Raw genomic sequence first — 72089 nt, 5'->3', positions numbered from 1 at the left:
TATACATCTATTTGCATACCAGTTTAAGGTACTAGTTAACTTAGTCTGTAAACGGATGGAAACATGTGACGTGCTGCAATCCATTTGGACAAAAAGCTAAAAAAGGTCACTTTAATATTATGTGTAAGTTCTGACACTTCATTTGTGTTTTCTAGGTACGTTCTCACTGCTTACTACAAGGGGGATGAGGTGCCTCTCCGTATGTGGACGACGTTATCAGCTTGAAGGGCCCAGTGTGAATACTTTACACACGGCATCCATCTTGACTCTACCATATAAAGATGGGTATGCGAATCAAATTAAACAGCAGCGACCACCCCAGCAACCTGCTACGTGAGCTGAATAAATCTCGGTTGTCGGGGACACTTTGTGATGTTACTATTGTTGTCGGAAACCGGTCTTTTGCGGCTCATAAAGCTGTGATTGGCTCTGCAGCAGTGTATTTCCAAAAATTGTTCTCCAGCACCGATTTAGATATTGCTCGAACTTATGTGGTGGACTTTATCACACCAGCCAATTTTGAGAAAGTGCTAAACTTTATCTACACGTCTGAGCTATTTACTGACCTTATTAATGTGGGCGTTATCTATGAAGTCGCTGAGAAGCTTGGCATGGAGGACTTAATAAATGCCTGTCATGCAACATTTCCTGATCTTGAGGGTTCCTCGGGTCAGAAATATCAGTGCTCTGTTTCCTCTAGCGAGGGACGCTCCAGCACATCAGCTGAACCCAATCCAGTAGAATCTAGAGGCAATGGACTGGATAACAACCACCCTCCTATAGACAAAAATTTTAGCACACCAGGAGATGGAAATTCGACGTTTAAAGGAGAAGACCAAGAGGCTAGTCTGAATCAAGCAGCACATTTTCCACTGCCTGCAAAAACTGAAGAACAAAGCACCTCTGCAAGGTTCCAGTCCTCTCACTGCTCGGTGAACACTGGATTTGGTCCAACAAGTACTTGCCCTTCTTACAAAACGCAACACAACGGCGATTTTAACAAATCTAGTTATTTTCCGGGAGATTCATCTGTTAGTGGAAATTCTAAGGAACCTGCTGGTGGATTTGACGCAATGGGAGACCTCCACCTTGATGAACTAGAAGAGGAAGAGTTACAGTTTGATGAAGCAGGTGATGAAGACTCCGGGCCATCTGGAGAAATAATTGAGCTGAGCGACGGTAGTGAAGATGAGCTGCTATTATTTGGCCAGGGGGAAAGTCGAAGTGGCAAAGCCATGCCATGTCAAGTGTGCAAGAAGGTGCTAGAGCCTAACCTGCAGCATATCCGCCAACATGCTCGGGAACATATAGAGCTACGCAATGGTAGTTGCAAGGTCTGTCAGGCCCGCTTTCATGACCGGGGTGCTATGATCACTCATGTTTTATCACACATCGGCATATTTCTTTTCTCTTGTGATATGTGTGAAGACAAATTTTTCAGCCAGTGGCAACTCACCCTTCACAGAGGACAAGAAGGGGTTACGTCAGAACATAATATAATAGTTCATCCAGGTCAACCTCTCCCAGGGGAGGTAAATACATTTGTGGGGGCGATGGGTACTGAACTGCCATGCGGTGCATGTCATAGGACCATGTTACGTGATTTCCATTCTGTACGTTCTCATGCTTTGGAGCACCTTAACACCAAGAACCTGTCCTGTGGACTGTGTGAGCAGCGACACCTAACACTCTGTGGTCTTATGTGGCATGTCTTATCTCACATGTCTGTATCTGTTTTCTCTTGTTCTGTATGTGCCAGTAGCTTCCTTGATCGACACTTACTGGAGAAGCATATGGCAGTCCACCAGAGTTTGGATGAAGCGTTATTTCGCTGTCATCTATGTTCTCAAGGTTTTAAGTCTGAAATAACTTACCGACAGCACTTGAATCAGCATCGTTGTGTTAGTATTCCAGCAGATCGCCCTGGGTTTTCAGAATTTTCTCAACTGCAAGCTCCAGTTTCAAAGAGAAAAGTTCCAGAGGATTTTTCAGCAGAAGACCATTCAGTTTCTGGACAACCAGCCCATAGCAAATATACATGTAAGGTTTGTGGCAAGTGCTTCTCTCATACCAGTGAATTTAATTACCACCGGCGCATTCACACCGGGGAAAAGCCGTATCAGTGCAAAGTGTGTCACAAGTTCTTCCGAGGCCGTTCTACCATCAAGTGCCACTTGAAGACACATGCAGGGGCTCTAATGTACCGTTGTACTGTGTGTGGACACTACAGCTCCACCTTGAACCTCATGGGTGAGCACATTGCAGTGCATCGTGGCAACCTGCCTTCAGACTTTACCATTGACCAAACATTTATGTATACTATTCACTCCAAAGAAACAGACAAGAGCGCCGAAAGCTGATGTGCTCTGATAAGGAGCATGGCATAGGGCTGTCAGCGCATTTTAACCCGGTTCCACCTCATTGCTACGCTGTCTTTGTTAAACTGTTTGCTACTAAAAACTAATGTTTTTCTGTGCATTTTTTACATTTTTTTATTTATCCTTTCCACCACAGAGCTCCAACAGTAAATTTTGTTCAGTTTTATTTTGGACTTAGAATTTCATACTTGGTCTCAATAGACAAATAGATGAAGTCAATGAAATTGTGCAGGCTGAATGGAACGAGATTTATACAGCCACACTAAAGGGTTTGTGTGGAGAGCAGTGTGTATATTGTCATTTATTCTGTGTTTAGCCCAGCGTAAACTATTTATTAATATGGGTAACGTACCCAAATTTGGGCAAATAAGTTTTCCTTTGGGAGATGACATATGGATACCATTCAGTTACGATGGGACATTTAAATTGGCTTAAAGGGGATGGCTAATTTGGGTATACTATTTCCCATGGTGTGTTAAACATTAAAATAGGTAACTTACAAATTTTTGCTGTGTAGCCACTGGTTCATGCCTCCCACCCCCCTCTCGACAGCACTTTCTATCTAACCACACCACCTAGTTCAGAACTCTCCCCTCTCCAAAGCGCACTGCTTGGTCCGTAATGTTGCCGCAGATGGAGACACTTGTCACCATTAGGCCGGGTTCACACGAACGTGTGTGACCCTTGCCTGTGAAGCGGCCCGCAAATAGCGGGCCGCAATGCTCGGTCGTAGGTCAGCCGCATCGGATCGCGGACCCATTCACTTTAATGGGTCCGCGATCCGGCCGTTCCGCTAAAAGATAGGACTTGTTCTATCTTTTAGCAGAACGGAAGTACGGGACGTAACCCCACGGAGGCACTCCGTAGTGCTTCCGAGGGGTCCCATCCCGTGCGGCCGTTCCGCGATTCTGGATTAGCGGACCCATTGAAGTGAATGGGTCCGCATCCGTGATGCGGAATTCACACGGAACTGTGGCCGTGTATTGCGGCCCGCGATTTGCGGGCCGCAATACGGCCACGGATCACACACGTTCGTGTGAACTTAGCCTTAAAGTCCATCTGCAACCTCAAATGAAATCTACTCTGCTTGCGCTAGTTTGCCTTGCAGACAGCCTGAACAGTTAGGAAACTAAGCACATGTGCAGTGGATTGTGGAGTGTCGTCTCACATCATATGTCGCCTCGTCTGCCGCCATAATATGGTGGGAGTGCCGCTCTGGTTGTGGGGTAATGAGATGGGGAAAAGAGAACAAAACTTCTGGAAATAATTTATTAGTAAGTTGCCCATTTTAATGTTTAACGGAGACCTGTCACCCTGAGTCTGGACTAATGAGTAGTACCACAGATACGAAGCTCAAATTGCCATTTTTTTGTTTTCCCACTGCTCCTTCTTCCCCCACTGTCAGCTCTCAAAGCTGCACTGAAAAGCACAGTCTGGACTGTGCTGCACTAACATAATGGGGAGGACTCCGGTGCATGTGTACAGCAGTCCCAACACATTCAGCACAGCTAGAAGCGCTGGCAGCGGAGGAATGTGGGGTAGTAGAAAACTAGAAGTTAGCATTATTTATCTACAGTGCTGCTCACGTAATACCTCGGATAATAGACCAAGATAGCGGTGTCAAAAGTGGCTAACCCCTTTGAAGACGGCTACGTGTACTACAACATTCAGAATTGCTGTTGATGTTTTTCTGTGCAGCTAGCGTTTTGCCTACGTTGAGTAAGCTGGACTTTCTGATGAGCTGTTTTGGGCAATGAAGGAAAAAGTTTGGAAAGTGCTCTTTTATTTTATGTTATGTTATACGTTTCTATGTTATTTAGGTTGCAGTCACACCACCGTATGTATTTTCCATTCCACTAAATGCAGATCCACAAAATACAGATGACGTCCATGTTGCACCTTCCCCCCCCCCCCCAGACCCTTTGACGTCAAGGAGTCAGTGAGCCGCATTTGCAGCCAACAATAGGTCATGTTCTGTCTTTTGCGGAACAGACATAGAAGACATCCATGTGATTTCCTTATCCGTATGTCCGTGAAGGATAGAACGTGTCCTATACTTGCCCGCAAACTGCAGTTCACGGACACATTGAAGTCAATGGATCCGTAAAAAATTGCAACTCAGACGTCTTCTGTATTTTGCATATCCGCGCTTTGCAGACTGCTAAATACATACGGTCGTGCCAATGCCCCCTTAAAGGAAAACTCCAGTCAGCAATGAGAAATTGGCTATCACACAGTGTTTTCTTCTGTTCTGGACCCTTACACAGTTGCGTGCTGTATATTTTCTATGTTACTGTGCGTGTCTGACTTATCTCTCTTGGCACGCGTCTACCGTAAAAAAAAAAACAATACAAACTTATTTCAAAAGAGATATGCAATCAGATATTGTCCAAATGTGTTGTAAAGGGACACTCTTGCCAAACGTCAAGTCCCGTCTAAGGCTTCGCACACCTTAAGCATATACATAGGAGCATTTCTTTGTATATACTGCAAAAGTACAGCATCAATATTAATAAGCCCACCCAACAGGGGGTCCTGTCGGCACACAGTCATGTGACATCCAAGTTCCTTCCCAGGTGGAAAAGAAATTGGAACGGATGCCTCGTGTGATCTGAGTAAAATAAAAAAAATTGGGATTTGTACATTTTAGCTATGTTTCCACGCCCCCATCATCACACGTGTGCTGTTGCTGTTCTGAAATAACTTGATGACTGGGCTTCTTCTTTCTGGGCAATAGGATTTGCCTATAGTACTGCACTAGTGTTTTTAATGTTCAAAATACATGGAAGCATTGTAAAGTCCTCAGATCTACTTGTAAGGTACATGTCTTCTAAAACAAATACCTCAGACCTTGTAGACCTCAAAAGCACAATACCCAAACTCCGAAATGTAATATTCACAAATATGTACAGCCGTGTGCGTCTTGAATTTGTGGAGAGATTTTCCATGGTGGATATGATTTTGTCGCCATCTCAGTTTGGATCCATCACCATTGCTTTCCAGTGTTAATGACATAGTTGTGAATGTTAGATGTTTCTTTTGGTTTAACATCTTTCTAGGCTGATATATATTTTTTACACTTTGGTAGGGTTGTGTGTAAAGGTTTGTAGTGAAATAAAATATACTGTAAAGTACAACGGTCTAAACCATGTTTTTGTTAGGAAGGACCTTCTGCTGCCAGTGCTATGCATTGAAGTTTAGGTAGTAGAAATCAGTGGAAATCGCCTAAAATGTGACTCTAGTCAGAAAGACGTACCAAGGATACCGAAATCCGTCCGTTTTCCGCCTCTGGATAGAATATAACCAGTCTGTATTCCAGATTGTCATCTGTATTCTTTCAGGATTTACATGCATATTCCTTCTTTCTTCCATTTTTAATCACTATGTTTGGAAGATACGCACAAAACTAGCACATGCTTTGGATTTCAAATACTGACAGAAATTATACGCCAGAATGGATAGCCCTATTCATTAAAGGGGTTATCGAGGAATGGATAATTATGACCTATCTTCAGCTGTTTTGGGGAGCTGCCGCCCTCCCCGGAGCTCTGGTGAGTGCCCCCGCCTCTCGGCAGTTCTCCAAGAACAGTGCCTTACATTGTACAACAGCTGTGCTTGGTATTGCAGCTCAGCCCCATTCACTTCAATTTGAACTTCTAGCAGCTGGGGCCACAAAAAACGGAAATAACTCTGGCTTTGTTACAATGGATCCGCAAAAAAACGGTGCAACATGGATGTCATCCGTTTTTTTGTGGACCGCAAAATACATGTGTCGTGTGCATGAGCCCTAAATACGTGATGTGTTTCAGCTCAGGGACGAGCCTTCTTCAATCATAAATTTGATGCATGTCTGAAGAAGGCTCATGCCTGAGCCGAAACGCGTCAAGTCTTTATGCTGATACGACAATACAGCGTTAAATTGCATGAAGCAAGTGCAGGTCTTTCAATATACAAGTGGAATTGGGATGCCTTCCCTAGACGCGAGCACAGCATAAAGTAGTAACGGAGTACCGACTGGATCGATCCTGAGAATAGGTCATTGATCTTAATTACGGGATAACCCCTTTAACATTAGCAGTGGATTTCAGTACACAAAAAACTCTCCATATATGGATCAGAAATCTGCTCATGTCAAAGAGGCCTCATAGTACATGTTCAGTTTTTTGAGCCTAAGCCGAACGTGGATCCTTTATATTTCCAAGTCCATTTGAATCCAGTTGTGGGTTTGATTAAAAAAAAGATCAAACTGCAGCCCAATACATGTGAGAGTCCATCTTTTCATTTACCTTCATAGTATAGACAAGGCCTGGATAGTGATCATTACCATAACCATCCCGTGTACATCAGCAGAGCAAACAGTATGAATGTAGGGGGAGATATATGGACCAGAAATGTCGCTGTGGCTCATGCAGGATGATATACTTGTCTAGCTTTAGATTCTCATACTTCGCCCCTTTCCCACTAGGTCACCTCGATGAGGTGCAAAAGCGCCTAAAACACAATGTGGTGCAAAGCATGCCACCTTTTTTTGTGCAAATAAAGCCAAGATTCTGGCGCCTTTAGCTTAGTAAATATCTCCCATTGTTAAAGGGGTTGTCCGGGTTCAGAGCTGAATCCGGACATATCACCATTTTCACCCAGGCAGCTCCCTGACAAGAACATCGGAGCAGTTCATGCTCCGATGCTCTCCTTTGCCCTGCGCTGAATCGCGCAGGGCAAAGGCATTTTCTGGAGTTCCGGTGACAAACTTGGCTCTCCTTAGGGCTGTCAGACGGAGGCTTCCACCGGCACTTATGGGAGGGCATTAGCGCTGCCCTAGCCTGTAAAACGGCTAGGGCAGCACTAAAGCCCGCCCATCAGAGCCGGTGACGTCATCGAACACACTCTGGGCAGAAGCCTCCGCCCGGCAGTGTGTTATTGTAACTAAAAGAGCCCTTGCCAGCATCTGAGCATGAGATGCTCCGATGCTAACATCAGGGGGGCTGCCTGGGTGAAATTATGGGTATGTCCAGGTTCAGCTCCGAACCCGGACAACCCCTTTTAACCTACATACAGCAGTCTTGTATGCAGTGGAGCTTGAAGGGTTTTTCCACTTTATTTTTCTATTATTTTTTTTTTGTATACTTAGGCTTAATGCACACATCCATGCCCTATCTGCAGCTAGTACACTGACCATTAATTTCTGCGGAGCTATACACACATCCGTGTTTTTTGCTGATTCATGTGGCCATCCAAGACAAGAATAGTAATGCCTATTGATGGGAGTGAAAGAAATGCAGAGTGCCCTCGAAAGGTAGCCATATTTTGTGGTTTGTGGACCAAAATGTAGACACTGTCGTGTTCATGAGGCCTTTTCTTCATGTTTATGAGAGCTTTTTCTGTTCCATGTTTTTTTTTTTATTATTATTTTAAATGCCCCCCCTTTTTGGTACAACTACAAACCACACTATTTCCATAGTTTTTATTTGGTGGGATCCAAAGTGTTAGGCTATGTTCACACGGCCAAAAAAAGTTGTGCATTCTATGCTGCATAATACATGTTCAAAATTTGAGCCACTTCCCATTGATTTCAATAGGAAATATCCCCCTACAGGCCATGAGCGTGTACTTTTATGCCGCTGTTTTAAGAACTCTTCAGAAGTGGTACGTTACTTCTTTCAAGCATTTTTGAGGCTGCATTTTCAGTGGGAAAGAGGTAAAAATACATTGGTGAATAGGAGATGTCTGCACTGTATTTACAGCATTTATGCCACCAAAAACTATATGTTTTCAGCTAATAATTATGCTACCGATTTGCCACTCATTCTTCATCTTTGTGTTTTGCCTGTTGAATATGGCTTTATGCCATTTTCACATGGTCCTTGTTTGGTCAGTATTTTTCATCAGCATTTGTAGGCCCAAACCTGGAGTGGAACCTACAGAGAACAAGTATAATGGAGAGATGTGTGCCTCTTCTGTATTGGGCCCACTTATGGTCTTGGCTTATAAATACTGCTGAAAGTGACCTTAAAGGTAAACTGTCCCGTTGAACATGGTATTTGAGCTGAAAGCATCATGTTATAGAGCAGGAGGAGCTGAACAGGTTGATATTTAGATTTACGGGAAAATGTTCAGTATAGGTTGTAATTTTATACATTTACTTCTGCTCATTCTGGGCTGTGACGTCCAGGAGGCGGTCCTATCAGTGATTGACAGCCTTCCCTCTATGACTGTGTATACAGAGATAGCTGTCAATCACTGATAGGACCGCTTTCTGGGTGTCATAGCCCAGAATGAGCAGGAGTTTAAATGGATAAATTACAAGTTCTACTGAACATTTTCCCATAAATCTAAATACCAGTCTGCTCAGCTCCTCCTGCTCTATAACATGCTGCCTGCAGATTACACTGCATTTTCACAGTGACAGGTTCCCTTTAATTAGAATGATAGGGCTACTTGGCAAGCACTTATTGTCGATTGCTACATATAACAGGCCACACCGCATCCTCCTCCACCTACTGCTATTACATTGTGTGTATATTATAGGTATAGGACAGTTTTAATTACTGATACACTGTGAGACATATTTTTGTGCTGAGGTCGTAAACTCTTATCCCAGCCATATGATTATTTATTTTTGGGGTGGGGGCCTTCATGGATGCCAGGATCATGTTGGATTTCATTGTGCTTCATCTTTTCTACCCATTAGCCAGCGCCATCGCTTTATTTTCCTCTCCTCTGTGAAATAACCATGCACGCTCAGCAGATTTGAACACACATGTTTCTGGTGCAGTAGAATACAAAGCCACCTCGTGTGTGTGTGTGCCCACCTGATTTTTGTTCTGATCAATTCTAATTGCCCAGCCCGTTATTAGACGGATACAGATGATCTGACTCGCATAATGTATAGTCTGTAAATTTCACATTTAGGAGTGTAACAAAAATATCTGATTACAAAGCTGATGGATAAGCCAGGCCTTTAAGAATGCTTAGGTGCCTTGGCGGCCTGGTTCCTCTCCCTTAAAAATGTACGAGTGGCAGGGCATGGTCTCAAAATTGTAAGTGTTATGCGTCAGGAAAGGCACGTGACCGCTTTTTTAGGTATTGGATAACGCTTTTATTGTACGGTGTCGAACAAGAACTGTGAATTGCCTATTGGCTATTAATTATTTAACGTTTGATGTTCTTATGTCTTATTTAATGTCTGATTTTTACAGGTTACCCTAAGGGGACGTTCACACAGAGGTTTATGCCGCCTTAATTTTGGACAAAGTTCCTGTAGCAGCTGCGTGGGGTCTGCCTCCCATGTTTTTAATGCGGTTTAAGGCCACAACCTTGCCAAGAAGGTACATAACCCCTTTTGTAGAGCGGTGCCTGGGTGGACACTGCTTGAAGTCGCGGCGTATGTGCACTCAGCGGCATTCAGAAGGAACAGCCCCGATAGAAACCATAGCAGCTTCTGCCACTGAGTACACAGAAGATTTTGACAGCATCAAAATCGGCTTTGTGAACGTACCCTTAAGCCACATTCACACGACTGTGTATCCGCAAGACACCGGCATCACTTGTGTGCACTCCACATTGCATTGTGGACCCACAGACTTCAATGGGTCCACGATTTGCAAGATGCGGCAAAAGATAGCACATATCCTATCTTTTGCGTCCCGGACCCAGAAACACGCGTAAGCCCTACAGTGTGCTTCGGGGTCCGCGCCTTCACATGTCCTATCTTTTGCTGCATCTTGCGGATCGTGAACTCATTGAAGCCAGTGGGACTGCACCGCCGTGTGGAGTGCACATGGCCCGTGCCCATGTTTTGCGGTCCTCAACATGTGCCCAGCCATCACACTAACATGCATTATGTATCCAGTTCATCACACTACAGCAGGGATCAGCATCTTCGGCACTCCAGCTGTTGTGAAACTACAACTCCCAGCATGCACACTTGTCTGTTCTTGTAACTGCCATAGATGTGAAAGAAGGATTCTGGGAGTTGTAGTTTTAGCTGGAGTGCCGGAGGTTGCTGATCCTTGCACATATAGGACATATGCAATGCAGCAGATGGATGGAGAAGATGATCACTCATGCAGTTGTATTACGCGTGCCTTATTTTGCTATGTCTATTCTTATGTATTTTTTCATATCCACATTAGTAATGTTTCCGCTAAGAGTTTTTAGCAGCCTTCTTACTAAGTGTACAGTGTTTGGTCTGAGGCACGATCCATGTTTTCTGTGTGTGTGTGTATATGTATGTATATATATATATATATATATATATATATATATATATATATATATATATATATATATTCTCTTATTTGACGCAGACCCTTTCTGTAGCCATGCATTGTCATGTTTTGTCTCGTCAGCTCTAGCTCAGATATTAGGTACTAGTTAAACCAGTCCAGGAGTCAATTAGAAATAACAATCATAGACCTTAAAAGAAACAAACAGAAATTAAACGGGTTGTCTCACTTCAGCACATGGCATTTATCATGTAGAGAAAGTTAATACAAGGCTCTTACTAATGTATTGTGATTGTCCATATTGCCTCCTTTGCTGGCTGGATTCATTTTTCCAGCACATTATACACTGCTCATTTACAGGGGTTATGACCACCATTGCAGCGCAGATAGGAGGGGCTAGAGATGCTGCGCATGTGTGCCTATGTGTACTCCTACGGTCCCGGCCACCAGAGAGGCTTGCACTTTTTCCTATAATCTTGAAGAACAACCCCCCGCTGATGGATTGCTGGATGGTCGTAACTAGGGATGAGCGAATAGCCTTCGGATGAAACATCCGTAGTTGATTTGCATAAAATTTGTTTGAATACTGTACGGACTGAGCGCTCCGTACAGTATTAGAATGTATTGGCTCCTATGAGCTGAAGTTATTACTTTGCGAAGTCTCGCAAGACTTTGGGTAATAACTTCATAAATTGATTTCTAAAAAAACATTTTCCTGAACTCCGGTTCGTTTCCAAGTGGTACCTTGGTTCTGAACCAGAGTTCGGTAAATGTTTTTTTTACAGTAGAAATCAATTTATGAAGTTATTACCCAAAGTCTCGTGAGACTTCGCGAAGTAATAACTTCAGCTCATAAGAGCCAATACATTCTAATACTGTACGGAACAGTATTCCAACAAAGTTTTACGCGAAGTCTATTCGCTCATCCCTAGTCGTAACCCCTGAATATGAGCAGTGTATAATGTGATGAAAAAATGCATCAAGCCAGCAAAGGAGGCAATATGGACAATCACAATACATTAGTGCCTTGTATTAACTTTCTCTACATGATTTGCTGAAGTGAGACGACCCCTTTTAAGTGGTAAGCAACACATGTTTTGGTGCATTGGGTACCTGGCTTGTGTTGTTTCTTCAGTTGTGTTTAAGTGGCCATTATTAGATAAAATCTCCATTCATGCACATGAAATTATGGAATGTCCTATCAGTTAACTAAAGTGGACCTGTCCTGCTTTTCTTACAGTTCTGCACTGTGCCATTCTTTTGTCTTTCCTCATGGAAATATATGAGTAAGTGGCCAGCTTGGTGTTAGTCCTGCCCAAGTCAATACGGAGTGTCCCTACACAGTCTGATACTTTGGGCACTGACGGGACACTTTCGATTGTGTAGACACACACCCCATTGGCACGACAGATGGTAACAACAATTTATACATTTCCAGGGGGAATAACGGGAATTCCACAATTTTAAAGCGAACCTTTCACCTGCATTTCACTTAATAAACTATCAAAAGTACCTTATAGATCATCCTCATTGTGTTATCGTACAGTCTTGTCCAGCTTTTCTGCCATGTATATGCATGAAAAAATCGCCTTATAAAGTACTCTTCTCCAGCTCCACAAGTCACTATAGAAGTCAAGGGGGTAGGACAAGGGATAATTTGACCAGTTAGGGTCTGGCTGCTGGGACCTTCACAAGAATGGGGCCCTTGTTCCCCAAACTGAATGGATTGGCCGGTCAAGCATTCACGTGCTGCTCCATTCATTCTGTTTGGGACAACAAAGGATAGCTAAGTACAGTGCTCGGGGTCCTTATTCTCACAGTCGAAACCCCCACAATATAATAATTGTCCCCTATCCTATAGATGGAGAATAAGTTGTTATAAGTGGAATACCCCCTTCAAAGCAGTCCTGTCTGAGGGCAAAGTGAATCGCTGATCACAAGTCATTCTTTGCAAATTTTGAAGCATATCCTATACTTGTGAATCTTCAATGACAGACTCTCTTCTCAGTGCCACTGAGTCCGGGGGGTGGTCTAGCGCATCCACAATCGTCACCACCTTTCCTCCTATCAGCATGTACACAGTGGCATCTTCCTCTCGCTGTTTGTTGGTGGGATAGACCACCCTGAAGGGAGTCCGATGTGCAGTTGATATTTACGTAATGGAGCAGATGTACTAATCCTGTACGTGGCTCATGCTGAATGATAAACTGTTTGGAGGATTTTGTCTGACCTTACACCACCTATTGGTTGACTTACTGTGCACGTTCCTGCTAGGCCATACCCTCTTGTTAAATTAAAACTTTATAGCACACCGTTTGCCATAATTTAACTGTTAATTTGAGCAGCTCCTTCCGGTGGAGACGCCCTCGCCCCCTCACCACTCTGCCTCAGATTTAAGGCTGGATTCACACTTTGTTTGCGCTGACTGTTCAGTTATTTGAATGCCTGATAACAGTATTCAGATTTATCCCTCTGCGGATCAATTAACTTTTAATGAGGCAAAATGAGCCCTCATTAAAGTTCCTCCTGCTTTGTTTGTCATGTGTTCACAGTTTTTGTTTGAAGGACACCATACTACCATGTTGTGTCCTGCAAAAAAACGAAGACCATGGCCATTTTAGATCTGTTCTGAAAGCCATGATGGGCTGCCATTACAGTCAGGGCCAGCCAGGGGGAGCACTTCTACACTAGACATATACAAGTACAAGATTTCTATTTTTGCATTATATATATATATATATATATATATATATATATATATATATATATATATATATATATATATAGTACAGACCAAAAGTTTGGACACACCTTCTCATTCAAAGAGTTTTCTTTATTTTCATGACTATGAAGGCATCAAAACTATGAATTAACACATGTGGAATTATATACATAACAAACAAGTGTGAAACAACTGAAAATATGTCATATTCTAGGTTCTTCAAAGTAGCCACCTTTTGCTTTGATTACTGCTTTGCACACTTTTGGCATTCTCTTGATGAGCTTCAAGAGGTAGTCCCCTGAAATGGTCTTCCAACAGTCTTGTAGGAGTTCCCAGAGATGCTTAGCACTTGTTGGCCCTTTTGCCTTCACTCTGCAGTCCAGCTCACCCCAAACCATCTCGATTGGGTTCAGATCCGGTGACTGTGGAGGCCAGGTCATCTGGCGCAGCACCCCATCACTCTCCTTCATGGTCAAATAGCCCTTACTTTCAAAGTTTTCCCAATTTTTCGGCTGACTGACTGACCTTCATTTCTTAAAGTAATGATGGCCACTCGTTTTTCTTTACTTAGCTGCTTTTTTCTTGCCATAATACAAATTCTAACAGTCTATTCAGTAGGACTATCAGCTGTGTATCAACCTGACTTCTCCTCAACGCAACTGATGGTCCCAACCCCGTTTATAAGGAAGAAATCCTACTTATTAAACCTGACAGAGCACACCTGTGAAGTGAAAACCATTTCAGGGGACTACCTCTTGAAGCTCATCAAGAGAATGCCAAGAGTGTGCAAAGCAGTAATCAAAGCAAAAGGTGGCTACTTTGAAGAACCTAGAATATGACATATTTTCAGTTGTTTCACACTTGTTTGTTATGTATACACTCACCTAAAGAATTATTAGGAACACCATACTAATACAGTGTTGGACCCCCTTTTGCCTTCAGAACTGCCTTAATTCTACGTGGCATTGATTCAACAAGGTGCTGATAGCATTCTTTAGAAATGTTGGCCCATATTGATAGGATAGCATCTTGCAGTTGATGGAGATTTGAGGGATGCACATCCAGGGCACGAAGCTCCCGTTCCACCACATCCCAAAGATGCTCTATTGGGTTGGGATCTGGTGACTGTGGGGGCCATTTTAGTACAGTGAACTCATTGTCATGTTCAAGAAACCAATTTGAAATGATTCGAGCTTTGTGACATGGTGCATTATCCTGCTGGAAGTAGCCATCAGAGGATGGGTACATGTTCTCATTCTGGTTACGCCAAATTCGGACTCTACCATTTGAATGTCTCAACAGAAATCGAGACTCATCAGACCAGGCAACATTTTTCCAGTCTTCAACAGTCCAATTTTGGTGAGCTCATGCAAATTGTAGCCTCTTTTTCCTATTTGTAGTGGAGATGAGTGGTACCCGGTGGGGTCTTCTGCTGTTGTAGCCCATCCGCCTCAAGTTTGTGCTTGTTGTGGCTTCACAAATGCTTTGCTGCATACCTCGGTTGTAACGAGTGGTTATTTCAGTCAACGTTGCTCTTCTATCAGCTTGAATCAGTCGGCCCATTCTCCTCTGACCTCTAGCATCCACAAGGCATTTTCGCCCACAGGACTGCCGCATACTGGATGTTTTTCCCTTTTCACACCATTCTTTGTAAACCCTAGAAATGGTTGTGCGTGAAAATCCCAGTAACTGAGCAGATTGTGAAATACTCTGACCGGCCCGTCTGGCACCAACAACCATGCCACGCTCAAAATTGCTTAAATCACCTTTCTTTCCCATTCTGACATTCAGTTTGGAGTTCAGGAGATTGTCTTGACCAGGACCACACTCCTAAATGCATTGAAGCAACTGCCATGTGATTGGTTGACTAGATAATTGCATTAATGAGAAATAGAACAGGTGTTCCTAATAATTCTTTAGGTGAGTGTATATGTATATAATTCCACATGTGTTAATTCATAGTTTTGATGCCTTCATAGTCATGAAAATAAAGAAAACTCTTAGAATGAGAAGGTGTGTCCAAACTTTTGGTCTGTACTGTATATATATATATATATATATATATATATATATATATACACACACACACACCTTTTTCTCAGATAATTTTTTGGGTTCATGCAAATTGCCTGCTGTGATTAATAGTATGTTCGATATAATATCTAAACACACTAAATTGCGAAATATAAAATTTTTATATTTTCAACTTTTTAGAGTTTTTTTTTTGTTTTGTTCATTTAGTCTTACAAAATGCTGAGCTCTGTCCACTTTGCCCAGCGTATTTGGTTATTCTGCCATCATTTTCCTTTCTAAAATTGAAAGCAAAATGAAATAGGAGACAACACCGTGGTGTCTACTTGCCTTTATGCTTCATTTATGTATTCGTATCCTATATTTATTTTTTTTGTCAATTGCAGAGCAGTTACACCATGCCCTCTTTCTAGTGTCACTTTTTGCTACAAGCAGGTGCCAAAAGCAGGGTTAGTGTGGCTGAAACCTAATGTCCGTGCCTCCCCCAATGAAAAACAATACTTACTTTATCTTTGTAGTGTACATGACTGTCCTATAAGTTTCTACATTCACAAATGTTCTGTTCTTTATTAAAGGGGTTGTCCATGACTCTGAGGATAGGTCATCAATATCTGATAGATGGTGGTCTCACTTGCGACACCCCCGCCGATCAGCTGTTTGAAAAGGTTGTGGCCTTCTCAATGCCATACATTGTATAGCTGCTGTGCTTTGGTATTGCAGTTCAGGCCCATTCACTTGAATGGAACTAGACTGTGCCTAGGTCATGGGACCAAAGAATGTAAGGTCTCTAGCCTAGGAAGAGGTCAAATTGCTCACCTGAGTGCACTAGCCTCTTGAAACAGCTGATCACTGGGGGTGGCAGGAGTCAGAACCGAACTAATCCAATATTGATGACCTATCCAAAATCTCAGACAACCCCTTTAAGTTTTATAGTATAGATTGTAACTCTAAATGCCCAATGCACTAAAATATTTGTTAAAATGAAAACAGTTTTAATGGGAAGTAAAACTAAATGCCCAATGTACATATAGACTATAATAGACAGGCCCTTAAAGGAGTTGTCCCGTAATTAATCCAAAAATGAAAGCCAGACATTGTATAGTACATGGTGCACTCGCTCAAATGTAGCTAGAACATGCCCTGTGCCTCACATGGATCCAGAGGAGCTCTCTTTGTTCAAAGCTCCAGTTTCGCTAGATTTATTTATGGGGGATGGGGTCCAGGAACTGTCACAGCTTCTAACAGTAGATGGCTGGTGGCAGTTGAAGGATGGAACTGAACATGTGCTCAGAGATGAGGAAACAAATAGCAGGTGATGCTATACATATACTTAAAAAAAAAAAAAACTTTTTTTTTTTTTTTTTTTTAAATGGCTGTACAAATTTTTAATGACATGCCATTACAAAAGTATTCAGATGCTGGTTTTAAAAAGTGTAGACTTCTTTTTAATAGGATAATCCCTTTAAAAGAACATTTCTCAAAAAACATGGTTATGCCTTGTACAAAGCCTGAGAGGGTATGATGTGTGTCTTTGTTTGAATTGGCTCTAGGCCTAAGGCCTCATGCACACGACCGTTGTTTTTGTCCTCATCCGAGCCGCCGTTTTTGCGGCTCGGATGCGTTCCGAGGCCCCGCAAAAAAAAAAATACAATGTCCTATTCTTGTCAGTTTTGCGGACAAGAATAGGCGGGTCTATAATGGGCCGCCCGTTCCGCAAATTGCGGAAGGCACACGGGCGGCTTCCGTTGTTTGCGGTCCGCAAAAAAACGGCACGGTCGTGTTCATGTAGCCTAACACAGTGCATCAGTTTCTCCAATAGTGCTTCTTTCAGTACCTCTTTGTCCATTACTCCGGATGATCCTCATCCTTGGCCAGGTCTGTTTTTAGTCCTAATAGTGACCGTTAACCTGTTTTGTTTTTCTCTTATTACAATGTATGTTTCTTTATAGTACCAAATGTATTAGATTATAATTGTGTGTATTTCTTTTTTTCCCCCTTTCTGTTCTATTTGGATAAATTTTTTATATGAAAAGAAGTAAATTTTCAGTGATTGTGGGGGGAAAAAAAGACTTGCCTGGGGTAGGGTCAGTTTGAATGTTGTAGAATGTACAGTATATTCTACCTTGTCACACCCACACTGAAGCAGATTTAGGCTACTTTTACAATTCCGCTATTGAGATCCGTCATAGGATCTCAATAGCAGAAGAAAACGCTTGTTTTGTCCCCATTCATTGTCAATGGGGACAAAACTGAACTGAAAATAAAACGGAATGCACTAAAATGCATTTCGTTCCGTTTGGTTGCGCTCCCATCGCGGACAGAATAACGATGCAAGCAGCGTTTTCTCTGACACAATAGAAACCGGATCCGTCCCCCATTGACTTTCAATGGTGTTCAAGACTGATCCGCCATGGCTATATAAGACATAATACAACCGGATCCGTTCATGAAGGATGCATGCGGTTGTATTATTGTAACGGAAGCGTTTTTGCAGATCCTTGACGGATCCGGAATAGGGTGAAAGTAGCCTTAGTTTGATTTATTTGCAGCTCCGGTACATTTGCAGTTCATATGTCATCACTTTTTTGAAGTCTATTTTTTTCTTTTTATTATTTGCACATTTATCTCAGCGTACACGTTCTTCTCGGTTTGTAATGTTCTTGCTTTTGTCTTCCCTGGTTAAAACCCTTTTTTAATGACCCCTATGAAATTGCCATTTAAGTAGGTGGAAGATCAAGCCCTTCATTCAGTTCAACCTATAAACGAATCAACTCCCTAAGATGTGTAGCTGATCTGTCACTTTGTCAATGCCTTCTTATGGTGCTCTTATTCTATTGTGCTGACGAGTGAGCAATGATGGTCATTGAATGCTCTTAAAGGGATTGTACGAAATAATTTAAAAAAAATCTTGGAAAAGCCCTGCAATAGCCTAAAATGAAAAATCAAGTTATAGCCCCCACCTTTTTCCAACACTTTTTTTCGCTTTAACAAACAGCAGCAATGACTGGCTGCAGCGGTCACCTGTCGTACACCTGCATGCAACAGACGCTGTGATCTGCAGTTGTACAGAACGTCACTGCTGCAGCCAATAGCAGTGATCGGCTGCAGCAGTCTTATGCAGCATCCAGGCACATCTTTGCTGCAGTTTCTAAACAGCGGCAGGTGGAGAGGACCAGCACCACAGATAACAGGGTTGGAGAAAGGGGGAAGTATTACTCTAGGCAATTGTCCGAGATTTTAATTATCCCAGACAACCCCTTTAAGACTTGGAAGTTCAGGTACAATAATGTAATTTATCGATGATTCACAATAGTGCTACTTCGTGGACGACTGTCATAAGAGTGTGTGCCTTATACCGGTCCAAATGCCCACTGGGAGCGTCTACTGACGTTCAGAAATAATAAGTGTGTAGAAGCCAATGAAACATGTTTGCAGTTACATATGACATTCTAAGCTCTACAGACTCATCAGGAATGGACTAGACAAATGTGAAGAAAATCCCAATGGCTAAGACATTTTGCTGGGGTATACTTTAGCAGTGCTAGGTCTGAATGTGATGCGACACAAATGTTATGTCTGTTATGGCCACTAGAGGTCGTAATTGTTCCATGACGTGCTCCTAAAACATGACTAGCAGTACACCTCATGTAGATACTAATTTGCACAATTCCTAATAAGTTGTGTTGTCCCTTTCCCCCTTTAACCAAGTATTCGCTAAGATCATACATTTATTAATTGTGTGTCCAGCTTATTGTATGCAGTGAAAATAATGACCTTTTAGGGAAATTAGATTACCTCTAACTTGTTTTTTTTTTTTATGGTTACTGTAGACATGAACTTGTTAATATTAAACATGTATTGATCACTGTAAAGTTTTGTATATTTTGTAAACATTTTTAGATTGTGAATTTTTTTTTCTTTTTGTATAACACCATGTGAATTTAATTTAGAATAATAAAAACGGAAACATACGGAATTTGTGATTTTTCTGTCCCCATGTGGACTCAAGACCTGAATATGAACACAGAATGGTAACACGAAGCATATGCCACAGAACTGCTTAACCGCTTCCTGCTACAACCAATTTTCATGTTTTGTTTTGTTTTTTCCTCCACCCTGCCACTCAAAATTATATGGGGAGATTCATCCAAGAGTAGCGTTTTAGGTCAGTCTTTAATATCCCCTTCATTGCTTGAGGATATAATGAATTGCAGGTCTCATCATAAATTAGGCGCATCCTCCGGCAGTCTGTGTGCTAGAATGAAATCTACTGCCGATAAATGTGTCAGACCCGCTGGCCACGCCCCCTTTTAATAAAGTGCCGAAGGTGGCGTAAAAACGCCAGTTGCAGTAGAATTTGTCGTAAGTGCCGTTTAAGAAGTTACAAACACAGTTTTGTTTTCGCCAGAAAACTGGAGCAGAGAGGATAGATTCATCCCCCCCCCCCTTTTTCCGTTCGCAGGGCCTTTTTTCTCTTACCACTTTGGGGTGTGTTTGGGGAGACAAATCAACCAAAAACAGCAATTCAGGCATTGTAGTTTTCTTTATTCTTTACAGTGACTGTATGGGCTAAATACCAGCCAGCACCATGGAATTGATGTGCATGAGGCCTTAGGCAGAGGTTACTACGATATTACTGTGGCAGGTGTGTGATCGTTTACAAGACTCCTGGCTGCCATAGTAACAAAGTGACTCCCACAATCTGATTGCGGGGGAGGTGGGAGCGTTCTGTCATCAGACAGATCCCTCTCTCTCTAAATGACCTCAGATGCAGTGGTCACAATGGACCAATGCATCTGAGAGGTTGTTAAATGCCATGATTGGAGCCATTTCCAATCACAGACACTGCCGGCAGATGTGTGTTGTATAAAACAGCTGGCACCTGCCAGCTATGACGCCAACTCAGCTTCTAAACAGGTGCCATCTTTAAAAAAAACTTACGTCCTGCATACATGTATGGCAGATGTCAGGAAGAGGTTAAAAGGAAGCTGTCACCAACTTTATGCTGCCCTTATAATTATCACAGCCCAGGCCTGGAGTCACGGCTACTTGAGAAGAGTCACATCTTTTGAGCTCCCTCTCTCCCCAAATATCCACCTATGATTGAAAGTTTTCTTCCTGGTTATCCTGGAAAAGATGATGACTTATCCTCAGGATAGGTCATCATTATCACATCAGTGGGGGGTCCAAGTCCCAGCATCCTTGCTTTTCAGCTGTTTCCTTAGTGAGGGCAGCATAGATGTGATGACAGGTTACCTTTAAGAATGTCAGCAATAATAATACCACCTCAAAGAGGACCTGTCCCCACAAAATGCAGTGCAATCTGCAGGCAGCATGTTTTTCCCACTATTTGGCCCTTGTATAGTAGATGCAACTCTCTGCTATCTTTAGAGGTTCAAGTTGCCCCATTGTGTTGGCTAATTACTGTATTCATTTATTTTCAAGATCTGCTTTCACTGATCTTGCTGCTTGTGACCTGCATGTTCAGAGCTCCTTGGCAATCCCTGTAAAAGCATGCTGTCTTCCTCCCACTCCCTTCTCTCTATACTGTAGATTCGGATAGGACATTAAAATCCGATTGGGGGGGGGGGGGGGGGGGTCAGCACAGTTAGAAACACTGTTTATCATATCAGTTGTGTCTGGTTACTTTAGCATGGCCGTAGCCAGACTAGGCCTTTACACAGTATACCGAGCCGTGCTTTTGCAGTACCTGGTTCAGGCACGCCACAGCTTGTGCAAATAGCAGAACTCTGACATCATCCAGGGGCAAAACATGTGGAAGAGAAGGAATCGGGCATGTTGCTTTTCAAAATGCTTGATGATATCTCCCATAAATAGAGAAATCACTGCCAAAAGCCTCTTTTTGGCATTCCCTTAGTACATTTGGCAGAACATTTGTGTTTATGGCTGGTTCAGGAGAGATAGTTGTCTAATGTGTATGGCTGGTTTTATAAAATTTGCAACTCTTCCTGACCCACACATCCTGTTTCAGGTCAGGTTCGTACTTCATATTTTGTACCAACAGACGTTTTGTCAAGCAAGGCTATGACCCTAAAAATACAGTGCATTATTTGAAGATGGAGAACTTGATGCATGGCCTGCTTTATGTGACCTGCGTTCTGTATCAGTCTCAATATTTGTAGAGTCAAAGTTCTTCATCCATGTTATACTTCTATCTGCCCTGGCCCCAACCTGCCTAAGCTATTCTGAGGATTTGACATACTCTACATAACTGCTCTGCCAGATTCTGGCACTGTGTCAGAGCTGGACACAAAATGTTATGTATGTCAGAGAGAGCCAAACAATACATGGGAAGCTTGTTCTCACAGCATGTCCCTGAAACACAACGGGGTCAGGGAGAGGCACAGGGACAGAGGTGAAATAACGTGGTGAAATAAATGGACTATGAGTGAGATTCTAGATGACGATTATAAACCAGTGAGAAGTACAATATGGTTATATATGGAATATGGTTTCATGTTTTACTATGTATAATACATTTACCTGCTCTGTAACATTGTTACCATGTATCATACTTAAACCCTAAAAAGATAACTTATTGGTTTTAACCTGTAATACCCAAGCTGATATATGAACAAATTTTGGACAGCCTTTGCTGTCTTTCAAAAAAAATATATATATATATATCTATACACACACTGCTCAAAAAAATAAAGGGAACACTTAAACAACACAATGTAACTCCAAGTCAATCACACTTCTGTGAAATCAAACTGTCCACTTAGGAAGCAACACTGAGTGACAATCAATTTCACTTGCAGTTGTGCAAATGGGATAGACAACAGGTGGAAATTATAGGCAATTAGCAAGACACCCCCAATAAAGGAGTGGTTCTGCAGGTGGTGACCTGACCACTTCTCAGTTCCTATGCTTCCTGGCTGATGTTTTGGTCACTTTTGAATGCTGGCGGTGCTTTCACTCTAGTGGTAGCATGAGACGGAGTCTACAACCCACACAAGTGGCTCAGGTAGTGCAGCTTATCCAGGATGGCACATCAATGCGAGCTGTGGCAAGAAGGTTTGCTGTGTCTGTCAGCGTAGTGTCCAGAGCATGGAGGCGCTACCAGGAGACAGGCCAGTACATCAGGAGACGTGGAGGAGGCCGTAGGAAGGCAACAACCCAGCAGCAGGACCGCTACCTCCGCCTTTGTGTAAGGAGGAACAGGAGGAGCATTGCCAGAGCCCTGCAAAATGACCTCCAGCAGGCCACAAATGTGCATGTGTCTGCTCAAACGGTCAGAAACAGACTCCATGAGGGTGATATGAGGGCCCGACGTCCACAGGTAGGGGTTGTGCTTACAGCCCAACACCGTGCAGGACGTTTGGCATTTGCCAGAGAACACCAAGATTGGCAAATTCGCCACTGGCGCCCTATGCTCTTCACAGATGAAAGCAGGTTCACAGTGAGCACGCGTGACAGAGTCTTGAGATGCCGTGGAGAACGTTCTGCTGCCTGCAACATCCTCCAACATGACCGGTTTGGCATTGGGTCAGTAATGGTGTGGGGTGGCATTTCTTTGAAGGGCTGCACAGCCCTCCATGTGCTCGCCAGAGGTAGCCTGACTGCCATTAGGTACCGAGATGAGATCCTCAGACCCCTTGTGAGACCATATGCTGGTGCGGTTGGCCCTGGGTTCCTCCTAATGCAAGACAATGCTAGACCTCATGTGGCTGGAGTGTGTCAGCAGTTCCTGCAAGACGAAGGCATTGATGCTATGGACTGGCCCGTCCGTTCCCCAGACCTGAATCCAATTGAGCACATCTGGGACATCATGTCTCGCTCTATCCACCAACGTCACGTTGCACCACAGACTGTCCAGGAGTTGGCAGATGCTTTAGTCCAGGTCTGGGAGGAGATCCCTCAGGAGACCGTCCGCCACATCATCAGGAGCATGCACAGGCGTTGTAGTGAGGTCATACAGGCACGTGGAGGCCACACACACTACTGAGCCTCATTTTGACTTGTTTTAAGGACATTACATCAAAGTTGGATCAGCCTGTAGTGTGTTTTTCCACTTAAACTTTTTAGTGTTACTCCAAATAAGTCACTCTGCTCAGTGAAAAAATAAATCATACTTAAATAGTTTGTCTGACCCCCCCCCCCCCAAAAAAAAAAAGATGGAAAACTACTTAGAAAAGTAAAAAGAAAAACTACTGAATACCACTCTGTTTCCATTCCTGCTCCTTCTGTTCCCTAGCACACCGGAAGTGATGGCGTCCTGTCTGTGGTCCTGTGGACTGCTGTAGCCATTCAAGTTAGGGTACTTTTACACTAGCGTTATTCTTTTCCGGTATGGAGTTCTGTCACAGGGGCTCAATACCGGAAAAAAAAGCTTCAGTTTTGTCCTAATGCATTCTGAATGGAAAGCATTCCGGTCAGTATGCATCAGGATGTCTTCAGTTCAGTCCCTTTACGGTATTTGGCCATTCTACAGTATTTTCTCCGGCCAAAATTCCGGAACACTTGCCGGAATGCCGGATGCGGCATTATTTCCCATTTAAATGTATTAATGCCGGATCCGGTACCAAGTGTTCCAGGAAAACAGATCCGGTTTCCCGGTCTGCGCATGCGCAGACCTTTGAAAGCTGGAAAAAAAAAAAGACCAGGGACGGTGAGTAGAGCCAAGTCAATGCTTCCCTCACCGCTCCCCGGGCCTCCCGCATGCTATCTTTAGCATTTGGACTGGAAGATACACTGCCACTTTTCCCACAGCAGCCCTTCAAACCGATGATCTGCAAGGGTTACAGGAGTCAAACTCCAACTGATCAGATTGCCTTTCTTGAGGATAGGTCATCAATATATTATGCCTGGAAAAAGAAAAACCTTTAACCCCTTTCCACCCAGTGCCGTACATGTATGGCGCAGGGCGGGTCTTTAAAGATGGCGTCTGCTTGTGAGCACAGAGAGTGCCATAGCCGCCTGGTGCCTGATATTTTAAACAAACACCAGGGACTAATGGACTAGCGGGGATCGGGGGACCAAGGTAATTTGTGCGGCAGCCTTGGTCCTCGTGAATGATTTGAGGCTGCCACACATAGGTTCCTATAGAGACCTTGCCTGTAGCAGGACAATGGAGACAGCATTGTTAATGCATTGAGGTCTATGAGGGAAGTAATCTGATGATTGTTTGTTTAAGTTCCCTAGAAGAACTATACACAAGTGTAAAAATAAATAAATATATATATATATATAAAAATGTTTTTAAAAATGTAAAAAAAAATATATAAACATTCAAATTATCCTCCTTTCCCCAAAATGAAAATAAACAATAAAATAAACCACCATGGACATTGCCACTTGCAAAAGCAGACGTACAGTACTAATCAAAAGTGACCAAAAAGTCATACACAGCCCAAAATGGTATCAAGGAAAAGTACAGATCATCCAGCAAAAAATGAGCTCCGTGCACATAACTACAAAAAAAGTTATATGGGTAAGAATATGGCGATGAAGAGGAAAAAAAAGTTTTTTTTCAGTATTCAAACACAACAAATTTGGTGTTGCCGTAGTCATGGAGAATGAAAGTAACAGGTCAGTTTTACAGCATAGAGAACACCGTGAAACCAAAACCCAAAAAACTGCATTTTTCCACATCCACCACATTTGGAATTTTTTTCCAGCTCCCCACTGGATTGTATATGGACTGTATATAATGGTGCCGTTAGAAAGTACAACTTGCCCTGCAAAAAAACACGCCCTCATACGACTATGTGAACGTAAAAATAAAAAGTTATGGACGCGGAAAGACAGGGAGTGAAAAACAAAAGCGAAAAACAAAAAAGAAAAACCCTCTGGGAGTGAAGGGGTTAAGCTTTATGTTCACAAGCTTTTGTATATGTTAAATTTATCAAACCGAGGAACCTGTGTATGAATGCACTGTGTATTGTTCCAGTACTAAAGACTATATAGAACTGATGAAAGCAGTAATTGGGGCAGGATGTAGTCTTCAAAGTGGTTGATTGAGGTTAGGGATGTTGCTTGACTTTTTGCACACAAAATAACAATTAACCCTTTACATTAAAGACATATCTGTTACTATTCTCCATTTCTGTAGAGACGCTTATTCAAGGCATAATAGCATCATCAGTGACTAGTTCCGGCTCAAGCCTGAGCCTTTTTCAGACTGCAATGCAGTCTGAAAAAGGCTCAGGCTTGAGCCAAAACGAGTCACTGATGATGCTATTATACCTTGAATAAGCGTCTCTTCATATCATCAAGAAAGTGAGTACCGGTCCTTCTTTGCTATATACTAGTGGGACGCCTTCCCTGGATGCGTGCACCACGTGCAAACCGCAGTACCGACTCATCCTTTTCAAATATTCTCCATTTCCGGTGAGCATACATTACATTATTGTACTTGCTGCAGAATGTGTACTTACCAGGGGCGTAGTTAAAAGCTCATGGGCCCTGGTGCAAGAGTTCAGCTTGGGCCGCCGTCCCTCAGTGCTTGTTGGCAAGGGGCAGGGGAGCACATAGCTTTCCTGCTTCCTGAGGCAAACATTGAAAGGGCACCCCCTCATGCCAAATTCTTAACCTAACCCCTTCCCTCCAGCCAGAGGTGTAAATTGACCAGTATGCACTTTCTATAATGCCAGTGTCTTATGTGGCACAAGGGTCTTTGGGCCCCCTCAGGCTCCTGGGCCCGGTAGCGACTGCTACCTCTGCACCCCCTATAGCTACACCCCTGGTACTTACTGTAAATGTTAAAGCCTATAAATGTATAAATAGTCTGGTATCCCATAGGAAGGTACCGTGCAGTTAAAAAGTATTTGCTCCCCCACCAATTTCTTGTACTTTTTCTAATTTTCATGTTTAAATGTTACAGATCATCCAACTAATTTCTACACCCGGATACAAATGTAGGATTGCTGCAAAATTCGGCATGCAGTTGTATCTCACGCAGATATGTAAAGGATTACAGGTGTGGTCTGATTAGACACTGCATCTTGCCACAAGAGGGAGTAAAAGTGCTTCCCCGCTGCCCCATAAAATGGCTCTCAGAGGCTACTTTTGGATAGTGTACCTCTTGGTGAGAGATTGTTGACTGCTAGACATGCCTCTACGATGCACACAAAGACATTTACGCAGTTGACAGACTTTGAGGGAGGGTGCATCATGATGATCATTTCAATGAATTGCCCGCCATCTAGGCCTTTCTGACCTAGCTGTTAGGCCTCTTTCACACCAGCGTTTGGGTGCGTTCAGTGATAATCGTGCGATTTTGCTTGCATGTGCCGTCCGTTTTGTATGCGATTGCGTTGCGTTATTGCGTTTTTTCCCACGCGGATGACATGCGGATTGCATGAGTTTTTAACGCGCGTGAAAAAAAACTGTTCCATCCTCTAGATTCACCTGTTACTGCAAACACACATAAATACCCCCAGCATGCATTGGCTTTTTGGACAGCTCCATTTGTTCGGGGAGATTTGGTCGTTTGGCTGGTTTGTGTGTTTGGTTTTTGGATTTTCCTTTGCAGGATGTCAACTTTCACCGTATCATCCACTGACCATGTGTTCTTGCACTGGCTGGTTTCCGTTGTTTTGGAGAGCGGCCAGAAATGATAGAGGAGGAACCAGATGTGGGTGCATCCTATCATTTCGCAGCGGGCCAGCAAAGGTCAAGTTGTTGGTTTGTACTCTGACCTCCGTGTGCACCCTGTGAAGTTCTTTACTTATTGCCGCATGTCGGTGGCTACCTTTGATCGGCTGCTGGGGGAGTTGCGGCCTTCCTTGACTTTCCAGGACACCAACATGCGGCGGAGTGTGTCACCTGAGGAATGTCTCATTATTTAAGGTAAGATGATATTATCAGACTCATACATGAATGACCCACAGTTTGCCAATACATAGCAGTTTGGTCTATAACCTGTGTATTCTGAACGTTACCTTTTCTATGTGTACGTACTTAATAGTAGTAAACATGTATTGTAAAGAAAAAGTATACACATGTATTGTATATTGTACATTTTCAATAAGAAACGGTGTGCTTTTGGCCCGGCCACTTTTTATACAGTGATTTGGTGTACTACCTAGTCATTTATTAGTCACACCAGATTCAACTTCCACTGGGGTTTTTCTTTATAATCCTGGCTGTAATGATGAGGATACGTCACCTGTGTTTATATGGTAATGGTCTGGAAGTTGATGTAGCTAAACATTTTTCTTTACCTTAAACTATATTTCAATATAAAGTATTGAGTCCCAATCTTGTCGTATGGTTTAATTTTATTTCAACTTGCCAAACACCTTGCCATGAAATATTTGAAAGTAATGTTGATGATTTTTAAACGTGATATTTTGGGTATTAATGGTGCTCATTTTTGTTTTTCTTCATTACAGATATCTAGCAATTCCTGTTCGTCATTACATTTTGAGTTTAGAATGGGGACCTCCACAATTGTTGGCGTGGTACGGGCTACATGTGCCACCATTTGGTTGAGACTGAAAGCTTCAGTGCTGCCACATCCAACCAGGCAGCAGTGGCTTGATATAGCCCAGGGCTTCCAGGAGAGGGCTCAATTACCAAATTGTATTGGTGCTCTTGACGGGAAGCACATACGGGTTAAGAAGCCACCGAACTCAGGGTCCCGATTCTATAATTGTAAACAGTTTTTTTTTTCTCTGTAGTTTTGTTGGCCTTGGCTGACACAAACTACAGGTTTATAATTGTAGATATTGGTTCCTATGGCTCTACTGCAGATGCTCAGGGCTTCCAGAATGGGTCGGTGGCTTCAGTCCAACCAACTGGACGTACCACAGCCAGCAATCCTTCCTGGCTCCTCTGGTCCACCAGCACCTTATGTGGTTGGAGGGTTTTGTCCTTTCTACCCACCTCATGCATCCCTTTCCTAGGCGAGGTTTGGATGCAAAGAGGCGCACTTTTAATTATCATTTAAGTAGGGCCAGAAGGTTTGTGGTGTGCGCCTTTTGGTATTTTTTCTAGCAAATTACAGGTTTTTATTTCGGCCTTACAGCTGGCCCCCGAAAATGTGAATGTGGTCATTAAAGTGTGTGTAGTGCTGCACAACTACATACGCACCTATGAGTCGACACCTGATGAAGAGGTGCAAGTATATACTCCGCCATCTGGAAGAGACACTTTACAACTTGGAAGATCAGGATCTGCTGGACTGCGAGTGAGGGAGTTATTTTCTGATTATTTGCCCTTTTTTTTTTTGTGTTTTTTTTCACAACCTGGATGGTTAATTTTTAGTTCGTTTTTGTATTTTTTAGTTAGGAACTCGCAAGATGATGAGAACCCTTGATGTGGGTTGCGAGCTTACATATTTTGCTTACATATATTGTTTCAAACACGGTATGTGAAATATGTACTAATACCTCATTCATAGAAAGTGGGGGGGGGGGGGGGGAATCCCCTCCGGATGCAGCAGGACGACCAGATGCTGCCGTGCTGGGTCCTGGGGCACTGTCGGTCTGAGCTGCCCCAGAGGGAGGGTGGTCCTCGCAGGCGCTTGACTGCTGTGGAGCCAACTCTTCCTCCTCTAGGTTGTCCTCCATTCTTCAAAAAAAAAATATTAAAAAAAGTACATAAATATATGAACACAATTTTGTATTATAAGTATTCATGTCACATATTACTATCATCAGAAAAAATACATTTAGCACATAGTACTACATGAACTAACCAACATATTACATATGGGGTAATTTACCAACATTGGGGAAATTAGAAGTGTCATAGCTTGCCATAGCAACAAATCCACTTGTAATGTTGTTCACCTACTTTTGCTAATGAAAGTAGGAATCGGAATAGTTGCTATCAGCAACTATGACATTTCTAATTTACCAATTGTTACCAATCACATTTCTTACATCGTCAACATAGTGTGTATCGATAAACATGTAGTAGTCAGTGTTTATAATTAACTTACGGACCCAGCTCCATGACCTCATGCGGGAACGTGAGTTGTTCCCGGAACATATATGGCCTTTTCTTGGGGGGCACCGGAACAACTATGCCCCTGGTGCTGGATTTCTTTGCTGAACTGGTCGCTGCAGCTCCGCCAACAATTCTTTACTTCATCAACTTTTAATAAAAAGACAAGAAAGGAAAATGTAGCCAAATATACAATCCGACAGAGGACAATGTATCATGTGCTATGCTAGGGAGGATTACCTATGACATGTGCTATGCTAGGGAGGATTACCTATGACGTGCTATGCTAGGGAGGATGACCTGGCCTATGCTAGGGAGGACAGCAAGGATCACACATGTATACATTGGCTACTTACCCAAACTCTGGCGACTTTGCCCTTTGGTTTTCTCCCAGATGGTGGCAAACAGCTCCTGCGTTATCTCCACCCAGGCTGCGTCTTTTTTGTACCGCTCGTGGTAGTCCCCCGACCTGGTATCCCAAATGCAGGGCCTCTCCTGCACGAGGACAATGAGCCTCTCAACATCCATTGCCCTTTGTGTCTTTGGCATGCTGGAAAAAGGTCTGTAAGGGGTGGAAACTTCAGTAGCAAACTTCTGTCTCATGTGCTGCCTGGAGCCAGATGCTGAGAAACTCAACTTCCTGTCTAAAATACACTGTCCGTCCAAAAAAAAAGTCGCCACCAAAAATATTTTTTTGGACCGCCTTTAGCTTTGATTACGGCACACATTCGCTGTGGCATTGTTTCGATAAGCTTCTGCAATGTCACAAGATTTATTTCCATCCAGTGTTGCATTAATTTTTCCCCAAGATCTTGCATTGATGATGGTAGAGTCTGACTGCTGCGCAAAGCCTTTTCCAGCACATCCCAAAAATTCTCAATGGGGTTAAGGTCCGGACACTGTGGTGGCCAATCCATGTGTGAAAATGATGTCTCATGCTCCCTGAACCACTCTTTCACAATTTGAGCCCGATGAATCCTGGCATTGTCATCTTGGAATATGCACGTGCTATCGGGGAAGAAAAAAATCCATTGATGGAATAACCTGGTCATTCAGTATGTTCAGGTAGTCAGTTGACCTCATTCTTGGAGCACATACTGTTGCTGAACCTAGACCTGACCAACTGCAGCAACCCCAGATCATAGCACTGCCCCCACAGGCTTGTACACTAGGCATGATGGGTGCATCACTTCATCTGCCTCTCTTCTTATCCTGATGCGCCCATCATTCTGGAACAGTGTAAATCTGGACTCATCAGACCACATGACTAGTGTTGAGCGAACCCGAACTGTAAAGTTCGGGTTCGTACCAAACTTTAGGATTTTTGGACCCCGAACATTTCGTAAAAGTTCGGGTTCGGTGTTCAGCGGTTTCTTGGTGCTTTTTGAAAGGCTGCACAGCAGCCAATCAACAAGCGTCATACTACTTGCCCCAAGAGGCCATCACAGCGATGCCTACTAATGGCATGGCTGTGATTGGCCAGAGCAGCATGTGACCCAGGCTCTATATAAGCTTGAGTCACATAGCGCTGCACGTCACTCTGCTGTTACAAGTGTAGGGAGAGGATGCTGCTGGACTTGTGATTTCAGGGAGAGAATCTAACTCAGTGATCTACAGACAAATAGTTGTGTGGGTGCAGGGCACTATCGTTTTACCCTGCCCTGAGCTCATTGACCAAAAAATACAAACTTTTAGAATTCTGTTAGTTAGGTGGGTGGCGGCGGCCATTTTATGCATGCTCAGAGCACCAGCACTGCATCTGAGCTTTTGGGACATTGCAAATCACCATTTTTTGGGGGCAAACTACAACATCTGGATTAGTCAGTGTGCAATTTAAGCTAGAAATACACCCATCATTTTCTGGGTTTTGAAAAACGTACTTTTTTTCCCCCAAAAACAGTATTTTCCAGATCTGCAAGTGTTAAATTCAAGTTTAATATATACAGCTTTCATATTCTGTTAGCAAAAAAAGACTTTTTTGGCAATCTACAACATCTGGATTAGTCAGTGTGCAATTTAAGGTAGAAATACACCCATCATTTTCTGGGGTTTGAAAAACACACTCTTTTGACAAAAAACACTATTTTCAGGCCTTGCAGCATCAGCACGTGTGAAATTACAGGCTTATATCCTGCTGTCAAATTCAGTTTTTAAACAAACACTCATTTGGGCACAAAAAATTTAGTTGGCCGCCTTTGATGCAGATGTCATTGTGAGATACACACTTAATACATTTGGGTTACATTCAGAGATTTTAAATACCGCCATTTGGCGCACCAATATTGAATTCAGGCCTACACTTGTTCAGACCCTGTGAGATACCGCCTCTACATACAGGGATTTGAATTAGTCATTTGAAATACAGCTATTTGAAATACAGCCATTTTGTGCAAATATATATTTACTTCAGGCCTACAGAGGTTCAGGCCCTCTGAGATACTACCTCTACATACCGGGGTTTGAATTAGGCATTTGAAATACAGCCATTTTGTGCAAAGATATATTTACTGCAGGCTTACACTGGTTCAGGCCCTGTGAGATACTACCTCTACATACAGGGGTTTGAATTAGGCATTTGAAATGCAGCCATTTTGTGCAAATATATATTTACTTCATGCCTACAGAGGTTCAGGCCCTGTAAGATACCACCTTTACATACAGGGGTTTGAATTAGGCATTTGAAATACAGCCATTTTGGGCAAAAAAATCTTTTATTGAGGCCTAGTCTGGTTCAGGCTGTGTGAGATACACCCTTTACATACTGTCGTTCTATTCTACTATTAATTAAACACCCATTTAGGGCAAGATCCTAAATTAAAAAAATATGAGGAGAGCGTCAAATAAGGGACATGGCCCAGGTCGTGGTGCTGCTGGTGGAGCTCCTGTTGCAGGGAGAGGAGGTGGTCGATGTGTGCCAGCTACACGCACAAGTGAAACCCCTTCCTCAGGTGCAAGTAGGCGACAAAACCTACAGCGGTATTTGGTCGGGCCTAATGCTGCTCTACGAATGGTGAGGCCTGAACAAGTACAGGCGATAATAGATTGGGTTGCAAAAGCGGAGCGGCCGTCCTCTAGACAGTACGCCTCCTACTGCCCACCGCAGCAAGGGACCGAGCACACCAAAGCCAGCTCCAAGGAGTTCCCTGGCGTGGCAGTTCTTCAGACAATGTGCTGACGACAAGACACGAGTGGTTTGCACGCTGTGCAATCAGAGCCTGAAGCGAGGCATAAATGTTCTCAACCTGAGCACAACCTGCATGACCAGGCATTTAAGTGCAAAGCACGAGCTGCAGTGGAGTAGACACCTCAAAAACCAAGAAAGGTCTCTGGCTCCTCCTTCTTCCTCTTCTGCTGCAGTCGCGGCCTCTTCATCCACCTCTGTAGTGACAGTGCCACCTGGCACCCCGCAAACCTGCCAGCAACACCAACACCTGGGTCACCAAGCATCTCCACAATGTCCCACGGAAGCGTTCAGCTCTCCATATCCCAAACACTGGAGAGGAAGAGGAACTACCCCCCTACCCACCTGCGATCCCTAGCCCTGAATGCCAGCATTTCTAAATTACTGGCATTTGAAATGCTGTCATTCCGTCTGGTGGAGACAGTTCATCGTGCCCAGCAGCCACTACTTTTCAAGGCGAGCCATCCCTTCCCTGCACAACCAAGTAGGGGGGAAAAAATCAGGTGTGCACTGCGCAACGCCATCTGTGGCAAGGTGCACCTGACTACGGATACGTGGACCAGTAAGCACGGTCAGGGCCGTTATATCTCCATAACAGCACACTGGGTAAATGCAGTGGCGGCTGGGCCTGAGGTGGATAGCAGTTTGGCGCATGTCCTTCCACCACCGAGGATTGCAGGGCGCTTCAGTTTGCCTCCTGTTGCTTCCTCCTCCTACTCTGCTTCCTCATCCTCTACCAGCTCCTCATCCGGTCAGCGTAACACCTTCACCACCAACTTCAGCACAGCCAGGGGTAAACGACAGTAGGCAGTTTTAAAACTTACCTGTTTGGGGGACAAACCCCACACCGCGCAGGAGCTGTGGACGGGCCTTGAACAACAGACCGATGAGTGGTTTGTGCCAGTCAGCCTCAAGCCCAGCCTGGTGGTGTGCGATAATGGGCGAAATCTCGTAGCAGCTCTAGGACCAGACGGTTTGACGCACATCCCTTGCCTGGCGCATGTGCTGAATTTGGTGGTGTGATTCCTTAAAAATTACCCCGACATGTCAGAACTGCTGCATAAAGTGCGGGCCGTCTGTGCGCGCTTTTGGCGTTCTCACCCTGCTGCTGCTCGCCTGTCAGCGCTGCAGCGTAACTTCGGCCTTCCCGCTCACCGCCTCATATGCAACATGCCCACAAGGTGGAACTCCACCTTGCACATGCTGGCCAGACTGTGCGAGCAGCAGCAGGCGATAGTGGAGTTTCAGCTGCAGCACGCACGGGTGAGTCGCTCGGCGGAACAGCACCACTTCACCACCAATGACTGGGCCTCCATGCGAGACCTGTGTTCCTTGTTGCGCTGTTTCGAGTACTCCACCAACATGGCCAGTGCCGATAACGCCGTTCTTAGCGTTACTATCCCACTTCTATGCCTCCTTGAAAAAACTCTCCTGGCGATGATGGAAGAGGATGTGGCACAGAAGGGGGAGGAGGAAGAGGGATCATTTTGTAGGGTTTCCGGCCAGTCATTCACAAGTGGCTCCAAGGGTGGGTTCCTGCACCCACAAACCCAAGGTACACAATTGTCCAGCCAGGGCACAGTTCTGGAGGATGAGGAGGTGGAGGATGAGGAGGAGGAGGAACCATGTTCACAGCAGGGTGGCACCCAGACCAGCTCATGGCCATCACTGGTGCGTGGATGGGGGGATACAGAGGACACAGACGATACACCTCCCACAGAGGACAGCTTTTCTTTGCCTCTGGGCAGCCTGGCACACATGAGCGATTACATGCTGCAGTGTCTCCGCAACGACTGCCGAGTTGCCCACATTCTAACTTACTGGGTGGCCACGCTGCTGTATCCCCGTTACAAGGACAACGTACCGTCCTTAATTCCCTCACTGGAGCGTGATCGTAAGATGCACGAGTACAAGTGCACGCTGGTAGACGCGCTGCTGGTGGCATTCCCACCTGACAGCGGGGGCACAGTGGAAGCACAAGGCGAAGGCAGAGGAATAGGTCGCCAACGCAGCTGGGGCACAGCCAGCACCTCAGAAGGCAGGGTTAGCATGGCCAACATGTGCAAACGCTTTGTCAGCACGCCACAACAACCAGCACCACCAGCTGATATGGAACGTCTTAGCAGGAGGCAGCATTTCACCAACATGGTGGAGCAGTACAGGGAGTGCAGAATTATTAGGCAAGTTGTATTTTTGAGGATTAATTTTATTATTGAACAACAACCATGTTCTCAATGAACCCAAAAAACTCATTAATATCAAAGCTGAATATTTTTGGAAGTAGTTTTTAGTTTGTTTTTAGTTTTAGCTATTTTAGGGGGATATCTGTGTGTGCAGGTGACTATTACTGTGCATAATTATTAGGCAACTTAACAAAAAACAAATATATACCCATTTCAATTATTTATTTTTACCAGTGAAACCAATATAACATCTCAACATTCACAAATATACATTTCTGACATTCAAAAACAAATCAGTGACCAATATAGCCACCTTTCTTTGCAAGGACACTCAAAAGCCTGCCATCCATGGATTCTGTCAGTGTTTTGATCTGTTCACCATCAACATTGCGTGCAGCAGCAACCACAGCCTCCCAGACACTGTTCAGAGAGGTGTACTGTTTTCCCTCCTTGTAAATCTCACATTTGATGATGGACCACAGGTTCTCAATGGGGTTCAGATCAGGTGAACAAGGAGGCCATGTCATTAGATTTTCTTCTTTTATACCCTTTCTTGCCAGCCACGCTGTGGAGTACTTGGACGCGTGTGATGGAGCATTGTCCTGCATGAAAATCATGTTTTTCTTGAAGGATGCAGACTTCTTCCTGTACCACTGCTTGAAGAAGGTGTCTTCCAGAAACTGGCAGTAGGACTGGGAGTTTAGCTTGACTACATCCTCAACCCGAAAAGGCCCCACAAGCTCATCTTTGATGATACCAGCCCAAACCAGTACTCCACGTTGCTGGCGTCTGAGTCGGACTGGAGCTCTCTGCCCTTTACCAATCCAGACACGGGCCCATCCATCTGGCCCATCAAGACTCACTCTCATTTCATCAGTCCATAAAACCTTAGAAAAATCAGTCTTGAGATATTTCTTGGCCCAGTCTTGACGTTTCAGCTTGTGTGTCTTGTTCAGTGGTGGTCGTCTTTCAGCCTTTCTTACCTTGGCCATGTCTCTGAGTATTGCACACCTTGTGATTTTGGGCACTCCAGTGATGTTGCAGCTCTGAAATATGGCCAAACTGGTGGCAAGTGGCATCTTGGCAGCTGCACGCTTGACTTTTCTCAGTTCATGGGCAGTTATTTTGCGCCTTGGTTTTTCCACACGCTTCTTGCGACCCTGTTGACTATTTTGAATGAAACGCTTGATTGTTCGATGATCACGCTTCAGAAGCTTTGCAATTTTAAGAGTGCTGCATCCCTCTGCAAGATATCTCACTATTTTTGACTTTTCTGAGCCTGTCAAGTCCTTCTTTTGACCCATTTTGCCAAAGGAAAGGAAGTTGTCTAATAATTATGCACACCTGATATAGGGTGTTGATGTCATTAGACCACACCCCTTCTCATTACAGAGATGCACATCACCTAATATGCTTAATTGGTAGTAGGCTTTCGAGCCTATACAGCTTGGAGTAAGACAACATGCATAAAGAGGATGATGTGGTCAAAATACTCATTTGCCTAATAATTCTGCACGCAGTGTAGTACTCCCTAACACTTATCCTTTCACTCAATATTGTAGTCATATACACCCTGTACAGAATTATTAGGCAAATGAGTATTTTTACCACATCATCCTCTTTATGCATGTTGTCTTACTCCAAGCTGTATAGGCTCGAAAGCCTACTACCAATTAAGCATATTAGGTGATGTGCATCTCTGTAATGAGAAGGGGTGTGGTCTAATGACATCAACACCCTATATCAGGTGTGCATAATTATTAGGCAACTTCCTTTCCTTTGGCAAAATGGGTCAAAAGAAGGACTTGACAGGCTTAGAAAAGTCAAAAATAGTGAGATATCTTGCAGAGGGATGCAGCACTCTTAAAATTGCAAAGCTTCTGAAGCGTGATCATCGAACAATCAAGTGTTTCATTCAAAATAGTCAACAGGGTCGCAAGAAGCGTGTGGAAAAACCAAGGCGCAAAATAACTGCCCATGAACTGAGAAAAGTCAAGCGTGCAGCTGCCAAGATGCCACTTGCCACCAGTTTGGGCATATTTCAGAGCTGCAACATCACTGGAGTGCCCAAAAGCACAAGGTGTGCAATACTCAGAGACATGGCCAAGGTAAGAAAGGCTGAAAGACGACCACCACTGAACAAGACACACAAGCTGAAACGTCAAGACTGGGCCAAGAAATATCTCAAGACTGATTTTTCTAAGGTTTTATGGACTGATGAAATGAGAGTGAGTCTTGATGGGCCAGATGGATGGGCCCGTGGCTGGATTGGTAAAGGGCAGAGAGCTCCAGTCCGACTCAGACGCCAGCAACGTGGAGGTGGAGTACTGGTTTGGGCTGGTATCATCAAAGATGAGCTTGTGGGGCCTTTTCGGGTTGAGGATGGAGTCAAGCTCAACTCCCAGTCCTACTGCCAGTTTCTGGAAGACACCTTCTTCAAGCAGTGGTACAGGAAGAAGTCTGCATCCTTCAAGAAAAACATGATTTTCATGCAGGACAATGCTCCATCACACGCGTCCAAGTACTCCACAGCGTGGCTGGCAAGAAAGGGTATGAAAGAAGAAAATCTAATGACATGGCCTCCTTGTTCACCTGATCTGAACCCCATTGAGAACCTGTGGTCCATCATCAAATGTGAGATTTACAAGGAGGGAAAACAGTACACCTCTCTGAACAGTGTCTGGGAGGCTGTGGTTGCTGCTGCACGCAATGTTGATGGTGAACAGATCAAAACACTGACAGAATCCATGGATGGCAGGCTTTTGAGTGTCCTTGCAAAGAAAGGTGGCTATATTGGTCACTGATTTGTTTTTGTTTTGTTTTTGAATGTCAGAAATGTATATTTGTGAATGTTGAGATGTTATATTGGTTTCACTGGTAAAAATAAATAATTGAAATGGGTATATATTTGTTTTTTGTTAAGTTGCCTAATAATTATGCACAGTAATAGTCACCTGCACACACAGATATCCCCCTAAAATAGCTAAAACTAAAAACAAACTAAAAACTACTTCCAAAAATATTCAGCTTTGATATTAATGAGTTTTTTGGGTTCATTGAGAACATGGTTGTTGTTCAATAATAAAATTAATCCTCAAAAATACAACTTGCCTAATAATTCTGCACTCCCTATATATGTCATCATCACACTCACACATGTAAAGTTTCATTTGATTCCAACAACTCCTTGGTACATTTATTCCCCCCACTGGGTGTACGTAGAAGAATTTAGGATAAAGACTGAAGCAAAATCAAGAAAAATAATATATAGACTAAATGCAGAATTGAATTTTCCTTATATTTAATGAAAATACAGTTTTCCATATATGATACAGTTATTTGATACGAAATATTCAATATTTACAATTCATTTCTTAGATCCTTGCGATGTTCTTCAGGTGTGACGAGTAGATAAATACAGCTAAATACAGCAAAGTTAATATTTACATTTAATGTGATTTATGCCTTTTGTGATGTCAGAGGGTGAACTGAAACTTGGACAAAAACAGGATTACCTATGGATGGCTTTATATTTCAACATTTTCTAACTTTTGTTTTATTTAATGGTCTGTGTTGCCTTTGTAACTGTTTTCCATATGCCCTATTCGGGTATATGTACATCATACAGAGGATGGGAAGCCCACTTGGTACCACCCTTATATGTGCCAGAGGAAAGGGCTGATAACAGAACAACTATTGCTCCATCAGACCTGGTCCAATTACATGCTTGGCTATTCTTTTGAATAGCTGCCATGTAATAGTACAGTACATTATTTCTGCAACAGTCGCCGTGTGGAAGAAATGTATGAAGAGCAGCAACTTCCACCAGAAACGACAGGGGATCATAGTGGGCTGCTGAAATCGAACCTGCAGCAATAAGCCCAAATATCAGTCTAGATCATTCCTGCCTCGTAATTTGGAGCGCTTGGGCCGAGGGACATACTTGACAAATGATCTTGGATTACACAGACAAAGGACCTCTTAACAGGTATGCATGTGGTATACAAGAGAAGAATGGACTGTTATAAAATTATAGCTTTGCTACATAGGAAAAGCTTAATATTACATGACTTTATCTTCTGAGACATGGACTATATTTGTCAAAATGGCAGGTTCTGCAGTTATTACAACGGAATGATCTGTGATGGATGTGGATTTTTCACCTGGATTAGCATTATCTTGTTTTTCCTTAGGAATATACTTAACAACTGCATTAATAAATCTGCCTCTAAAGTCCTTACTGAAAATATTGTAAAGAATTGGGTTAGCCATGCAATGAAACAATGATAAACAGTCAATGACATCATACAGGAAATACAGAACAGCAGTTGCATGGCAGTTCAGGTAGATGTAGCTTCCATGAAGGACTAGCGTAATTTGAATAGAATGGTAGGGAAGCCAGCTGAGTAGGAACGTCAGTATATAGGCATATATAAGCCGACAATGTCTACTGCTTTCTGGTCTTCTAGATTTCCAAATGTGACAGGCCGTCATCACATTGAAGATAAGGATTATGAAGAAAGGAATCAGGAATCCGAGAACAGTTGTCATTATAGTAACAGCAAGGGCCCATTCATCATAAGTCTCAAATGGTGCCATGAACATGCACTCAGGATCTATGACATCCACCAGTTGCATATGGAAGACTTCTGGTATAGGGAATATGGCTGATATCACCCAGATCCCAATACAAAGAGCCTTACGGATTTTTTGTTGGTTTTGTTGCCAAAAAACAGAGGAAGAGGTTAAAGTCAAGTAACGGTCCACACTCAGAGCAGTAAGGAAGTAGATACTACTGAACATGTTCGCAAAATAAAAGTAATGGGTAAATTTACACAGGAATTTACCCCACAGCCAAGTGTAATCTAACATGGCCTGTAACATCCAGAAAGGTAAGGAAATAACCACCCCAAGGTCAGCCACCGCCATGTTGAGGATATAGAGATTAATAGAGCTTTTTCTTCTTCTTGATTGCCAGTTTACCCATATCACTAACAGATTTCCAGCCAATCCAAGAACAAAGGTAACGAGGTAGAGAATGAATAGAAAGACCTTCTTTACTCCTTCATCCAGGTCAACTGAACAAAGAGTAAATGAACTGTTGAGAAAATCCAGAATGTCGGTAAGATTGTGGATGTGTTCCTCAGCCATTGGAAGTTAAGACAATAAAACCTAAAAAAAAGAAAAGGGAAATGGTTTAGAAATCTGCTCCAAATGTTGATAGATTATCCCAATTTACAATTATTGACCATCATATCCTTCTGACGCTCTGAGAACATTTCAGTTATTTCCTGTCGGATATATAGCTCCAATATTTTTTAAAAAAATTCACGCAGACACTAGAGCTAATTTTGTAAGAAACCACGTAATCGGCATGGATTTGCAGCATGGTAATAAATGCAAAATACATGGGAAAGATATACAAACACCATTAATAAGGAGTCCTATGCTTAATTAATATAAAAACTACTTTCTAATTTGCCACAGTTGGGTAGACATAAGCGCAATTTACAAAGTTTGTGTTAATGGTGCTTTGTCAAATCTCAGCATTTGTTTCAAATTTAGTCCAGATCTGGTGGTTTAGAGCGTATGTGTATTACATCTTGGGCTGTAAAGTGACAACAGACTTGCAGGCCTAGCAACATTATTCTAGTTGTAGTGCTTGCATTTCATGTGGCTTCTGCAGCCAATGACTGACCACAGCAGTGAGGTGTCCCCCATGAGTCGTTACTCAGTGGTATGATGCATTGGGGGACATGTCACCACTATGGCCAGATGACAAACCAGATGTTGATGTGTGGAGACTCAAGAGCTGCAGCGGTGGTGATGGAACGAAAGAGCTTGAACTAAGTAGCAGGGATCAGGTAAATATCATTCCCTCCACAGGTTCAACCATGCTGGGGGTCTGCCTGGAAGGTCTCTGGGTAGAACAACCCTTTTAAATTCACAAAGCTGCTTAACCCCTTAGTGACGAATAACGTACTATGTACGTCATGATGTGGTATTAGTTACCGCATCATGACGTGCACAGTACGTCATGAAATGAAAGTGTCACCTCAAGTATACTTGCGGTGACACCGGCATCTTAACGGTTGTCAGGGACAGCAGAGCTGTCCAGGCACCCGTCAGAGGACCAATCACAGCGGTCCCTGTTTCCCGATCACTGTGATTGGTCACTCAGACCAATTTATACACTGCTCAATTCATCGCTAGTCACCCCACCTCATATTACGCCAAGAATGGCGTATGGTGCCCTGTTGTTGTGGCGGACATTTTAAAATTTTGGGGCTTCCTTCTAAATATGGGTCTCATAAAACAAAACACTATGAGATCTTATTGGTCATCAGATGTGTTGTACGATACCCCCATGTACAGGGAAGTAATTACAAGACAGCGATTTGAGACAATCCTGCGATTTCTTCATCTTGCTGACAACACACAGTGCCCCCCACGTGATGACCCCAGCCATGACAGGCTTTATAAAATTTGGCCCCTTATAAATTATATGAATTAAAAATTTAAAGAGGCCTACACATCTGAAAAAAATATTGCCGTGGACTAGTCACTTGTCCTTTTTAAAAGCAGGCTTCAATTTCACCAATATTTGCCAAGAAAGAGGGCACGATTTGGGCTAAAAATTTATAAGCTCTGTAAAATCGGATCTGGCTACACCTATAAATTTAGAGTGTATGAGGGCAAAGATACCCAGTTTTGCCCTCCTGAATGCCCCCCTTCCTTCATTGTGGCAGGTAAAATAGTGTGGGATTTTTTGCAACCTCTTTTAGATAAGGGGTACCACTTGTACATGGACAATTATTACACCAGCGTACCTCTTTTCAGGTGCCTTTCAGTCAGAAAGACAGTGGCATGTGGCACCATATGCTGCAATCTAAGAGGCCTGCCGAAGCCTTTGCAAAAAAAGATGATGTCCTCATAATGACTTATATACATCCAGACAGTAACAGCCCTGTTCCTGGACACGGCACAAATACCACCGTCTGTAAGCCTGTCTGCATACACGATTACAATAAATATATGGGGGGGGGGGGTGGAACTTGCAGACCAAATGCTGCAGCCCTATAGCATGGTCAGGAAATCCCACATTTGGTATAAGAAACTTGCAGCCCACCTTATGCAAGTAGCCCTGTATAATTCTTTTGTCATGTTCCAAAAAGCAGGGAACCAAGGAACATATCTTGATTTTCAAGAACTTAATATTTGGAGAGCAGCGCCAGGATAGCAGTGGGATAGCATCATCTAGTCATGCCAGCAGAATTATCCCAGGACAACATTTCCCATCAGAAGGGCAAAAAAAAGCACAGCCCAAAAGAGATGTATAGGGTCCGTTACAAGAATGGGATACTGCGGAATACCATATATCAATGTGACACCTGTCCAGATAAGCTTGGACTTTTCATTAAGCAGTGTTTCCGCATTTACCATATTTCCCTAGATTATTAATGTATCAATTTACTTTTTTTTTTACTTCTTTTATTGCCATTTTTCATTTATTATGCAATTCACTGTTTTGTAACACTCCGCATTTCATTATATTATTAGCCAATTATAATTTGGAAAATTAGACAAATTCCAAAATGTAATTCTCATTATACTCCTCGATGAATACCATCAAATAATAAAATTCTCACTACATCCCTAGATGAATACTTTAGGGGGTGTAGTTTCCAAAATGGGGTCACATTTTGGGGTACCTCAGGGTAACTTCAAATGTGACACAGAACCTGAAAATTATTCCAGTGAAATCTTCCCCCCAAAAACCATATTGTGCTCCATCTGTTCTAAGCCTGCCGTGCACCAATGCAGCAGTCGACAACCACATATGGGGTGTTGCCGTATTCAGGAGAAAATTATTAACAAATTGTGTGGTGACTTTCTCCTGTTACCCCTTGTGACAATGAAAAACTTGGGCCTAAAGTGACATTTTATAGTAAAATATGTAAAATATGTAATTTTCTTTTTTACAGCCAAGTGTTTCTAAATTCTCTGAAAAGCATATTGGGGCAAACCCAAGCATATTGGGGCAAACCCAATAACTGTCCCCAAACCCCCCCCCCCCCCCCCCGGAACAGCCTGCCAAAAAATGCTACCAGAAGTGTTAAAGTAGCCTAATGTAGAAAGAAAAGTGGCAACATTTTTTGGAAAGTTTGTTTGTGACTGAGTGGCTTTGGTAACTAAAATTACAATTTTACATGTGAAAACTGCACACACATAATCAAATATACCAATACTGCTGTGATTTTTTACATACATCACTGCAGCACTTTGGCTGCTTTATGTGGACACCCTAAAACTGTATAATGTATATCAATAGATAGTTCATGATGATAATTTTTTCTTATATATATAAAAAAGAATTTCTGTCTGTTGTTTATCTGTTCTTTACGCACGGCCAAACGACTGGACCGATCTGCAATTGTCAAATACTGTAGGTACATCGGGTGTCTGGGAAGATTTTAGACCATGCCTCAGCTCTCTAGTCTAGGATGTACCCTTCTTCAGATATTCCCAAGAAATTAAAATATGGCACCATCACATGACCTACATTAGCCAATAAAAGCCCACAGGTCTTTGACTCATGTCCCAACTGCCATACACACGGTAACATGACCCTTATCAGCCAATAAAAGCTCGAAGGTCCTTAAGTCTCTGCACACACACAGTTTTACACCATAACATAACAACACAGACATTTTTCTTCACTGCCATTTTTCTTCACTGTCATCTTGAAAGGATGACACTGTTAAGGGGGCAGGCTGCTGTGGAGGTAACAGTTAAGGGGATGGTCCGCTATGGATGTCAGTGTAAAGGGGCGGGGTGTTGGGTAGGTCACATTTTAAGGGAATAAAGCGCTGTGGAGGTCACTATTAAAAGGGCAGGTTATTTTGAAAATCACTGTTAAGGAGATGGGGTACTGTGGAGGTTACTAAAAAAGTGGCAACTGCTGTGGAGGTCACTGTTAAAGGGGTGGGCGCTGTAGTGGTTACTGTTAAGGAGGCAGGGCACTGTGGAGGTCACTGTTAAAGGGGCGGGCCACTGTGGAGGTCACTGTTAAAAAGGGGCTGGCACTGTGGAGGTCACTATTAAAGGGGCAGGTGCTGTGGAGGTCACTGTTAAGGCAGTGGGGTACTGTGGAGGTCACTGTTAAGGGAGCGGTGTACTGTGGAAGTCACTGTTAAAGGAGCAAGCGCTGTGGAGGTCTCTATTAAAGGGGTAGGGAACGGTGGAGGGTAAGGCTACTTTCACACTGGCTTTTCTGGGTCCGCTTGTGAGATCCGTTTCAGGGCTCTCACAAGCGGCCCAAAACGGATCAGTTTAGCCTCAATGCATTCTGAATGGATAAGGATCCGTTCAGAATGCATCAGTTTGCCTCCAATCAGTCTCCATTTCGCTCTGGAGGCCGCCTGACGATGCGGATCCAAACGGATCCGTCCTGAGTTACAATGTAAGTCAATGGGGACGGATCCGTTTTCACTGACACAATATGGTGCAATTGAAAATAGATCCGCCTCCTATTGACTTTCAGTGTAAATCAAAACGGATCAGTTTGCATTATCATGAACAAAAAAAATGGTTCAAGCGTTTGCATTATAGGTGCGGATCCGTCGGTGCAGATACCAGAAGGATCCGCACCTAATGCAGGTGTGAAAGTAGCCTAAGTGTTAAGGGGTGGGGTGCTCTGGTCACTGTTATGGGGGATACTGTCAATATCATTTAACGACACACACAAACGTTAAATAAATTAATGGAAATATACCTGTGTGAAGCTGTGTCATCCTGCTAGTTATTTATAAAATGCTAAAAGAATCTGCAGTTTTGCTGTATGTTTTATCTTTGCTGACATAGTTGGGGATGGGGGGGGCAATCATATATGGGTATGAGGGTAATAGGATAATTTTTTGTTTAATCATTCAGGTTTTACTTGAATACAGTGTATCAGAAATGTGAAACATGTCCACAAAGTTCTAACAGTGAAAGGGTTAAGCAGGAGAACAAGCAGGAAGTTAAGGAGTTCCTCTTTGGTTATGGTATGTCAATTATTTGCCATCTCTGACTGTCAGTGTTGAAGAGAAGGACCTACATTTTGGGAATCCTTATAATTCTTGTCTTGGTGTTTAACCCCTTAAGGACCCAGCACGAACTCATTTTTCATTTTTTAATACTGACCTTCCTGGAGCCATAACTATCTTTTAATTTTTTCAGGTCATATAGCGGTATGAGGGCTTATTTTTTTGCAGGACAAGTTGTACTTTCTAAAAGGCACCATTTAATATTACATACACTGTAGTAGGAAGCTGAAAAGATATTCCAAATGGTTTTCATTTTTACGGCATTCCCTATTCTTTCTCCGAGTCAGTACAATTACAGTGATTACAGCGAATTTTATAGTTTTTGTGTTTTGCTACTTTAAAAAAACTGAAAAATAAAAATTTATATTTGCAATGCCATATTTACATCTATGGAACTGTCTGAGGGCTCAATTTTTGCGGGGGCAATCTGTATTTTGTATTGATACCATTTTGGAGTGTATATGACTGATCACTTTATTTATTTGGGAGGTGAAGAGACCAAAAATATGGCAAAATGGCCATTTTGATTAGATTTTTTTCCATCACACCATTCGAGATAAATACTTTTATAAAGTTCAGGCCCTTTTGGGACCGGGCAAGGCTATTGATGTTTTTTTTTATTTATAAATCGTTTATTATTTTCTGAACCAAATATACAGATTTCCATATCAAACAATTCAAGTCTACAGAAATATTTTACACAAATTAGTACATTGGATCCTTTGAACCCACCCCTCCCCTTTTAATTCACTGCTGCGGGGTCCGCCCGTATTTTAATTTCTACCTTAATTTCTGTTTCCAAAAATTTCCACTGTAAGGGGTCTTGGGAACCTGGAGCGAAGAAGAAAACCTGCCCTCTCAAAGTATCGTCACTCCGGTTTCCTTGCTATTCTTCTATAGGCCTCAATAGTGTCTAGCCGGGCCCTCCATTCGTAGAAGCTAGGGCTATTCTTTGTATCCCAATATTTAACTATCAAGGCCTTTGCGACCATGAAGCCTTCCATACTGACTAGTAGTTGGTGGGGGGTCAACTCAGAAAGGGAAAAAAGACCCAGTATTGCCTGCGTAAAACTTCGGTTCAGTTCAATCTTATATCTTTTGTATAATTCCTCATAAATACTAGTCCAGAACCCACCCAGTTCTGGACTAGTAAGTGACCTAAATCTGCATTTTCTGATGAACATTTCCAACACAGGTCCTTCCTTTCCTTATATATTTTGGCGAGGAAGGCAGGGGAGTAGTATAGGCGATGTACAACCTTGAACTGAATCAATCTATATTTCTGAGAGATCGATACTCTTTTTATATTTTTATATACTGTATCCCATTCCAAGATGGTCCCATCGCCCAATTCAGCTTCCCAGCCTCCCTCACTTTTAAATGTGGTTATTTCCCCCAGACAGTCCCGAAATCTATGATATACACTGCTCAAAAATATAAAGGGAACACAAAAATAACACATCCTAGATCTGAATTCATTAATTATTCTTCTGAAATACTTTGTTCTTTACATAGTTGAATGTGCTGACAACAAAATCACACAAAAATAAAAAAATGGAAATCAAATTTTTCAACCCATGGAGGTCTGGATTTGGAGTCACACTCAAAATTAAAGTGGAAAAACACACTACAGGCTGATCCAACAATTGAAAAAATGAGGCTCAGTAGTGTGTGTGGCCTCCACGTGCCTGCATGACCTCCCTACAACGCCTGTGCATGCTCCTGATGAGGTGGCGGACGGTCTCCTGAGGGATCTTCTCCCAGACCTGGACTAAAGCATCTGCCAACTCCTGGACAGTCTGTGGTGCAACGTGACGTTGGTGGATAGAGCGAGACATGATGTCCCAGATGTGCTCAATTGGATTCAGGTCTGGGGAGCGGGCGGGCCAGTCCATAGCATCAATGCCTTCGTCTTGCAGGAACTGCTGACACATTCCAGCCACATGAGGTCTAGCATTGTCTTGCATTAGGAGGAACCCAGGGCCAACCGCACCAGCATATGGTCTCACAAGGGGTCTGAGGATCTCATCTCGGTACCTAATGGCAGTCAGGCTACCTCTGGCGAGCACATGGAGGGCTGTGCGGCCCTCCAAAAAAATGCCACCCCACACCATTACTGACCCAATGCCAAACCGGTCATGCTGGAGGATGTTGCAGGCAGCAGAACGTTCTCCACGGCGTCTCAAGACTCTGTCACGTCTGTCACATGTGCTCAGTGTGAACCTGCTTTCATCTGTGAAGAGCACAGGGCGCAAGTGGGGAATTTGCCAATCTTGGTGTTCTCTGACAAATGCCAAACGTCCTGCACGATGTTGGGCTGTAAGCACAACCCCCACCTGTGGACGTCGGGCCCTCATATCACCCTCATGGAGTCTGTTTCTGACCGTTTGAGCAGACACATGCACATTTGTGGCCTGCTGGAGGTCATTTTGCAGGGCTCTGGCAGTGCTTCTCCTGTTCCTCCTTGCACAAAGGTGGAGGTAGCGGTCCTGCTGCTGGGTTGTTGCCCACCTACGGCCTCCTTCACGTCTCCTGATGTACTGGCCTGTCTCCTGGCAGTGCCCCCATGCTCTGGACACTACGCTGACAGACACAGCAAACCTTCTTGCCATAGCTCGCATTGATGTGCCATCCTGGATAAGCTGCACTACCTGAGCCACTTGTGTGGGTTGTAGACTCCGTCTCATGCTACCACTAGAGTGAAAGCACCGCCAGCATTCAAAAGTGACCAAAACATCAGCCAGAAAGCATAGGAACTGAGAAGTGGTCTGTGGTCACCACCTGCAGAACCACTCCTTTATTGGGGGTGTCTTGCTAATTGCCTATAATTTCCACCTGTTGTCTATCCCATTTGCACAACAGCATGTGAAATTGATTGTCACTCAGTGTTGCTTCCTAAGTGGACAGTTTGGTTTCACAGAAGTGTGATTGACTTGGAGTTACATTGTGTTGTTTAAGTGTTCCCTTTATTTTTTTGAGCAGTGTATTTAAGAGAGTGTGAGTTGGGTGTCCTTAAATCTGAAACAATAATCCAAAAAAGGGCTTGCCCTAATAGCCAATAGGCTTTTATCCTGAGTGCTCGTATATGCGTGACTAAATTGTGCATACCTATATCTATCTAAGAGAGTTACCGGTGTACCTTTTATTAATTCATCTAAATAAATAATATTATCGTGTGATATTATATATGAGTTAAGAGGTTAATTCCGCGTGAATTCCAGTATTTATAATCTACAATTGACTTAAATTATTTTAAATTATAATTGTGCCAAAGTGGGGTAAAGTGAGTAGGGCATGTTACACCTAATATTTTTTTTATCTTGTTCCAAACCCTATTTAATGTATCGCTAATTGAACACAGTTTTTTCCTCTTGCCCGGGTGACCAGTCTCCAAAATAGAAAAAATGTCCCCATATGGCCCCTGAAAGTCCCTTGAAAGGATACCTAGTAGCAAAGCGGCCTGGCAAGGCTATTGATGTTTATTTATTTATTTATTTATTTATTTTAATATGGAATAAGAGGGTGATTACATTTTATTTTATTTGTATTTTAAAAATGTATTTATTTATAAAAAAAATTACACTTTTTTAAAGTTTTAACATGATCATCTGATTACTTCTTCCTCAGGGGCCTGATAGGAACGTCGTTATGACAGGTCTTAAAGCCTTCAAAAAGTCTGAGGCTTTCATAGCAATTGAGCAGCTCCCTCAATCTCGGTGCAGGTCAGCCATTCAGTCCCCAGGAATGCGTACCTCATATGCCATGGTCAACTGCAACCATTGGCATTATTGCTCATCACGGACACTGCCTCTGGGTGTCAGGTGTGTAAAACAGCAGGCACCCAGTGGCTATGGCACCTGCTAAGCCCTGGCTTTCACAATACATGTACAGTGTAAGTGGTTAACAGGGGAATACATTGGGCAAAACTACATCTCAAAAATGTTTGGGCTTGTAGTTAGCCAGAAAGTCGAATATATATATTTTTTTAAATAAAAGGAGAATTGCTGCCTAGCCTGCTAAAAAATATTTAATATTTTTTTCAGTATTTATCCTAAAAACACTCCCTACATTTCTACACACAAACATTAGTTGTGATGCGAGGGCCTAGATTACAACCATCAGTCTGAATTACATTCACCGCTGGATAACATGCACCAATGTCTTCAGGCTGACACTGATTTTAGTACATTGGCACTAATGTCTGAATGCTGGCACACTGGTATTTGGTTAGCATAATATAGTGATGAGGCAGTCATGTATTAGCTTGTAATGACTACCAGCGATTAAAAGGGTATTTTGGCTATTTCCAGCTGTCCCATAGAGAGTAAGTGAATACATGGAGAGGCAGTGTGCTACAGATTCCTAAGTAGCTGGTACCTGTAAAAGGGAATATATACAAGTGTTGTCCAAAAGCCAACAACTTCTTTAAAATATGATTCAAAATGAACTGATATATACAGTGCTGCCCATAATTATTTATACCCCAGGCAAATTTTGACTTAAAGTTACTTTTATTCAACCAGCAAGTAATTTTTTGACGGGAAATGACATAGGTGTCTCCCAAAAGATAATAAGACGATGTACAAGAGGCATTATTGTGGAAAAAAAAACATTTGAGCAAAAAGTGTCCAGTCCAAAATTATTCATTCTTTACCCCTTGAAAAAGCTGACGGCGAAACGTGCGTCGGGGCACGGACTGCTGGTGTTGTGGTAGATACGTTGGTCAGTATGCTTTATTCTTTGTTCATTGTACTATTCTTTAGATAACATAGTGTGAGTTGATGTCCATATAGTCTAGGGTCCATAATTTGACCTCTTGATAATGCATTATAGACAGGACAATACCCTCTTATAGGCACTGACTGTATCTTATTGTTGTAAGGTTATATAGGCACTTGCACTTTACGTATATGTACTGTAATTACCACACGTCTGCAGTCTGAGTGACATTTTAAGTGTTCTTAATGTCTGTGTGGCCAGTCGGTCGCAACTCTATTTTGTACTAATAAACATCAGTGATTTTGTATAAAAGTCATGTTGTTGGAGTTGTGATTTGTAATTTAAATAGATCCATATATCTTTTATTGGTTGCGCTATGGGTGATATTGGTTCACTTACTTGATAAATAAAAGGGAAACAAGTTTTGGTTTATCAAAATTATTCATACCCTTCTCAATAATCAATAGAAAAGCCTTTATTGGCTATTACAGCAATCAAACGCTTCCTATAATTGCAGACCAGCTTTTTGCATGTCTCCACAGGTATTTGTGCCCATTCATCTTTAGCAATGAGCTCCAAATCTTTCAGGTTGGAGGGTCTTTAGCTCCCTCCACAGATTCTCAATTGGATTCAAGTCTGGACTCTGGCTGGGCCACTCCAAAACGTTAATGTTGTTGTCTGCTAACCATTTCTTCACCACTTTTGCTGTGTGTTTTGGGTCATTGTCATGCTGAAATGTCCACTGGTGCCCAAGGCCAAGTTTCTCTGCAGACTGCCTGATGTTGTCGTTGAGAATCCTCATGTATTGCTCTTTTTTCATGGTGCCGTTTACTGTGATTAGGTTCCCTGGTCCATTGGCTGAAAATCACCCCCAAAGCATTAGGTTCCCACCACCATGTTTGACAGTGGGGATGGTGTTCTTTGTATTGAAGGCTTCTTCTTTTTTACGCCAAATGAAGGAAACATCATTGTGACCAAACAATTCAATTATTGTTTCATCTGATCATAACACAGAAGACCAGAAGTCGTCTTCTTTGCCCAGATGAGCTTTTGCAAAGGCCAAGCGAGCTTTTGTGTGCCTTATCTGGAGAAGTGGCGTCCTCCTTGGTCTGCATACGTGGAACCTAGCAGTGTGCAGTGTCCGTTGGATTGTCTGCCTTGAGACATTGCCACCAGCAGAGACCAGATTCACCAGGATGGCCTGGGTGGTGATTCTTGGATTCTTTTTTACCTCTCTAACTATCATCCTGGCCAGCACAGGTGTCACTTTTGGCTTCTGACCACGTCCTCTGAGATTTTCTACAGTGAGATTTGCTCAAATGTAAATAAAAGCTGAGAAATGTTTTTTTTTGTCTCTTGTACATCGTCTTATTATCTTTTGGGAGACACCTGTCATTTCCCGTCAAAAAATTACTTGCTGGTTGAATAAAAGTAACTTTAAGTCAAAATTTGCCAGGGGTATAAATAATTATGGGCAGCACTGTATATATATATATATTTTTTTTATTGAAATATTAGAACTGCATCTTTAAGGGAAAAATCTGTTGCAGAAACATGGTAAAACCAACTCTCTACTTGGAAGGGTTTATCTGATTAAGCAAACATACAGTATTTTAAAATGGCACTATGGATGATTTGTCGTTTGAGGGAATTTTACATTGAACACCCTTCACCATATTTTTTGTACGGGCCATCTATATTTTTATATAGGTTATTTATGTAACCCCTTAGATGCCTCTCTCACGGCTAAATAAGTTTAATTCTTTTAACCTTTCCTCATAACTAAGACCCTCCATGCCACTTATCAGTTTAGTTGCTCTTCTTTGTATTTTTCCAGCTCCAGGGCATCCTTTCCATAAAATAGTGGCCAGAACCGAACTGCATATTCCAGATGAGGTTGCACCAAAACCCTGTATTGGGGTTGTACAGGATTTTAATATTGTTGGCTTGTCCTCAGAATAGGTCATAAATATCTGATCCGCATGGTTCCGCCCCCCCCCCCCCCCCGCCCCCAGCCCCCCGATGATCAGGGGTAGCTGTGGTGCCAGTTTTACACAGTTCTTACCACTGTGTAGTGGACAGGGCTGTTACTGCAGCACTGCTCCCATTGAATTAAACGTGAGCAGCACTGCAGTAACCCGCTCTACCCACTATACAGTGGCAAGAACTGTGTAGTTTAGGTGACTGAGATACCCTGAAACAGCTGATCGTGGGGGTGTATGGTGTTGGACACCCACTGATCCTACAAATACGCCATCAATAGTAAAAATCCTGGGCAAATCCTCACAATAAAAGTAAAAAGCTACAAATTACAAAGAATAGAAACATTAACTTCCCTCAAAGGAAAACATTGCCTTCCCCTCTCTGGGATTCATTGAGGGTTATTAATAAAAAAATAAAATGCTAAAAGTAAGCCTTCTTCAATTTTATTTTACCTTGTTACAGTCTATGTTTTATTGTTGTATTTCAATTTCCCCTTGTTATATTCTGTATCTGGCTATCTATAGTTGATCATATATGAAGCAGACAAGCACTGGGATATAAGTGCTCATGTATACCTCTGACATCCACACCACTGTAGTATAAACATCACCACTGCCCCTTAGAATAACAAGTCCATGACACATTCCATAGATAAAGAAAAATCACCCAAATATAAAAAGGAAGATAAAAATGTTTCATGGTGATTGATATCAGCTAGGTGGATAGAGAGGTACTTTCACAAAGCATTCCACAATAAGAGGTCAGGCCCTATGTCCCAGCTTTACAGAGAGCTGGGGAAATATGTGGAAATTTTTAACTGCTAAGGTCAGAGTGGACTCGCAAAACAAAAGAGATCAACGTGTAGGCTATACTTGCACTAAATTAAAAGAAATGAAAAAATACCGATGCAGACATTGTTAATTTGTCCTATTCATGCCGGAAAGCTGACAGACCCACTATAGTGAATGGGATCCGTCAGGCGTCAGCAGCTCCAATGATTCTGGTATTTTGTTCCTATACCAGAAGAGAATACCAGAATTTGGCTGCACGATGTGAACCTCACCTTAGAGATACATATGTATAATATGTGGAATTAGCTTGTAGCTGTAACTCCATAGACACACTGATACTTAATATGAACTGTTAGTATATACATGAGGCACATGTTTGCATCTTTTGTACTGCACTGCAGGATATACTGGTGCTATTTAAATCATTTGCAATTTTAGTGGTTTTCTTACTAATAGGCTCCTTTCACACGAGCGTGACTGATTGGCTTCAGATGCGTTCAGTGAAACTCGCACCATTTTGCAAGCAAGTTCAGTCAGTTTTGTCTGCGATTGCGTTCAGTAGTTCCGTTTTTTCAATGCGGGTGCAATGCGTTTTGATGCGTTTTTCACGCGCGTGATTAATAAACTGAAGGTTTACAAACAACATCTCTTAGCAACCATCAGTGAAAAACGCATTGCATCCGCACTTGCTTCCAGGTTGTAATCCGTTTTTCACTGAAGCCCCATTCACTTTTATGGGGCCAGGGCTGCGTGAAAAACGCAGAATATAGAACATGCTGCGTTTTTCACGCAACGCAGAACTGATGTGTGAAAAAAAAACTGCTCCCGTACACAGACCCATTGAAATTAATGTGTCAGGATTCAGTGCGGGTGCTATGCGTTCACGTCACGCATTGCACCCGCGCGGAAAACTCGCTCGTGTGAAAGGGGTCATACTTGTAGTAAAAATTGAAATGTGTTTTTCTTCTGTGCATACTACTTTCATAATTCTAGTACTATTGGGTCACTCAGATTGGGTCACTGTCACTAGTGGGGTACCTCAGGAGTCAGTATTGGGCCCTATTCTCATCAATGTATTTACTAATGATCTTGTAAAAGGCTTGCACAGTAAAATATCAATTTCTGCAGAGGACACTAAACTGTGTAAAGTAATTAACACTGAAGAGGACAGTATACTACTACAGAGGGATCTGGATAGATTGGAGGCTTGGGCAGAGAAGTGGCAGATGAGGTTTAACACTGACAAATGTAAAGTTATGCACATGGGAAGGAATAATGCAAGTCACCCGTACATACTAAATGGTAAAACACTCGGTAACACTGACATGGAAAAGGATCTAGGAATTTTAATAAACAGCAAACTAAGCTGCAAAAACCAGTGTCAGGCAGCTGCTGGCAAGGCCAATAAGATAATGGGTTGCATCAAAAGGGGCATAGATGCCCGTGATAAGAACATAGTCCTACCACTTTACAAATCATTAGTCAGACCACACATGGAGTACTGTGTACAGTTCTGGGCTCCTGTGAACAAGGCAGACATAGCAGAGCTGGAGAGGGTCCAGAGGAGGGCAACTAAAGTAATAACTGGAATGGGGCAACTACAGTACCCTGAAAGATTATCAACATTAGGGTTATTCACTTTAGAAAAAAGACAACTGAGGGGAGATCAAATTACTATGTATAAATATATCAGGGGTCAGTACAGAGATCTCTCTCATCATCTATTTATCCCCAGGACTGTGACTGTGACGAGGGGACATCCTCTGCATCTGGAGGAAAGAAGATTTGTACACAAACATAGAAAAGGATTCTTTACGGTAAGAGCAGTGAGACTATGGAACTCTCTGCCTGAGGAGGTGGTGATGGTGAGTACAATAAAGGAATTTAAGAGGGGCCTGGATGTATTTCTGGAGCGTAATAATATTACAGGCTATAGCTACTAGAGAGGGGTCATTGATCCAGGGAGTTATTCTGATTGCCTGATTGGAGTCGGGAAGGATTTTTTTCCCCCTTAAGGCTCCATTCACACGTCCGTTTGTGTTTTGCGGATCCGTGGATCTGCGAAACACAGACATTGGCGATGTGCATTCCGCATTTTGCGGACCGCACATCGCCGGCACTTAATAGAAAATGCCTATTCTTGTCCACAATTGCGGACAAGAATAGGACATGTTCTATTTTTTTCGGGATCGGAATTGCGGACCCGGAAGTGCGGATCCGCAATTCCGGATCTGGGCAGCACATCGTGCTGCGCCATAGAAATCAATGGGTCCGCAATTCCGTTCCGCAAAATGGACCCTAAGGCTGGTTTCACACGGGCGTTGCGGATTGGGGCCGGATGCGTTCAGAGTGCGTTCAGTGAAACTCGCACTATTTTGCAAGTAAGTTCAGTCAGTTTTGTCTGCGGTTACGTTTAGTTGTTCAGTTTTTTCCGCGCGGGTGCAATGCGTTTTGATGCATTTCTCACGCGCGTGATAAAAAACTGAATGTTTACAAACAACATCTCTTAGCAACCATCAGTGAAAAACGCATCGCACCCGCACTTGCTTGCGGATGCAATGCGTTTTTCACGCAGCCCCATTCACTTCTATGGGGCCAGGGCTGCGTGAAAAACGCAGAATATAGAACATGCTGCAATTTTCACGCAACGCAGAACTGAAGAGTGAAAAACAACGCTCATGTACAAAGCACCATAGAAATTAATTGGTCAGGATTCAGTGCGGGTGCTATGCGTTCACGTCACGCATTGCACCCGCGCGGAAAACTCGCTCGTGTGAAAGGGACCTAAGTGGGGAAAATTGGCTTCTACCTCACAGGGGTGTTTTTGCCTACCTCTGGATCAACTTGCAGGATAACAGGCCGATCTGGATGGACAAATATCTTTTTTTCGGCCTTATATACTATGTTACTATGTTATTTATTAGATTCTTCAAGACATTAAGTTTAGTTGCCTAAAATTAATTTTCCTATTGAAATTATTATATTACGCCTTATGTGAAATGCTATTAAATTGTTATAGTAGAATAGTGCAAATTGCATGGCGCATAGTATAGAACAGTGGTCGTCAACCTGTGGCATGCTGGGAGTTGTAGTTTTGCAACTGGAGTGCTAACGGAGAACACTGCTACAGTACTAGAAACAAGGAGACATGCCAACTTGATGCACATCTATGGTAGCACACCCATTAGACCATGCACATTAGTTGAGATAAGATCACACGCTCGTAAAATGAAACTTTTTTAAAAGCTATATAACAGCTTGAAAACATGGAATTGAAGTAAAGCCTCTGCCATTTAGGATTACCAAGAAACCAGTGTTGGTGACTATAATTTCTTTGCTGCAGATATAAGTTGTGATCTTCTTAACAATTGCGTTGATCTTTCCACAGTTGAGTAAACTTAATTAGTTAAATTCATCATGCTTCAACACAAAAAACACATTAAACTTCTAAGGGTGCAATACTACAAGTCAGTAAAAATCATCAGTGGCTTCCACCCATATAATGGAGTAGTCTTTAATCAATTTAGAAGGGTTCTTACCTGAGAACAAGCTGTACAGGTTTCTTACAGTTTAATTCACTCCTACTCCCAGCTCTTTAGTTCTCGTGTCCGCAGCAAGTGACATGCGCTTACACTTGTTAGCAGCACTGACTTTCAGGAAATGATCCTATATATCCTGCAATCATTGCTGTGGCTCTGGTTGCCCAGGATATCCTCTTATGCAAAGGCAAACACCTTCTAAGGTTCTCCGAGCCATAGAGTGGACCAGTCCCTTTGTCCTGGTGCAAAGAATGCAGCTAAAAAGAATTTCTAAACAAATAAGTCTTTCCTTTCTCCCATGGAGCACATAAAGAGATTGCCTGATTTATTTTCATTCTTTCTATAGCTTACGCGTGTGATTAACACATTGGCTTGAGTTTTCAAGCTGTGATAATTACCCCTTTCTACAGTGCAAATATTTTACTAGGTATTTCAAAGGACTCCATAAAACCAAGCTTTGCAAACCTGTGTAGATGACAAGAGCTCTATTGTGGAGATGTGTTGTTACATAATTTATAAAGTGACTGGAACTTTACCGGGAAGCTCCACATTTTAATGTTTGCATTACAGAAGATGAGCTAACAGATCCTTAAAATCTAGGAATCTGCTATCAAAGCTGTGGTTATCTGTGAATGATTTGATAATATCAGGTAATTGCTAAAGTGTAAAAGTGTCCCTACGGGTCTACATATGACAAGTATATCCTGCTGTTACCCCCAATACTATGCCCGCTGTGCTCCCCATGTCTACAAACATTATACTGCTGAAATAACAGTGCCATACACATAGTCCTCCCCATAGTAATAGTACTAACAGACTGCCCTCAATAGTAATACTGCCTTCTACAGTACCCCAATAGCAAGAATCTAGAAGAAGTAATGCCCCCAGCAGTAACAAGGACTGTCTCTAAGGCATCTTTATAGAGCCCACAGTAGTAATAAGGCCAATCTATAAGGCACCACTATAATGGCCCCAGTAGTTATAATGCCCCCTGTAGTAGCACTAAGTATCTTTAGTAGTATATTTTGTAGTACCCCCAGTATTTATAAAGCCCCACTGCAGATATAATGACCCATGTAGTGCCAGTACTTATAATGCACTCCCCTGTAGTGCCCATATGTATAATGCCATTTGTAGTGCTCTGGCCTGTTTCATAGTGCCCATCCTCCTTTAGTGCCCCCTGTATTATAATGCCTGCTGTAGTGGTAGTATATATAATGGTCTCCCCTTTCCTGTAGTCCCCCTGTAGTATTATGCCACCCGTAGAACTAATATATATAATGGTGTCTCCCCCTTAGTGGAAATATATATAATGCCCCCCCCCCCATAGTACCCTCTGTAGTATAATGCTACTCTGTAGGGGATATATATACTGTGTGTGTGTATATATATATATATATTTGTGGTCATGGCTACGGCGGAGAGCTAGTGCCCCGAACGTGCCGAGACCTGAGGGAGGAAACCGACCTGCCTAAACTAATATGGCTGGAGAGGTGCCCTTAGCCATGCCGCGGGTAAGCCTAAAAGGGGGCATACCCTGAGGAGAATGGAAAGAAAAGGGGAGGGAGGGTGGGGCACCGAAAACGCCCGCACATGAGGAGAGGGCGTGCCTCCTTTTAAGAGCGCCTACGCCCCTCCCACAAATGCAGGCTGACATGTCAGCCTTAAACTACTTGTGGTCATGGCTACGGCGGAGAGCTAGTGCCCCGAACGTGCCGAGACCTGAGGGAGGAAACCGACCTGCCTAAACTAATATGGCTGGAGAGGTGCCCTTAGCCATGCCGCGGGTAAGCCTAAAAGGGGGCAAAATACATATGAGTAGGGAGAGAAAACCCTGAATGCAACTGGCCAAGTTACCATACCAAAACTGTGGAATGCCTGAGATATCTCGGCCTGAAGGTGGTATGTAACGTGGAAACCTGAGGAGCGTCGGTGACCCATTTGCGGATGACGTGGCCGGGGACGTGTGCAATGAAACCGCGGATGCAGCTCCAAAACGGAAGGAGTGTCCTGACATGGTCTGGGGGTTGAAACCCAAGCCCGCCGTCAGAGTGCGAACATGGGAGATGCACTGCGAGGCCGTGAGGGCCGAGGCCTGGAACGGGAGCAATGGGCGGCCAGGGCGGAGTCCCCCAGAGCCGCCAGCCAGCTCCTAAGCACCTGGACCCGCACCATGCGTGCGTGGACTGGAATGACTTCACCTCCCCTGGTGGACCCACCTGTGAGGTTGGAAGTGAGGAGATGTGAGGAGGAATGGTCGTCGTGCCATACCAGCTGACCCCCGGTTGAACCCTTGGACCTGGCTGAACCGAGGGTGTATGCGCTGTGTCCTAAGAACCCGCAGAACTAAGGTACATGGCCGCCTTAGACAGTGCTGGAAAGGAGCCCAAAAGAAAGACCAACTAGGGAGGTGGAAAGCTTCTAAATGATCCCCTGACACAGCCCGCCTGCTCGGGACGGCCGCGGGACTACTCTTCTGAACACCCCCTAACCGTTTGAAACGGAAAAACGGACCTACTTTCGGGGTCTTCCAACATGGAGAAAGTTGGACTTCGGCCAAATACTGTTGAAGATGTTGAAGGATAGTTGTGGAACCGGATGGCCTGGATCTTGAGGACACATCAGCTGGGGGTGAGCCCTGAAACCTACATGAAGGGGCCCTACATTCGTAGTAATGACAAGCAGTTTGGCTGCGGCAGGGAATGAAAAGCCAGGGAGCAGTCTCGGTAGCGTACGGAACTCTACCTGGGGGAACGGGCCCTAGGGTGGAGGTTGTTGGCAAGGCTAGAGTGGACTGGACAGGTGGCAGCCCCCAGTAGGACTTGACGGCCAGGAGGCTGGACTGGACGTCCGAAACCAAGGAGGCGACGGAGTACATCCCGGCATGTAGCTGCGCCAGGGACACCTGAAGGGTGGACATGGAGACTTGCTCCAAGACCGGGGCTGCTGGTTCAGCCAACAGTAGCCTGGCTCTGCTTTACGGTGGAAGCAGGGTAGAAACCCTCTCCTGGTTGAGCTTCGTGACCAACTTCGGAATTGACCAACTCCTTAGGGCCGCTTGGGTGCGGGTGTTTTGGTACGGATAGACCTTCTTCGATGTTGGAAATGCGACCTACTGCAGCTGAAATCGTACCGGAGAAGGACTACCGAATTGAGTCTGAAACATGACAGGCGACAGAAACAGTAATTTAACAGTGTGAACCTGAAGTGACAGGTAACAGAAAATAAATGATACCGCGTAAGACTTTGAGTGATCCGGACACTTGTGTACGCCTGAGCGTGATAACCATGGCATGAGAAGTGACGAACGTGGACCCTAAACGAAAGAGGCAACGGAAACTGGAAACGTACATCGATGCGCAGCCGGTGGCAGACACGGCGTGACATGAACGTAAGCCTGAAGCGTGACAGGCAACACCTGAAAAATAAAAAACACGTGAGCCTGAAGCGCAACAGGCGGCAGATGATTGATTGAAACGTAAGTCTGAAGCGAAACAGCCAAACCTAGACAAATTGAAAACGTAAGCCTGAAACGTAACAGGCAACAGATAATTCAAATAACACGTAAGCCTGAAGCGTAATAGGCAACCTGAGATGAATTTAGAAACGTGAGCCTGAACGTAACAGGCAATAGATAACGAAACTAACACGTGAGCCTGAATCGTGACAGGCAACCTGAGATGAATTACAACGTAAGCCTGAAGCGTAACAGGCAACAGAGATGAATTGACAAACGTGAGCTTGGACCGTGGCAGGCACCCGACATGGTGAGATGTGCACGTGAGCCTAAAGCGCAAAAGTGGAAATGGTAATAAGCGTGAGTCTGACACGTGACAGGCCGACGATTGGGAAGGAGCGGACGCCTGGACAGAACGGGCCGTGGAAGGCAAGAGGCGTGAGCCTGGCCGGACCGCCAACTGATGCATAAGCCTGACACGTGACAGCAGCAGCCTGTGGTGGACAGGTATGACAGAAACAAAACATGGTGACATGAACAGGAAGTGACCTGAGACGTGACTGGAGACAACCTGGTGACTATGACGTGACCCTGACGCGGGTGACAAAGGAATGGAAGTGACATGGCGGCGTAGCCTGGAAGGCCGCAAATGTGTGGTGTAAAAAGAAGCGGTTGCCGGACATGGCCGTGGATTTGGAGAGTGGAAAGCGATGGTCGGCACCAACGGGACGAATGAGCGCAACCTGGCTGACGAGCGCGGCCAGAGTGGCGCAGCACCCGGGGACTGCAACATAGTTGGTGACGTGAGGGGGAGACTACGCCGACCGGAACGCGCCAAAGCGTCCCAACCGTGACATGGGGAACCATTTATTTTATTTTATTTTATTTATTTTTTTTTTAAAACTTCAACGCTACTGCTGACTGTGTGGAGAGAATAAGACTTTGGGTGTGACCGGAGTGAGAAGGACGAAAACCAGTACCTACCTGTTTGAACCCCGAGTGAGGAATTTTGTGACCTCTGTAAGGATGCATGGATCCTTGGATGAAGATTAACGGCAGAGTACCCAGGGTCTGCAACACTAACCCTTTTTTTTTTTTTTTTTTTGGAAAAAGCACACCAAAACTGGGATCGTACTGTAGAAAATAATATTGATCGAATCTGGAATAAAAAATGATAGCGACAAAGAATAGTGATTAACAGCATGAACCTGGCCTGTGACCGGTAATGGATGAAAAACGTAAACCTGAAGCGTAACGGGGAATAAAAACATAAGAGAAACGTAAGCCTGACAAACGTGACAGGCAACAGACGTGGTTCAGTGGATACGTAAGCCTGAAGCGTAACGGGCGACAAGAATGAAAGAAAAACGTAAGCCTGAAGCGTGACAGGCAACATGATACATTTAGAAACGTAAGTCAGAAACGTAACTGGCAACAGAAAAGAAAGAGGTAAGCCTGAGACGTAGCAGGCAGCAGACATGATAGATAAGAAACGTAGGCCAGAAACGTAACTGGCAACAGAAAGAAAAACGTAAGCCTGAAACGTAACAGGCAGCAGACATGATAGATAAGAAACGTAGGCCAGAAACGTAACTGGCAACAGAAAGAAAAACGTAAGCCTGAAACGTAACAGGCAGCAGACATGATAGGTGAGAAACGTAAGCCAGAAACGTAACTGGCAACAGAAAAGAAAAAAGCAAGCCTGAAACGTAACAGGGAACAGACATGATATAATAGAAACGTAACCCTGGAACCGGCACTGACGGCAAATGATACGTAAGCCTGAAGCGTGACTGGCAACCGATGGTCTGGGAAAACGTAAGCCCGTGGCGACATGGGCAACAAGTGGTAAAGAATAATGCATAAGCCTGACACGGAACAGGCCACAGACATGTGAAGCATGAAATGACATACGTGAAACATGCAGAAAACCCGGCAATGAACATGGTGGGATGACATGGAAGCAAACCCGCCGTGTGACTGGTGACAGAACGGTGACTGAAAATAAGTATTTACCGAAACGTCCGCAGATGTGGCAGAGTGGAACAGGCGGTGGTCGACACGGGCGGAATTTGTCTGAAAACCCTTGGCAGACGAAAAATGGCTGGCACGGGCGAAACCCAGGGTCTGCAACAACAGCCAGGTGTGGGGGGGGGGGGGGGGGGGGGGGGGGGGGGGGAGGGCCCGGAGTAGTCCAAAGACTGCGCCATTTACCGACCCATGACCCAGGGATCCCTATACGTCCCTGTGATCTAACAAAATGCTCTGGCGGGCTGCGGATGCCCTGCGGTGGGGACCTGACGTGGAGGGTCGCGGGAATTTGCTGAACGTGCTGTGTGAAGGGATGACCTGTGGGGTGACTTGTCTCTGGAGCGAGAAAGTGTAGAAACATATCTATTCATATGCACATACATATGCATATATATACACGTGCATGCGTGCACACGCACAGACACATATAAACACTTTTGTTTTTTTTTTTTGTTTTTTTGAGGTGGACAGAAGCAAGGGAGTGAATGCGGGGAGGAAGGGGGCGGGGAAGGTTCCCTGCGCCAGCTGACAGTGGCTCCGGATGACAGAGGAGGGCACGTGGGGACCCTGTAGCAGTTGCTATGAGCTGAATTGCTCCTGTATGTGTTTGAGAAGAGTGTGGATTGGAATTGCGCCGCTCCCGTGTGCAGCGTGCATTCGTAGAGGGGCCTTTTTTTTTTTTTTTTTAAATTGACAGCAGCCGGCCGCCAGCCAGCGGCTGCGCCGGAATGAGGAGCGGCACCCCCGGGTCTGGACGGACCCGCCCGTGGTGGCAGAACCTGGATCAGAGGGGTGGTAGTAGCCCATGATTGCGCCATATGTGTTGACCTTCAAACCCAGGGATCTTGCCTGTCCCTGTGATCTAACAGAAATTTGTGTTTGAAGGAGCTGACGTGGATGGTAGCGGGTACCGCTACCGTGGGGTGTGAAGGGTTGAACTGGCCAGCGGCTCGAGCTGACAGAGGAGGGCACATGGGGGCCATGCAGTGCGCTATACTACCATGACAATAGGTTTGGGCTTTATATCTGAGTGAAAAGAGTTTGTGATGGGGCTTATTGCATGAACCTGTAAGTGTGGGACCGATTTTTTTTTTTTTTTTTTTCTTTTTTTTTTTTGAACTTTATTGAAAATGGACAACTGCCGGCCGCCGGCCGGCAGCTGTGACCGAGTGGAAAGCGGCGGCCCTGGGTCTGGACGGACCCACCCCCGGAAGACAGGTCCTGGAATCAACAAGCGGGAGGTTGCTGTGACGCCCGGAGCCCAGGGAGGGAGCTTGGACAGAGACGCGGGCTTCGTTGCCAAAGCAACGGAGGCGCTGCCCGGCGTCACACGTGGCTTGCCTCGGCCGGCGCTGGAAGCCTGTATCGAGCCGGCCGCACCGCCTGTTGTGGAAGGTGGGTAGCGGTGAACCGGGTGGAGGGGGAGACGTACGCCGGGAAGGGGGATCGGGAGGATAGTAGCTAACTTACCCTTGCAGCAGGAACGAGCGGCGAGCATCGGGACCCTCGGTAACTTACCTGGTGAGCAGCACAGCAGTACGGGGCGTGACGTTAAGGCGGGAATGCACCGAAAACGCCCGCACATGAGGAGAGGGCGTGCCTCCTTTTAAGAGCGCCTACGCCCCTCCCACAAATGCAGGCTGACATGTCAGCCTTAAACTACATATATATATACACCCCTCACATTTTTGTAAATATTTTATTATATCTTTTCATGGGACAACACTGAAGATATGACACTTTGATACAATGTAACGTAGTCAGTGTACAGCTTGTATAACACTGCAAATTTGGTGTGCCCTCAAATTAACTCAACACACAGCCATTAATGTCTAAACCGCTGGCAACAAAAGTTAGTACACCCCTAAGTAAAAATGGCCAAATTGTGCCCAAAGTATCAATATTTTGTGTGGCCACCATTATTTTCCAGCACTGCCTTAATTCTCTTGGACATGGAGTTCACTAGAGCTTCACGGGTTGCCACTGGAATCCTCTTCCACTCCTCAATGACGACATCACGGAGAAGGTGGATGATAGAAACCTTGTGCTCCTCAACCTTCCGTTTGAGGATGCCCCACAGATGATCAATAGGGTGTAGGTCTGGAGACATGCTTGGCCAGTCCAGCACCTTTACCCTCAGTTTCTTTAGCATGGAAGTGGTCGTCTTGGAGGTGTGATTGGGGTCGTTATCATGTTGGAATACTGCCCTGCAGCCCAGTTTCTGAAGGAAGGGGATCATGTTCTGCTTCAGTATGTCACAGGACATGCTGGCATTCATGGTTCCCTCAATGAACTCTAGCTCTCCACAGCCGGCACCACCTAGCCTTAGAGATACACATGTATAATATGTGGAATTAGCTTGTAGCTGTAACTCCATAGACCTACTGATACTTCATATGAACTGTTTTAGTGTATACATGAGGCACATGTTGGCATCTTTTGTACTGCACTGCAGGCTATACTGGTGCTATTTAAATCAGTTTTTTTTTTACTAATAATTGTAGTAAAAATTGAAATGTGTTTTTCTCCCGTGCATACTACTTTCATAATTCTAGTACTATTTATTAGATTCTTCAAGACATTAAGTTTAGTTGCATAAAATTCATTTTCCTATTGAAATTATTATATTATGCCTTATGTGAAATGCTATTAAGTGAGTACACTTAATGTTATCATGTTGGAATACTGCCCTGCTGCCCAGTTTCTGAAGGAAGGGGATCATGCTCTGCTTCAGTATGTCACAGTTCCCTCAATTAACTGTAGCTCCCCACAGCCAGCAGCACTCATGCAGACCCAAACCATGACACTTCCACCACCATGCTTGACTTTAGGCAAGACACACATGTCTTTGTACTCCTCACCTGATTGCCATGACACACACTTGACACCATCTGAACCAAATAAGTTTATCTTGGTCTCATCAAACAACAGGACATGGTTCCAGTATTCCATGTCTTTAATCTGCTTGTCTTCAGCAAACTTTTTGCAGGCTTTCTTGTGCATCATCTTTAACCTCTTTAGGACACAGGGCGTACATGTACTTACCTGTACGCACTGTGTATTTCCGATCACCGCTGCGCGGCGGGCGGTGATCGGAACCCGATGCCTGCTCAAATCATTGAGCAGGCACCCCGGGCAAATGCGCCAGGGGGTCCTGTGACCCCCCCGTGTAGGCGATCGCAGTAAATCGCAGGTCAATTCAGACCTGTGGTTTGCTGCGTTTCCAGGTTATCCAGGTCTCTGAGGACACGATAACCCGGAACAGGATGGTGATCGGTGGTGTGATAATACACCACCAATCACCATCCTGCAATCCTAAGAGGTGATGGTGACATCACCTCTCAGGATCGCCTCTGATTGGTAGGTGGGTGGGCGGCGGGAGGTACAAATCAAAGCAGCGCTCCTCTCCTCCTCCTTTTGTGTCCGGGGAGCAGCACGTCGTCGCATCTCAGCACCCCCAGTCTGTCCAGGCATCACCCCCAGTCTGTCCAGACATCACCCCATCTGTGCCCAGCACCCGACCTGTGCCCCAGCACCCCTCATCTGTTCAATCAGGTACATAGGGAAAGGCTAGGGAAAGGTTGGTTTAGGCAGGGATAATAAAGGGAAAGTTAGAAGTAAAAAAAAAAAAAAAAAAAAGTTTGTCATTGCATCACCCTAAATCGGGTGTCTGGGGTCCACAGCACAGCTGTGTGACCCTAGACCCCCCAGAGGTGCTGCAGCTTGCCCCCCCCCCCCACAACTTTTTGGGGGTGCAGGCAGTTTTTTTTTTTTTTTTCTGCGTACGCTGACTGTGGCCGGCACTCTTAGCGTCCAGCCACTGTTAGCGCATCGCACACCACACCGCTGATCAACTTCGGACGGTTGATCAGCGGTTTTTATTTTTTTATTTTATATTTTTCCACATTTTTTGCCCTTTTTTTAGTTAGTCTTTTTTTTTGTCTGTTAGGTTTAGCGTGAGTTCGCGAACACCCGTGCCCCCACACACACGCACACAGAATAAAGATTTACACGCACGCACACACACACACACGCAGACACACACTCCCCTATGGCCTGCTGGATGTTCTCGGCCGAGGAGGCATATGCCCAGCTTGCCTCAGAGTCCGAGAGTCCTAGTGAGGACGAGATTGACCCCACTTTCCTGTTGTCATCCGCGTCCTCCTCATCATCTAGCGATGATGATGAGCCCCCAAGGCGGAGCAAGGGGTCCGCCATGCTAGGGACCCTGTGGCCCACCCTAGTACGAGCAGCTCTGGGGCTCGTACTAGTTTTCCGGCCCACCATTTAAATCCACCGGAGCCCCCTGCCAGTGAACATGTCTGGTGTACCCCAGAGTGTTTTGAGCCTGTGATTCCTGATTTTGTAGGCCAACCAGGAATCCACATTTCCACAGTGGGCTTCACTGAATATGACTATTTTAGTCTTTTTTTCAGTGACCACTTTGTAAATCTAATGGTGGAACAAACAAACCTGTACGCCCAACAGTTTTTTGCTCAACACCCGGGCTCCTTTTTGGCTAGGCCCGGTGGCTGGACCCCAGTCAGTGCAGCCGAGATGAGGACATTTTGGGGCCTCGTGCTGCACATGGGCCTAGTCGAGAAACCTAGTGTCAGGCATTACTGGAGTGGGGACGTCCTCTACCAGACCCCACTTTACAGTACGGCCATGACACGTACCCGGTTTGAGGCCATCCGGAAATGCCTGCATTATTCAGATAATGCAGCATGTCCCCCCCCAAGGTGATCCTGCCTATGACTGCCTGTACAAAATCAGGCTGGTCATCGATCACTTTGGGGCCAAATTTGTACAGGCCTATGTACCTGGAAGGGAGGTCGCGGTTGATGAGTCTCTCATTGCGTTCAAGGGGAGACTCATTTTCCGCCAGTATGTTCCCTCAAAGCGAGTGAGGTATGGCGTGAAGCTGTACAAACTTTGTGAGAGTACCTCAGGGTACACTTACAAGTTTCGTGTGTACGAGGGGCGAGATTCCCGTATTCAACCCCCAGAGTGTCCCCCCACTCTGGGTGTTAGTGGGAAACTTGTGTGGGACCTTATGCACCCACTGCTAGATAAAGGTTACCACCTGTACGTGGATAACTTTTATACTAGTATCCCCTTGTTCCAGTCCCTCGCCGCCAGATCCACGTCCGCTTGTGGGACCGTGCGGAAAAATCAACGTGGCCTCCCTGCCCACCCCCTCCAGGTACCTATCCCCAGGGGTGAGACCCGTGCCTTTACCAGTGAAAACCTGTTGCTGGTCAGATATAAGGACAAGAGGGATGTCCTTGTACTGTCCACAATTGATGGTAACGGCATCACCCCTGTCCCTGTGCGAGGTACCGCGGCAACAGTCCTCAAGCCCGATTGTATCGTCGACTACAATCGGTATATGGGAGGAGTTGATCTCTCTGATCAAGTCCTCAAGCCATATAACGCCTTGCGCAAAACCCGGGCATGGTACAAAAAAGTTGCGGTCTACTCGGTGCAGGTTGCCTTGTACAACTCTTTTGTGCTGTCCCGGAGCGCTGGCAACACAGGGACATTCCTTCAGTTCTATGAGGCAGTCCTCAAGGCCCTGATCTTTTCGGACCGGGAAAGAGCAGGCCGGAGTACCTCGGGAAATGGAGGCGCCCGGATCGTCCCTCGCCAACACTTTCCAGGTGTGGTCCCCCATACTGGAAAGAAGGGACGGACCCCAAAAAAGTGCAGAGTGTGTCGCAGGAGGGGGATACGGAAGGACACCACTACTCAGTGTGACACGTGCCCCGATCATCCGGGCCTCTGCATTGACGGTTGCTTCAGGGAGTACCACACTTCTATGGAGTACTAAATTTATATCCCAATTTAGCCACTGACAATCGGATTAAAAACTAGTTCTCAGACTTGAGACACTAAAACAAAAAAAAAAAAATTCTAAAATATTATTTAGTAAAACTTTAATAAATAAAAAAGTAGACATATTAGGTATTGCCGCGTCCGTAATAATCTGCTCTATAAAACTACCCCCCTCCCTAACCCCTCAGATAAACACGGTCAAAAAAAATAAATAGTTTTTTTTGTCACCTTACATTACAAAAATTGTAATACCAAGCGATCAAAAACTCATATGCCCCCCAAAATAGTGCCAATAAAACCGTCCTCTCATCCCGCAAAAAATGAGCCCCTACTTAAGATAATCGGCTAAAAACTTAAAGATAAATGACTCTTAGACTATGGAGATACTAAAATGTTTTTTTTTTGTTTATAAAAAAGATAATATAGTGTAAAACATAAATAAATAAAAAAAAGTTAACATATTAGGCATCGCCGCGTCCGTAAGAATCTGCTCTATAAAAATACCCCCCCTAACCCCTCAAATGAACACTGTAAAAAATAAAAAATAAAAACGGTGCCAAAAAAGCTATTTTTTGGCAAATTTTCCATTTTAATCCGTTTTTTTTCCAAGGGTTAACAGCCAAACAAAACTTTATATTTATTATCCTCATACCGCAGTTTACAGAAACACCCCATATGTGTTTCCCAGAAGGAAAGAAACGCCATATGGTTTCTGGAAGGCAGATTTTGATGGCCTTTTTTTTTGGCACCATGTCCCATTTGAAGCCCCCCTGATGCACCCCTAGAGTAAAAACTCCATAAAAGCGACCCCATCTAAGAAACTACACCCTTTAGGTGTTCCACAAGAGTTATTGGCAAATGGAGATGAAATTTCAGAATTTCTATTTCTGGTAACCTTGCCTCACTAAAATGTAATATAGATAAACCAAAAATAATATGTACCCTAAAAATAGTCCCAACAAAACTGCCACCTTATCCCGTAGTTTCCAAAATGGGGCCACTTTTATGTAGTTTCTACTCTAGGGGTGCATCAGGGGGGCTTCAAATGGGACATGGTGTAAATAAACCAGTCCAGCAAAATCTGCCTTCCAAAAACCATACTTTTCCCTCTACGCCCTACCGTGTGCCAGTACAGTAGTTTACGGCCACATATGGGGTGTTCCTACAAACTACAGAATCGGGGAAATAAATATAGCATTTTGTTTGGCTGTTAACCCTTGCTTTGTTACTGGAAAAAAATGGATTAAAATGAAATTTGAGAATTAAAATTTTTGGGCAAATTTTCCATCTCCATTTGCCAATAACTCTTGTGCAACACCTAAAGGGGTAACAAAGTTTGTAAAATCAGTTTTGAATACCTTGAGGGGTGTAGTTTCTTAGATTGTGTCACTTTTATGAAGTTTCTACTATAGGGGTGCATCAGGGGGGCTTAAAATGGGACATGGTGTAAATAAACCAGTTCAGCAAAATCGGCCTTCCAAAAACCATACGGCGCACATTTCCCTCTACGCCCTACTGTGTGCCCGTACAGTAGTTTACAGCCACATATGGGGTGTTTCTGCAAACTACAGAATCGGAGCAAAAAATAGCATTTTGTTTGGCTGTTAACCCTTGATTTGTCACTGGAAAAAAATGGATTAAAATGGAAAGTTTGCCCAAAAATTTAAATTCTCAAATTTCATCCCCATTTGCCAATAACTCTTGTGCAACACCTAAAGGGTTAACAAAGTTTGTAAAATCTGTTTTGAATACCTTGAGGGGTGTAGTTTCTTAGATGGTGTCACTTTTATGGAGTTTCTACTCTAGGGGTGCATCAGGGGGGCTTCAAATGGGACATGGTGTAAATAAACCAGTCCAGCAAAATCGGCCTTCCAAAAACAAGGGTTAACAACGTTTGTAAAATCAGTTTAGAATACCTTGAGGGGTGTAGTTTCTAGAATGGGGTAATTTTGGGGTGGTTTCTATTATGTAAGCCTCACAAAGTGACTTCAGACCTGAACTGGTCCCTAAAAATTGGGTTTTTGAAAATTTCTGAGAAATTTCAAGATTTGCTTCTAAACTTCTAAGCCTTGTAACATCCCCAAAATATAAAATATCATTCCCAAAATGATCCAAACATGAAGTAGACATATGGGGAATGTAAAGTAATAACTATTTTTGGAGGTATTACTATATATTATAGAAGTAGAGAAATTGAAACTTGGAAATTTGCAATTTTTTACAAATTTTTGGTAAATTTGTTTTTTTTTATAAATAAAAATGAATTTTTTTTACTTAATGAAAAAACTATCTCAGAATGGCCTGGATAAGTCAAAGAGTTTTAAAGTTATCACCACTTAAAGTGACACTGGTCAGATTTGCAAAAAATGGCCTGGTCCTTAAGGTGAAATAAGGCTGTGTCCTTAAGGAGTTAAAGGAGGCTTCCTTCTGGGACGACAGCCATGCAGACCAATTTGATGCAGTGTGCGGCGTATGGTCTGAGCACTGACAGGCTGATCCACCCACCTCTTTAACCTCTGCAGCAATGCTGGCAGCACTCATACTTTTATTTTTTAAAAGACAACCTCTGGATATGACACTGAACTTGTGCACTCAACTTCTTTGGTCGACCATAGGGAGGCCTGTTCTGATGGAACCTGTCTTGTTAAACCACTGTATGGTCTTGGCCACTGTGCTGCTCAGCTCAGTTTCAGGATGTTGGCAATCTTCTTATAGCTGAGGCCATCTTTATGTAGAGTAACAATTCTTTTCTTCAGATCCTCAGAAAGTTCTTTGCCATGAGGAGCCATGTTGAACGTCCAGTGGCCAGTATGAGAGAGTGTGAGAGCGATAACACCAAATTTAACACACCTGATTCCCATTCACAACTGAGATTTTGTAACACCAACCATTCACATTACACCAGGCAGGGAAAATTGCAAATTTTTGCACAATTTGGCCATTTTCACTTAGGGGTATACTCACTTTTGTTGCCAGCGGTTTAGACATTAATGGCTGTGTGTTGAGTTATTTTGAGGGTACACTGTTATACAAGCTGTACACTGACTACTTTACATTGTATCAAAGTGTCATATCTTCAGTGTTGTCCCATGAAAAGATATAATAAATATTTACCAAAAAATTAGGGGTGTACTCACTTTTGTGAGATACTGTATATATATTTAATCCTCCTCTCCCCAATGGTGCCAGAATATGTGTTACAAAAAAAAAAGACTCACTTGTGTCCCTCACCAGGCCGCCATCTGCGATTCAGGCCTTCAGTGGCTTACAGACTATGAGGCTGAATTGCATTGCCATAAACTACCACCCCCTCAGACGCAGATTGGCCCGTTGCCTGAGACGAGATGCTCATTTCGCCTTATGGCAGATGTCACCCTGTAGCATGAAAATTCCCTGTAAGTTACTACATTAAAATTTATTAGAGTTCAGAAAAACAGTGGATACTATAAATGTTAAGATTGTAAGATCTACTGGGCAGGTCTGTCTCCCACCACTATCTATAATATGTTAGTTCCTTGAAAATAAAGGATAATAATAATCTAGCATGGAAATTAGAGTTAGAGGTTATCTCATCATGTCCGTAGCGATGCACAGTTGAACAGCGCCAGTTTAGCTTCAAATCCCCAGACAATTATCGAGCCAGTCGTGCATACACTCCAGTAAGGTACATGGAATGGTATTGGAAGAACTTTAATAGAATGCCATTCTTTTGTGTTTACTGATTTGCTCATTAATCTGCGCTTATAGGCATAATAAAAAATGAATGTGGCTAGTTATATTAAAAAATTTATTTCAAATTTTCTGAGAAAACCAAAAAGCCACAATACTCACTTGTTTAATTTCTTGCCACTGCAGCGCTGATGCTCCTGTGGTGCCCTGGCAGTCATTGTTTGCATTGGAGGAGCAATTATGTGCTGTATCGGCACTTGGCTGTAGAGGACACATCCTGGTACAGCACATCATTGCATCTGAAATCTAAACAAGGGGTGACGGGGGAATCGAAGCATTAGTGCTGGAGCATTTTGTATTCCAATTTTCTGCAGTTTTTTTTTAATTCTTAAACAGCCACTTCAAAGTTTAGTAGGGAATGGCATTTATTGAGTTTTATCTTCTGTGTATAGTTGTTGCTATTGAAGAGTTGTGATCTCAAAATGTAAAAAAAAAACTACTAAGCCACACTTAAGTAATAGGAATGTGGGACAAACAAGGTCATATCTTAGGCTGCCAACAAAATACCTGACCCCTGCTCATATAACAATGCTACTGTTGTTCTCGCCCTAAAATCTATTCTCTGGATCAGTTTGGTCCAGTAAAAAACAGCAGCTTGTGATGTAAGTTGTACAAAGAACTATTGCTTTCAGTTCATTAAGGCACTGAAGTACAAACAGTTCTACATGTGATTGAATTACGTGTCTTGTGTCCATAACAGTGGAGATCTTAAGGAGTCTACTGTACATCAGTCAGTCCCAATAATTCTCAAAAAATAGTGTTAGGATCAGCAGAGAATCTGAGCTCACATGTGCCCCTGGTGCTGTATGTTAAGGGGCCAGGCCAGTAGACTTTGCTGTATATAAAGGAAAGACTAGTAACAGCTCTTCAAATATAAATAATCTTTCACTTAACATATTTCAAGTGCAGAGTATGTTAAAAAATAAAAGGTGTTTGTAAGTAGAAAACAATGTGTTCATGATTTTTCCCCACTTTTGTTTTTAAACTTCTTTTTGTTCCTTTTTTTTCTAACTCCCAGTAGAGAACTTGATCATGTGTAACATCCCAGAGCATGTCACTAAAACTCTGTCACCCAGCTTCATGATGTTAAAGTGTAGATGTGTTGTCACCCTGTGTAACCTGACATTGCATTTATAGTGTATGCCATTTCTATGTCTGTATTGAATGTATTTGCTGTAATTCCAAATGTACACCAGCAGGTGGCAGCAATATGTAGACAGAATAAAGCCAGTTAGTATATCTAGACTGGAATAGACTATTCCAGGCTTGCTTCCCCC

At 43.6% G+C, this 72089-nt stretch overlaps 2 protein-coding genes across 3 annotated transcripts in view; one reads left to right on the top strand and one right to left on the bottom strand.

Moving 5' to 3' along the window:
* Positions 1-3027, top strand: part of ZBTB39 (zinc finger and BTB domain containing 39) — a 20805-nt gene extending 17778 nt beyond the window's left edge. The window contains exons 1-2 of one of the 2 annotated variants that reach the window (XM_040425706.1): positions 1-28; positions 156-3027. The exon at positions 1-28 is cut by the window's left edge and continues 68 nt beyond it. In XM_040425706.1, the coding sequence (XP_040281640.1) occupies positions 282-2360 (2079 nt within the window). In that variant the 5' untranslated portion in view covers positions 1-28; positions 156-281 and the 3' untranslated portion in view covers positions 2361-3027. The remainder of the gene's footprint in view (positions 29-155) is intronic. The other variant, XM_040425705.1, reaches the window with a different exon arrangement.
* Positions 3028-37916: 34889 nt separating this feature from the next.
* GPR182 (G protein-coupled receptor 182) lies at positions 37917-55991 on the bottom strand. Its single transcript, XM_040425704.1, has 2 exons — positions 55758-55991; positions 37917-39809 (listed from the first exon to the last, which is right to left on the bottom strand). Exon 2 carries the CDS (start codon positions 39786-39788, stop codon positions 38700-38702), a length of 1089 nt encoding a protein of 362 aa, XP_040281638.1. The 5' UTR covers positions 39789-39809; positions 55758-55991; the 3' UTR covers positions 37917-38699.
* Positions 55992-72089: the final 16098 nt, after the last annotated feature.

Source organism: Bufo bufo, chromosome 3 (genome assembly GCF_905171765.1).
Source record: "Bufo bufo chromosome 3, aBufBuf1.1, whole genome shotgun sequence".
Lineage (NCBI taxonomy): Eukaryota > Metazoa > Chordata > Amphibia > Anura > Bufonidae > Bufo > Bufo bufo.
This window is presented reverse-complemented; position numbering and strand designations above follow the sequence as displayed.

Excerpts from the sequence above, each read along its gene's own strand:
- GPR182 (XM_040425704.1), bottom strand. The coding sequence starts at position 39,788 with ATGGCTGAGGAACACATCCACAATCTTACCGACATTCTGGATTTTCTC.